Source organism: Phymastichus coffea, unplaced genomic scaffold (assembly GCF_024137745.1).
Source record: "Phymastichus coffea isolate CEN01 unplaced genomic scaffold, Cenicafe_Pcof_1.1 PCOF00018, whole genome shotgun sequence".
NCBI classification, from domain to species: Eukaryota; Metazoa; Arthropoda; class Insecta; order Hymenoptera; family Eulophidae; genus Phymastichus; species Phymastichus coffea.
The window spans coordinates 5374201-5436227 of record NW_026706829.1 but is presented as its reverse complement, the minus strand read 5'-3'; the positions used below and the strand labels follow the sequence as shown (position 1 = coordinate 5436227).

The 62027-nt window shown below is 36.9% G+C and overlaps 9 protein-coding genes and 1 long non-coding RNA gene across 26 annotated transcripts in view; 4 read left to right on the top strand and 6 right to left on the bottom strand.

The window, feature by feature from the left end:
- The first annotated feature begins 1855 nt into the window (after window positions 1–1855).
- On the top strand, window positions 1856–2347 carry LOC131675298 (cell division cycle 5-related protein-like). Its single transcript, XM_058954226.1, has 2 exons — window positions 1856–1900; window positions 1991–2347. Exons 1-2 carry the CDS (start codon window positions 1856–1858, stop codon window positions 2345–2347), a joined length of 402 nt encoding a protein of 133 aa, XP_058810209.1.
- A 2449-nt stretch (window positions 2348–4796) lies between these two features.
- LOC131675311 (uncharacterized) lies at window positions 4797–5937 on the top strand. The gene is made up of 3 exons (XR_009303035.1): window positions 4797–4933; window positions 5038–5202; window positions 5572–5937. It is a non-coding gene; the product is annotated as an uncharacterized LOC131675311 (long non-coding RNA).
- Window positions 5938–6092: 155 nt separating this feature from the next.
- Window positions 6093–20099, bottom strand: LOC131675307 (rab11 family-interacting protein 4A). Its single transcript, XM_058954238.1, has 11 exons — window positions 19961–20099; window positions 15411–15681; window positions 13989–14228; window positions 12825–12902; window positions 12652–12690; window positions 12084–12201; window positions 8286–8450; window positions 7545–7914; window positions 7013–7179; window positions 6845–6910; window positions 6093–6683 (listed from the first exon to the last, which is right to left on the bottom strand). Exons 2-11 carry the CDS (start codon window positions 15524–15526, stop codon window positions 6561–6563), a joined length of 1482 nt encoding a protein of 493 aa, XP_058810221.1. The 5' UTR covers window positions 15527–15681; window positions 19961–20099; the 3' UTR covers window positions 6093–6560.
- A 480-nt stretch (window positions 20100–20579) lies between these two features.
- On the bottom strand, window positions 20580–23760 carry LOC131675308 (uncharacterized). Its single transcript, XM_058954239.1, has 4 exons — window positions 22945–23760; window positions 22081–22381; window positions 21680–22002; window positions 20580–21604 (listed from the first exon to the last, which is right to left on the bottom strand). Exons 1-4 carry the CDS (start codon window positions 23093–23095, stop codon window positions 21564–21566), a joined length of 816 nt encoding a protein of 271 aa, XP_058810222.1. The 5' UTR covers window positions 23096–23760; the 3' UTR covers window positions 20580–21563.
- On the top strand, window positions 22265–25421 carry LOC131675309 (EKC/KEOPS complex subunit TP53RK). Of its 3 annotated transcripts, XM_058954241.1 has the most exons (5): window positions 22265–22782; window positions 22849–22947; window positions 24563–24766; window positions 24827–25099; window positions 25174–25421. In XM_058954241.1, exons 3-5 carry the CDS (start codon window positions 24568–24570, stop codon window positions 25419–25421), a joined length of 720 nt encoding a protein of 239 aa, XP_058810224.1. In that variant the 5' UTR covers window positions 22265–22782; window positions 22849–22947; window positions 24563–24567. The 3 variants fall into 3 exon arrangements, with proteins under 3 accessions (XP_058810224.1, XP_058810225.1, XP_058810223.1); XM_058954242.1 differs by lacking the exon at window positions 22849–22947; XM_058954240.1 differs by having other exon boundaries at window positions 22265–22947.
- A 132-nt stretch (window positions 25422–25553) lies between these two features.
- LOC131675310 (GEL complex subunit OPTI) lies at window positions 25554–26758 on the bottom strand. Its single transcript, XM_058954243.1, has 4 exons — window positions 26519–26758; window positions 25988–26091; window positions 25781–25910; window positions 25554–25691 (listed from the first exon to the last, which is right to left on the bottom strand). The coding sequence occupies exons 1-4, from the start codon at window positions 26621–26623 to the stop codon at window positions 25650–25652; spliced, it is 381 nt and encodes a 126-aa protein (XP_058810226.1). The 5' UTR covers window positions 26624–26758; the 3' UTR covers window positions 25554–25649.
- A 527-nt stretch (window positions 26759–27285) lies between these two features.
- Window positions 27286–40340, bottom strand: LOC131675255 (F-actin-uncapping protein LRRC16A-like). Of its 8 annotated transcripts, none has more exons than XM_058954162.1 (21): window positions 39736–40340; window positions 38277–38374; window positions 38163–38213; window positions 37897–38093; window positions 37403–37819; window positions 37194–37330; window positions 36823–37070; window positions 36669–36746; window positions 36261–36594; window positions 35796–36192; window positions 35293–35725; window positions 34695–34912; window positions 33887–34259; window positions 33060–33077; window positions 32827–32983; window positions 32488–32749; window positions 32130–32416; window positions 31777–32055; window positions 31436–31717; window positions 30897–30973; window positions 27286–30549 (listed from the first exon to the last, which is right to left on the bottom strand). In XM_058954162.1, the coding sequence occupies exons 1-21, from the start codon at window positions 39770–39772 to the stop codon at window positions 30433–30435; spliced, it is 4497 nt and encodes a 1498-aa protein (XP_058810145.1). In that variant the 5' UTR covers window positions 39773–40340; the 3' UTR covers window positions 27286–30432. The 8 variants fall into 8 exon arrangements, 7 of the variants coding, with proteins under 7 accessions (XP_058810145.1, XP_058810146.1, XP_058810148.1 ...); XM_058954163.1 differs by having other exon boundaries at window positions 31436–31705; XM_058954165.1 differs by having other exon boundaries at window positions 32488–32698.
- Window positions 40341–40557: 217 nt separating this feature from the next.
- On the top strand, window positions 40558–45261 carry LOC131675266 (lisH domain-containing protein ARMC9-like). 5 transcript variants are annotated; one of them, XM_058954190.1, is made up of 17 exons: window positions 40558–40608; window positions 40943–41106; window positions 41192–41389; window positions 41456–41585; window positions 41653–41729; window positions 41795–42037; window positions 42094–42326; window positions 42568–42772; window positions 42837–43010; window positions 43071–43322; window positions 43384–43695; window positions 43754–43881; window positions 43943–44027; window positions 44099–44274; window positions 44532–44614; window positions 44718–44748; window positions 45063–45261. In XM_058954190.1, the coding sequence occupies exons 2-17, from the start codon at window positions 41014–41016 to the stop codon at window positions 45238–45240; spliced, it is 2598 nt and encodes an 865-aa protein (XP_058810173.1). In that variant the 5' UTR covers window positions 40558–40608; window positions 40943–41013; the 3' UTR covers window positions 45241–45261. The 5 variants fall into 5 exon arrangements, with proteins under 5 accessions (XP_058810173.1, XP_058810171.1, XP_058810172.1 ...); XM_058954188.1 differs by having other exon boundaries at window positions 42400–42772; XM_058954189.1 differs by having other exon boundaries at window positions 42400–42772; window positions 45015–45190.
- An 859-nt stretch (window positions 45262–46120) lies between these two features.
- On the bottom strand, window positions 46121–50458 carry LOC131675297 (uncharacterized). Its single transcript, XM_058954225.1, has 7 exons — window positions 50408–50458; window positions 50036–50093; window positions 48521–48695; window positions 47354–47797; window positions 46616–46996; window positions 46292–46544; window positions 46121–46231 (listed from the first exon to the last, which is right to left on the bottom strand). Exons 1-7 carry the CDS (start codon window positions 50456–50458, stop codon window positions 46121–46123), a joined length of 1473 nt encoding a protein of 490 aa, XP_058810208.1.
- Window positions 50459–54900: 4442 nt separating this feature from the next.
- The window catches only part of LOC131675260 (nephrin), a 20406-nt gene continuing 13279 nt past the window's right edge, over window positions 54901–62027 (bottom strand). For 2 of the 4 annotated variants that reach the window (XM_058954174.1, XM_058954175.1), the window contains exon 15: window positions 54901–60314. In XM_058954174.1, the coding sequence (XP_058810157.1) occupies window positions 59800–60314 (515 nt within the window). In that variant the 3' untranslated portion in view covers window positions 54901–59799. The remainder of the gene's footprint in view (window positions 60315–62027) is intronic. The other 2 variants (XR_009303025.1, XM_058954176.1) reach the window with 2 other exon arrangements.

Below are 62027 nucleotides of genomic sequence, written 5' to 3'. Positions count from 1 at the left end.
TCTCTATCATTTGCCACCTTATAGACTGCAATAATGTAAAGGTTAGATAGGCGTTCGTTAAATGTGGTACGTTCGGTGCTACAGTTTTAAACAACAGTCACTTGCTCACTACTGGTAGTGTTGGTACTAAATAATCGAACTAGATATTTTTACTGATGTTACTACAGTTACTATAGTTACTAGAGTTGCGATTCGCGTCCGTATCCGTCCGCATTCATACGTAGCTATGGGACCGGGGTCTTATTATATGTATACGATTTTTAACTATTTTTCCCACTATAATAAAGGTTATTTTATTTTATTTGAAAATTATTACAGAAGAATTTCATTAGACAGTGACTTATGAGGTTAATTAATGTTCTTATTTTATCAAATTAGAATAATTATAATGTAATAGCTACATATTTAGACATTTGTTTCTCTGATAAAAAATACCATCCAATATGATATGAAAAATAGCGGCGTTGTCAAATATTTCCGGTACGATACAGACTTGATTTCATTGTACCTGCGCAATATGAGAATCGTATAAATGCTATAACTATTTAATAATTATCACATGAGAAATTGATGAATCATTGCAATCAACTAGGCAAATTAAATCATTTCAAGGGCTATTTTTTGCATTTTCAGGAATTAAGAAGTATTGCTTAATTATCGAGATATTAACGCTTGAAGTTTGCAGTTTTTTTTTTTTTATTTAACGTCGCTCTATTTATGCTCCATCAGTGCTAATCAGTGACGGAGGCTTGCAATGTGTTTGAGAACAAAGCACATGAAACTTTTTTCAGTGGCGCTTTTATCACTCAGCAGGGACTGGGAATCGAACCCAGGTCCCAGGCCTACCGGGTGCGTGTCCGTCGCCTTACCGACCGAGCCATTGCAGGCCTCAAGTTTGCATGCAGTGATACCGGATATAATTATTAATTTTTGTAAGTAAAGTGAAAGTGGAAAAATAAAATAAATAACGCAGTTGAATTGGGCAATTAAAAAACTATGGGTCTACACGTCTAAATATTTTTTTTGCATTAATTTACAGGCTGGACCGGGGGAGATAAAACTTTCTCTTTTTGTCCGCTCGAATCGACTGTCCGCTGCCGCTCCCATGTAAGAGCACCCTTAGTCTCTATATGCTACATATAGCCTCCAAATGTATGAGTGCGCGTGTGTGTGTGCGCGCGCGCGCGCGTGTGTGTGTGTGTGTGTGTGTGTGTGTGTGTGTGTATATATATAATCTGTAAGAGTATAAATTCCCTAACCAAATTGAGCATCGTCTGCTAGAAGTAAATTAATTGGAGACAAAAATAATTATCATTGATTCTTTAAGTTAGAAGTAAGTGTTCAAAGATGTTTTATTAATCTGCAAGTAATTTGCAACAAATTGCACTTTACTAACAATTAGATGATGTAATGGAAAGCGAGATTCTGTAATTTTAGGTAAGATTGAAAGGACGAAAAAGTTTTTATTTATTGACAAAAAAAGTAGGTTTCACAAATTTTTAAATAAAATTTGTATAATTCTACCTAAAAATATATAATTTTAGGTAGTTTTTATGTTATTAAATACGTTATTGTCAGGGTTCACGGTGCTGTATTTTTCTATCAAACTATACATCAAGTGTGATCAATTTAATAAATTTATAAGTATATTTCACGTTTGTATTCATTTTGCTTATTTTGTTCTCTTTTTTTAACTTATATTACCAAAAACACAAGATAATCTTATTATCAAATAAATATCTCAGTACACTTTCTTTGTTTATAAGTATATAAGTGTAGTAATTATTAAATTTATCAGTTGTTTATTTTTTGATTCACATGTTCAAAGGAAGTATATGTATTTAATTTTATCAGAATGTCACGTTTTCCAATAAAAAGAGATGGTTGGTGTAATTTAGAGGTAGATATAATCATTTGGCCTAAAATTCTATCAGCTCTATCTTTATAATATTAACATTAAACAAACATTACTTTTATTCTTTTCTTATAGGATGAAATTTTGAAAGCAGCTGTTATGAAATATGGCAGAAATCAACTCAGTCGAGTAGAATCTGTACAATACAGAAAGTCTGCCAAGCAGTGCAAAGCTCGTTGGACTGAATGGTTGAATCCTAATATTAAAAAAACTAAGTGGAACAGTAAAGAAGATGAGAAACTTTTGCATTTAGCAAAGCTAATGCCATCTCAATGGACTACTATAGCAAAAATAGTGGGTGATCGTACACCATCTCAGTGCATAGAGAGATTTAAATTTTTATTGAACCAAGGAAAAATAATAAAGGAAGATAATAATTCTAATAATTTTGAGAGATTGAAATCGGAATCCGAATCTAGCACTACCTATTGATAAAAAAGTAGATCACGATGAATTGAAAATGATATTACAAAGCAGAGCAAAACTGGCAAATATTCAGATTAAAAAATTTAAAAGGAAGAATCATAAAAAGTACATAGAAAAATACATAGCTGTTGAACAAAAAAGATATGTTTTGAAAGCAGTTGAATTTTCAGTTAGTTATAAAGACAAGAACAAGACTGGAGTAAATTACAATACTGCAGTTCCATTTTAAAAGAAACTAGCTCCAGAATTTTCCACAATATTTGAAGAACAAATTAATTCTACATTTGATAATATTTCAAATTTCAAACAGTCAAATCTTTTGAGTAAGACAGGTAACCAAATATTAGAATGTTTATACTAGACAATGAAGGAGTGTTGCAAATTAAAGAAGATAAAAAACTTTCTAGTATACGAGGTGTGGCTATTAAGTAACGAGACTAGCGCTGCTACAGAAAAAGTACGTATGCGCCAAAGGTTAATGACTGTCAGCTGTTTAGCCTGAAGCCTTCGTTTTTATACGAGCTGTTTTTTTGTTTTGCCGGAAAAATGATCGACGTAAAAATAGAGCAACGGATTGTTGTGAAATTTCACATGAAACTTGGAAAAACTGCAACTGAAACTTATAATTTATTGAAACAAGTGTATGGCAATGAATGTTTGTCGCGTCCACGTGTTTTTGAGTGGTTTAAGCGTTTTCAAGATGGCCGAGAAGGTGTTGAAGATGATTCACGTTCGGGTCGCCCTTCCACGTCAAAAACGGATGAAAATATCGAAAAAGTCGGTAATCTTGTTCGATCTGACCGTCGGCTAAGTATTCGTGCGATTGCTGAATCTATAGGAATTGACAAAGAATGTGTGCGGCAAATTTTACATGAAAATTTTAACATGAGAAAAGTGTGTGCAAAACTGGTGCCTAAAATCCTCACGTTTGAACAACTAGAAGCTCGCAAAAATATTTGTATTGACACTTTGAATGCGATTGAAAAAGACTCAGACTTATTAGAAAAGGTAATAACGTGTGACGAATCTTGGTTTTTTACCTATGATCCTGAAACAAAGCGCCAATCCATGCACTGGAAGAGTCCAACTTCGCCAAGAGCCAAAAAAGCGAAAATGAGCAAATCAAAATTCAAAGCAATGATGATTGTTTTTTTCGATATTCATGGAATTATATACCTTCACTGGGTTCCTGAAGGTGAAACAGTTAACCAACATTATTATCTTCACGTTCTTACTGAACTCCGTGAAAGAATAAGAAAAAAACGACCCAAACTGTGGAAGGAGAAGTCATGGCTTCTTCATCAAGACAATGCGCCAGCTCATTCCGCACTGTCCGTCAAGAAGTTTCTAGCCAAGTACAACATCCCAGTGTTAGACCATCCACCTTATTTGCCGGATCTTGCACCGTGCGACTTCTATCTCTTTCCTAAGGTGAAATCTGCATTAAAAGGAACAAGATTTGAGTCTGTTGAAGCTGTGAAAGAAAAAGCGGCGCGCGTCCTGAAGGAACTAACAGAAAAAGACTTTCTGCACTGTTTCGAACAATGGAAGATTCGCATGGAGCGATGTAGGGATAGAGGAGGGGTATATATTGAAGGTGATAATAAATAAATATACATAATATCAAAATAAAATGTTTTATATCACCAGTCTCGTTATTTAATAGCCACACCTCGTAATAACAGAAGTACCTTCAAGAAAGAGAAGGAAACTTGTATTACCAAAACCACAAATCTGTGATTAAAAAATAAGGAAGCTAAAAAAATATTATAATTTTATTAACTTGACTATTTCATTCTACTTTAACATTTTAACTTTATTTTATTTAAAAACTTGTATTACAAAAATAATTTTAAGCAATTTATATTGACAAGTTTTATCATTCGAGATATCTAATAAATAATTATTTTATAAGTGCATTAATATATATATATTCCATTTTCTTCAGCACTTTGACAGACTACAATGAACAACTACCACTTTAAAGACGCTAGTCTTGAAAATTTTCCAAGTACTTAAATACCCACCGAAACCGTAACAATAGCAAGGCAATTTAGATAATTTGGGCCATCGAGATCGGCATTAATTGCCTTGTGATGGACAAGGCTTTAGAAGAGAAGAGACATTTATAACACTGTAAATCTCCCCTTGAGAAACTTATTTTTAAATTATTTTACCCTGTTGTCTCGACGACCTTTTCACTCTCTCCCTCTCTCGCTCTCCTCTCTCTCTTCCTCTCTCTCTCTCTCTCTCTCTCTCTTTCTCTCTCTCTCTCTCTCTCTCTCTCTCTTTCTCTGTCCTTCTACACTTTCCCTTCTTCCCATATCTCAGGTCCAAGCTATCCTCAGTCTTCCTACTACTAGCGTCATAAATCTATCTCGTTGCTTTCTTTCTGATTATTTTCCGTTAGAAAACCAAGTATTAAAGAACTAATGAAAAATGTCGTATATGTTGGCGCATCTTCATAACGGATGGGAGGTGGATCAGGCGATTTTATCCGAAGAAGATCGTGTTATTGTTATTCGTTTTGGACACGATTGGGATCCAATGTGCATGAAGACTGACGAAGTATTGTACAACATAGCTGAAAGAGTGAGAAACTTTGCGGTGTTCTATTTAGTTGATATTACTGTAGTACCCGATTTCAATAAAATGTACGAACTTTATGATCCATGTACTGTCATGTTTTTCTTCAGAAACAAGCATATTATGATTGATTTGGGTACGGGTAACAACAATAAGATCAATTGGGTTATTGAAGACAAACAGGAGATGATTGACATTGTTGAAATTGTGTATCGCGGGGCTAGAAAAGGCAGAGGTTTAGTTATTTCTCCCAAAGATTATTCTACGAAATATCGGTATTAGATTGATTATGCTATGTATATCCATTTGTAATGTTTATGAGTAAACACATAAAAATAATTAAAAAGAAGTGTTAATTCATTTATTTGGCATCAATTCATTTAAAGTTATGCGATTTTAAATTGATTATCAGTTATTATAAAAATTATAAATTGATTTCAATTTCATTAACATTACTAATTTAATTTACAAAATCATTAATATACATACATATACACATACAGACATTGCTTAATTTCGATATAGATTTTACAATATTATAAAATGTAATTACAGAATTTAAAAATAATATTTTGTATCATATGTTAGTCAAAATTTTGAAATAGTTAATAATGTAACATTAATTCTAATCCATATATTTACAGAACTTAGATAATTTTTTTTTGGCGTAAATAATCAAGCTGATGATTGAGGTGATGAATAATATAGGATCAACTCGAGATAAAAAAGTGATAAGATATCGCCCCTAGGAGTGAAAAATAATCTAATCATGTACTTGCAACTCAATTATCTGTAAAGAAGTATACAAATTCTATTTGATCTGTTATGTAAATTGAAATGTTGTTGAATGGATTAAGTTATCTCTTAGTTTGCTTTACTAAAGATTGTGAATTATGTTGTTATATACTAGACAATGTCGTATTGACATTGTACGAAAACAATTGTAAAATGAAATAAAAATCCGTTTGTTTTTAAATTATTTTTAATTATTTTTGAGAAAATAGCCACAGTATTTAAGATATAAAAATCATTTTCCAAGCTTCTTTTTTAATCTCTGATGATCAAAATCATAAGGAAAAACAAAATATCTAAAGAAGTTTAAATAAAAATTGGCTGTACAGTAGAGGGTATTTTTCAATAAACATTATAAGACACTTATTCTTGTCATAAAAAATAGAATCGTTTAATTGTCGCTTATACAGAAAAACAATAATTAAAATCGTATGTACAGAAATACGAAGCTCTGTTTAATCCCATCACAGGTTTTACACATTCCGTGTGTAAATAGAACATGATGCATGTTAACAAAGGATTTTCATTTGTTTTTCACTGTAAAAATTTGGTTAATCTCATTCGATCGTCTCTTTTCATTATCCATTCCATTATGCAACGAAATATTGCATGTTTTAAGTCTTTCTTCAATTACGTCCATGATAAAACGATGATTTTAGTAACGGCTTACTGGTGGACATTCTGAACAGTTGCCGTAATGATGAAGATGATTATAGTGATCTCGTTCTTGTAGTTTCGGCACCGTGGCGATAGCAGTAGTTTGCATAATTGTACTGCTACTTCGTATGACGTTGCTTGATCGGTGATTAAGCGACACACCGAACGCAACTGGAATCCTATGTCAGTGAGGACGCTTTACTTCTAGAAGCTCTGGATGATTCTCCACGATTGTTTGCAACATGCCGTCAATGTAGGCTCGGAGACGCGCGTTTACTTCATCTTTTTCTCGCAATTTTTGTTTCGCCTGAAAAAAAGTTTGTAATTAGTTACATATTTTTTTTATCGAATTTTAATATTTCCATTTCAAAGTGCTTTTACATTTTTGTCAAATAAAAATACATTGAAAATGTTTTCGGAAAGTTTATGAAAGTGATTTGAATGAGTTATTGGATAAAGAAAACTCACCTCAGCGAGAGTAGTAATATTATCACAATAATCGGCGGTGTCAGGCTTTCCAGTATCGCTATCAGTCTGCAAATATTACAAATATTAGCATGAAAATTAATCATTTGACTTGAGATACGTAGCTTGGCGTAAAAATAGAATATTCACAAGTGGAATCTGAAAATATACCTCGTCATGCGTGGATCCGGTCAAGAGTAGTTCAGTCGCGAGACTTGGACTGTTTTTCCTATTGATTGTATTGTCATTTGGGTCTTGTCCACTTGGCATTAATAGTTCACGGCCTGCTTGTAACGCTGCTGCGGCTGCTTGCAGCTCATCTCGAGATTCTTCTAAAGCTGGAAAAAAAATATTCGTTTTAGATAAATGCAGATTTTATCATTTGTTAAGTGTTTCAAAATGTGAATGGATATTGTTATGAAAAGAAAAATACATTTTTTTGCATCAATAAGTAAACGTCCGAAATGCGAATGAAAATCGCGAATAATTATTCTAGTCAAGTAGGCATTTAACAATTTCCACTTGCCAATAGATGTATCAAGCGTTTAACCTTTTAAACTTGAACTACTTAAATTAAATTCGATCGCAATGTATATTACCTTGCAGAAATTCTTCGTGTGAATTGATGTAATAATGTTCTGTTTTAGCGATTACACATTAAATAAGAAGTAAGATTTAAATAAAAATAATTCGAAAGTAATACCTTTATTCCTGACCCGCAAATTTGCCAATTCTTCAGTGATTTCTTCAAATCTCTTCTCAGCATCGATCCTCTGAGCGAGCTCTTCTTCGGCCCTCATCAAACTCCTATTAGCTTCGGAGAAACTCTGTGCTGCGCGTCTTTCCGCTTCTTTTGCAAGCTCAACTTCGTGTTGTGCTTCCTCCAGTGCCAATTCCAAATTCGTTTTCTCCGCGCGTAACTTTTCCAGCTGCTCGCGTAGATGTTTCGCTTCGTCCTTCGTTCGCGCTGTTTCCGCTTCGGCGGCTTGCAGCTTTATCGCGCAGTTCTCCAGCTGTAGCTCTTTTTCGCGCTCGAGGCGTGATGCCCATTCTCGATGCCTTCGTTGTTCTGTCTGTAATTACGAGAGACATATGCCTCCAATTATTGTGAAATAATATTAATGTGGATTGGATTCCATGAGTATTGTTAAACGTAGATTTAATAACTTATGTAACGTTAATTAACACTAATTGTATGTAAATACATGAGAAAACACATAAAAGTATCTAATATTAACAGCAGCATGCAGAAGTTTCACTTGCTGCCATTAGGAGTTTGAATTATTATTAACTGTTTGAGGGGGGCAGAGGCGCATTGCGAAAATAGCGATAAGATAAAAGCACGAGTGGTAAGTTTGTAGATTACGTGAAAGAACCTATCGGCTGTAATACGTAAACATACTACATATCGTGGAGCAAGTGTACAATAAAAAGTCACACAAACCTCCAGTCTCTCTTCAGCTCTAGCCTCGGCGTCCTTAGCCGCCTCTTCCAGCATAAGTATCCTCGCCTGCAGGGTAGCATTATCTTGTTTGACCCTGGCGTATCTTTCTTCGCCGGCCGACTGCGTATCCGCGAGGGCATGCATCTGCTCCTGAATCATTTGGACCTGCAACAGCGAGACGCGTTAAGTCGGAATGCCAATTGGACGAGCGTTCGTCGGCGCAACAGCAAGCGACCAGTGAGGCAGACAACAGAGCGGCAGTGCAACTGCGAGTGGCGGATTCGACGCTTGCTGCGGCGTTAACGACGACGACGACGTCGATGAGGCTGCTTGTCGCGCTCGCACGCACGCGTATTGCATCGATTTAAACTCCGCTGAACCCCTGCCTACTTGTGCCGATGCGCTCGTCGTACTGTGCCCACCAAGCGGCCCACCGTGTATCACCTTCCCTCGATCCTAATTGGATTATGTTTACGCCAATTAACCAGCGACGCGTATTCCAAACGTTTGGATTGGACCCCAAGAGCTGGGCGCCGAAGAGCAGTGTAATTCGCAGGCGCGCCTCCGACTGCTGATCTAAATATAATTTGATTGAAGCCCTCGCTCGCTTACTTGCTGCTGCTCTTGATTCAGCAGCGTCAGTCTCGGCGACTTGGACTGTCGCTGCAGATCGGACTGCGGTCCGAGAAACTCGAACTGTCCCTCCCACAGGTCGTACTCGAGACCTGGAGAACCCTCGCTGTTGCTTGGGCCAAGCGATGCTGGCCCGCTACCGGCATCGCCGCTGTCAGTGCCCCATCGATGGTGACGATCGGTTGCTTCCTCCATCTATCCTCTAGCTCCTTTAGCGCTCGCCAACCGCCTCCACATCTCACTGCACCTTCACTCCCTCGCGCGTTGTTGGAGAACCGAAGCTCTCGGCAGCGGGCGATCGAAGGTATTTTTAGTCGCGGACACCTTCGCGAGACTGACCGACTGGCGTGCACCACGCGATGCCGATCGATATAACGCGGCGACGCCTGAATCTCCGTGCAATTTGAATTACGACTGGCGTGGTGCGGTCCCGCGTCGGCGACGTGTGCGTCACGCCTCCGAGTGCGCGCCGATCGAAGGAAGCGCACTGCCGTCCGCGCCCAATCGAGACCAAGGCGGTGACATCACGACCACGGCACGAGCGAACAGAAGAGCGCGATCGACGACGAGGCGGCGCAAGCCCCCGTCGACGGCGTACTAAAGCGGGCTGCGCGGAATCTCTATATTCGAGCGGCGGCGCGCGAGCAGCGCGGCCGTCGTCGCGACGACAAAACAAGCCGTCTCTGTTATAAAGACGAGAGAGAGAGAGAGAAAGAGAGTGAGATAGGGAGGGAGATAAAACAAGGAGTGTGCATCGCACGCGTGCGCGCGTGTGTGTAGCTCTGCGCTCTAACCGAAATTACACCGAGCGCGTGTGCGTGAAAAGCGAGGAGAAAGCGAGAGCGTGATATGGTTTCGTTCAACTGGGAAATGGTTTGTGTAGTGTAGGAGTGCCATACATCGATTGTTATGTAAAGCTGGCAAGTTCGAGGACGACATTCTTGCGTAATTGCGCGATCTTTTATTTAAAAAAAGAAAAAAGAAAAGGAGGTACCGATTTTTCCACGCTGGGTAATCGTTTTCTTTAATTTTTACCGAACGCGTCAGAGGGTGGGTTTGTTGGTTGTTGTGGATGCGTAAGCTGCATTTAGCTTTTAATCGAGTTTGCGTGGCTTAATTATTGCCAGAAGCTTTGCAACGCTTCATTGGATTATAAAGGGCGTGTGTAGCGTATATGTATGTACGCTCGCACCTTCGGGCTCTGTTGATTTTTTTCATATATTGACGACGTTCGGCTACCGGTGACACAGTAGCGAATCGCTTTATCGACTATTATTATTTTTCTTATTATATTGCTTTGCCAAATTTTACCTTGCACACGTCGATTGCTTTTGTAAAGAAAGAACATTTTCTGATTGTTATCGACGCATTTTAAAAGAAAATTTAGGACATAATTGAAAACTAAAGTAAAGTGTGTCAAAACGTGACTGAGATCATTATAGGAGCATGTTTTGAATAATTGATTGGCGAAGTACTCAAAAAATCAATATGCCGATAAACTAGGGAATCTCAATTTCACCAAGGCGGTAAGTTAGATAACTGCAGTAAGAATTGTTCAACGAAACTAATTGAATCCTTTACCACTAACGAATATAAGTTGCTATCACCTAATACATATTTGTTTCTACGTACTCGCTTAAAGCTATTTTTGACGTTTGCATGCACTTTACGATAATTACCTTTGACTAACTACGCCGTTTATCTGTGTTTTTAAAATTCACTTTTGAAAAATATATTACGAACCACAATTGTTTTCACGATTGTGTTACTATAGCGTATGTTTTACATTCGGCCGAACGCAATAACTTTTCTGGAACGGAAGTGGGCACAAAAATCGATACCTTTTTTCTTCACGTTATTGTAGATCGTAGATAATCCTGACAAAAATTTCAGTTCAACGTGCTACTACTTTCAGCCAGTAAGTTGTATCTTAATAGTATACGTCAATACTCCTATTTTTACAAAATAATAAATTATATACATACAAAAAATCGCTCACGACCTATATCCAATCAATTTTCTCTTTTCATAAGTGAAAATGTCAATCACAATGATTCAATTTGACCCAAACGATTAGATTTAATCGACGAAGTCTCGCGGTTTTTTATAGTAAAATCCTTCGGTAAAAGAGCGCGATGCGGCTTTCGACGCTGAATAGGAAAAACGGAAGTTACGGAAGCGTAACCGTGGCTCTTTGAAATCGTGCCAAATCACGGTCAGTCCAAGGAGACACAGTTGGTATTTTCAAATGTCAACGTTTTCAATATTTATACGTAACAATCGACCTAATCGCCATACGCTCATTAATACAGCCCAAAACGACAAGACGAAGAACGAACCTCTTTTCGTTTGGTTTCGTTTTTTTTTTAACCAGCAGCACCGGTAATCATTTGCTTTAGGTGATTCTCCCAAAGGTAGTAGGCAGCGGCGGTGAACACAACCAAAAAGATGAAAAATGGCCAGCCTGGCCAGGTTACCAATCGCGATAACTTCGGTTTTTTTCCACATGCCATTTCGTTCGCTCTCTCTGTCTCTCTCCCGCTCTTTTTTCCTTAGTTTTTTTTACTTGTTTTTACGATTTTTCAGCGTTTTTCATACAAAACATTGTACGTGTTTTTAACTTATTAATTTTGAAACGAATAATTTTATTGTTACGTCGAGAAAAGATGTTGGTTGTAAAATTTCGAGTCCAAGACTGACTTATGACAAATGAAAGTCATACATTGACAAACTTCACTTGGAATTCTAGAACGCAATAATTGCACTCTACATAAATAAACTTGAGTTACAATGTATATATAATCTCGCCCGACATTCGAGCCTAAGATCAAAATCTCAGCCAACAGGCACACATACACGCAGTCCAGCTGAATTACAAACGAGTTTCTTAAATATAAAACGGCCATAACAGATCTAGACTCGAGTCGGAAGGTTTTGCGAATCAGACGTAAGGTAGAGTGAAATAAGCGCGTGGCCAGTCATAATTAAATCGTGATTGTTCTCCAAATATATTTTCACCAACGCAGCCATCTCGCGTCCTCCGCATTCCGTAGCCGAAAGACTATTGTTCGTGCGTTTTTCGTCTGCTTTTTTTTTTTACTTGGAAAAAAGAAGGACACGCACGCGCTTACGGCATGCACGTAGAAAACTCAAAGTGAAACTTACTCGATGATTCAGGTCGATGACATCCTCCTCGAGGGAAACGTCGCTGTACACGTCGTCGGCCGTGTCGCAGATGGACCCGCGGCCGGAGCTATTAAAGCTGCTGCTCCTGTACAGTTGGCTGTAAGGGAAACAAGAAACAAACAAACAAATGGTTTTCTATAAATAAATGAGCTTGTAGCGCACTGCCGATAGCGCGTCGAGGTGAGTGGAAGCTATCGAACGTCAAGATTTATCAACGGTGGGCGTACACGTTTGAACTAAATAGCGCGCTCCTGCGAAATGCGTCGCAGCTCGCGCGAAGCCGCACTACGCGACCAGTTGATAAAAAAAAACAATGCAATTTCGAGCGAGTCGTTGTCTTCGAGATCGAGTACGTTTCCGCCCCATTATACGCATTGCACTTGACGCGCAGTCTATTTTTGCAATGTCGTCACGGGCACAGACGCAATCCGCTCGACGTTTAATGCTATATTTTCTCCTGCAGCTTTTGCCGATCGCGCAACGCTGGGCTAACTGCGCTCTGTCCGGCCGAGCGACGCGTTTATTCTATGCACTGTGCGACACTTACCTAGCTAAGGCATTGGAACTTAGCCGCTTCCTGCTGGCGCTGCGTGGGACAGCCAAACAAACAACAACAAAAAAATCACTGTTACTTTACGGAAGCATATCCTCCGCACTGTTATGTAAATTTGTGGGCGGCTGATGGTGCGCGCTGCGGCGACGCTTGTGCCATTTACTTACCCAGCTGGCGAGCGTCCGAGTGATGTCCGCAGCCACGTATTTCTGTTTAGGAGCATCGAGTTTGGACTCCGTGGATTTCTGCAACGAGAAAGCAACCGCGATTCGTTAATCGGCACGTCTCGGTTTGTACACGCCACTCCGACAACCGTCAAGAGCGTCGCGCGGCGTCGCTGTGCGTCACAGAGGCGTCGCGGCGATCGACGGTGATCGACCACCGAGCAAAAGCCAAAAGCGATATGTCTTACGTCTGGCGAATGAAGGGCAGGTAGAAATCAATAAAATACGAGAGCTTGAACATCGTCGTAAATTCGAGTAAGCACAAAAGTGTCTGCGGAATCGTTGCCAAGTCAAGGCGCATTCGAACGCGCAGTCAGAAGAGACGTTCGCAGTTCAAGGTCCGCAAGGAAACTGCTGGAAAATTGTCCTTTGAAACTGTGGAGGGCTGCGACTGTACCACCACCGAAAGTAAAGTAATGGGCGTCTCGCAGGTATACAGCCTCGGGAATATGCCGCTTAGAGGATTATATTCAATACCGGGGGGGTCTCGTGAAATCGTGCGGATTAGTAAACATAGAGGCAAGTGCACGTCAGGGTCAACGAAACTTGGAAAATTTTCAGCTCGAATACCGCTTCGCCATCCAATAACTATTTTGTTGATAAATTAAACTGCGAGCCAACAGCAGTTATCGATGTAGCGTAATAATAAGAGCAGTTCCATGAAGCATTAAAAAGAAAAAATACGAATGACACCGCATACGCGTGACCTGGTTCTATTTAATCCTTTACAATGCAACAAGATATGCGACCTTCTATCTGTATTTCAGTTTTACACCATTGGATTTTCGTCATACGCTCAATTATTTATAATGATTCGACAGTTGTTTGTATGAAACTTTGTTTGGCATGACTTTTGATGAGTATTCTATCGTCGCATCATCTGGTAAATGTTACTTTTCACTGTGCTTGATACAGTCATTGTGAGTCACGTTTGCCCGATGGTTTTCACGTCGAAGAATACACTTTAACGTTCTGTCAAGGTTGACGTCCCGTCGTCGGACGATGACGAGAACACATCGGATTAATATTACAAAATAAAGCGATAAGGAAAACATGGCTCTGCCGTGGTCAAGCTTCATTTCCAACGTAGCTGGTTGCTATTCTCACCTGTTAGGATTGACGCCGGCAATGGGCGAAGCAGCTGGCGAGCCACTACCTTGCGACGGCGAATCTTCGGGATCGTCGACGACACCGAATGCCTCGTATTGCTCCTCGCCAAGCGTTTGCGGACCGACAAGCACAGCTGGTGCACTTATACTCGGGCTCTCGGCTCGTACCGACGTTGCCGTCGAGTTGTTGCTGTTAGTGGTCAGCAGGGTTGGCTCGCTTTGGCTCCAAGTCGACGAACTGCAATAGGAGCACGTGTGTGTATGCATGCGCTTTAACGATCGACCGATGAGAGAGAGAGAGAGAGAGAGAGAGAGAGAGAGAGTGAGAGAGAGACCTACTTATTGCTGCGGTGGTTCGTACTATCGACAAGTTTTTTCGCGCTTTTCAAATGGAGTAGGTGCGAGCGTGTCGCTTTTTTACGATACGCGCAATTCGAGAAAAGTGCACCGATGTGCATAGACTTTTAGTCATCTTCTCGCTCGAAAGATACGTACGAGCTGAGTAATTATGTGCCATTGCATTAAAATGTGAAAGATAAATAATTCTGTCGCGAAGCGATGAGGAATTGTGCTGTCGATGTGATGATCGATCGTATACGCACGCGAAGTCATTCGCACACGCAAATTGTTATCCTTTCGTAATAACGGACACTCGCGCGCGGACGTGACAATTTTACGGAACGTGTTTATAATCCACGTCAAATTACGACTCGATTACGACTCTTCCGACTACACTTGGACGATTATTTCGCATTATACTATACAACTCTCTTTTTTTCTTTTTCTCTTTTATTTTCACGCACCACAGCGGGGATATTTATGTTCGTTATTCGCACGGATAAAAATGCAACTGGCTATTCAAAAATGGAAAGCACAGGTGAGCACGGTTCTCCGCAGAAACACTCGGCGACACGCAAGCGCGGCGCGTGAGAGCGACAAACGAATTTCAAGGGGGTTCCTCGCGCCTGCGTGTGGGAAAAAGGCGAACGGACGATCGCCAAGCACACGTGCGAGCAGACAACAATGCAAATCGCAAGACTCGCACGGCCCGTCGCCGAGATCGCGGACAAGCGAGCAAGCGGCGAATGATATTATTGCCGTTGCGCTCGTGGCGGAGGACGCGGAGAGGAGCGTCCCCCTCGGGCGCTCGAGGAATGCAAGCGCGGAGCCAAACCGTTGCGCGGCGGATATCGATGGGACGCGGCCCAGGAACACCCAGCTGGAACGCCCGACGAGCGAACGAAAGTGCGGGGACGACTCGCGGTCGCGCCGACGCGCCGCGCGGCTTCGATATCCGCGAAGATCGTCGGGGCAACGAGCGAGCACCGCGCGCTCGACTGCGCGCGGCGTTCGTCCGGCGACGCGCGTCGTCAGCGAGGAGGAACTGCGACGGGTACGGCGAGTGACAAACGGAATGTACCTTGGCTGGCGTGGTCCGCCAGCGGCGAGGACGCTACTGGAGTGGTTCTGCTGCATGAGGCCCTCGACACCCGCGGCGGCGCTGCTCCTCAGGCCCGGCGTTCGGGAGCTCACCATCCCTCCCACCTCCTTCGTCCGCCTACTTCTTTCGCCGTCGCCGTCGCCGCCGCCGCCGCCGCCGCCGCCGCCGCCGCCACCGCCGCCGCTGTATTACGCCAGACGACCAGCGAATCCGTTATGTAGAGTGACTCACGCTCGGGATATGCCTCCTCCTGCAAGCAAAGCCCTCATCTTTAGCACCTTTTACTTTTCTCGATGTCGCGCGCTTTTTGCACGCGGGATGCTGACGATGATCGAGTTCGTCTCTTTCGGTTCGTTTGCACAAAAAATAAGAATGAACGACAAGGCGGACGCTCGCGGAGGTAGCACGCAAAGTGGAAGAAACCAAGAGAAAAGCGTATCGTCCGTCAGCGGAGCGGTCGCGTTACGATACACATAGCGCATGAAGATTTCCAACGGTAACTCAAAATCCAAGTCACGCGCGCGCACAAATCCGCTCGACTCTCCTTCAACTTAGCTCACCGATATCTTTACACGCGGATTTCTCCTACGCTCATACATCCTTGAACGATTGAGACGATATACATTGTACGCGCATCCTTGTAGTTTTGTTCTCCGAAAGAGCAAGATGAAGGGATGTGAATCTTGATAGCTTTGTTACCACGCGAACGGAGACTCTTACTTTTACTTTACGCGGGCCATTATATTTTGCCGTTGGAAAGATCGTCGACGCACGCAGCTACGAGTCGATCGTTCGATTCGCGTTGAGGATACTTTTCTTCACATTAAACATTGCATAACCAAAGCCTTGAAGTTTACTCTCGTGTATGCGTGTATACATAAAAAGAACGTGAGAAAGAAGTTACAGCTGCGCTCGCTGTCAAAGAGAAGAAATGTGTCAAGACTCAGTCATTGGCCATTTAACGCGATTGCATTAGAATACAATGCTGTTGTCCCAAAAAGAAAAAACAGCGTTCAACGCCCACAAAAAAGAGAGAGATACTTTTATAATACATATGACGTATGATATTTCTATAGCGATGCACGACAGAGCACATATGAAACCACGATTCAAAGATCGTTCGTGCGAAATCTCCCTCGCGGGTATTTACAGAACTAATTTCAGCTCGCGCGCGAGGCGTGCAATTGCGAAATGCTACGCTGAATTGGTAAATACTTTGCTGCTCGCGGTGCAGGAAATGAGCGAAATTTTCTTTTTTTTTATAGAAAAGTACGAGACTTGTGCGCGCACGTCGGGGTATAACATTCGCGTGCCACGGGAGCGTCAGAGAAATATGTGCACCGCGAAAACGCCGCAACTGCTATTTTTTGCTTATCTCTTTTCTTCCTCGCAACGAGAATTATCCGTGATCTATCAACGACAAAACGACACAATGGCAGGGCAGCTTCGAAGGAAAACCAACTCGCGTACCACGGGCTCGACTTTTTCTTTCTTTTTTTTTCGACGCGCTTTCTTCCGCGTATAGCTGCGCGCGTGTACGCGCGCTAAGTGCACACGCGATACCCGCGCGCTCCAAAACGCTTTCGGAGCGCGAGAGAGGAGTTTTCTATAATCGCGGTCGTTCTGTACTCTCTCGCCTGGCTTTCGTTTTTCTTTATTTCACTGTTTGTTTGTTTGATTTTTTTTTTTTGCCGATTGCTACGTTGTTTCATTCTGCGAGAGTGAGAAGTCGATTATTCCACCTATGCGTTTTACTTTTATCGGCGTGCATTGCATTTGGTAAGTAGCTGGATGAATATCGAAAGCCTTGGTGTGTGCTTATGAAAATCCAGATGAGTTTGTTTCGACACTCTCACGTTCATTACTATTACTGTATTGAAAAGGTTCATGGCTCTCACGTTCCTTGTTTGATTGAAAAAGTTCTGTTTCCCAAGAGATTTCTGCATGATTAGTCAATGTTTTAATCGCTCATTAAATTTGAAATGCAATAGAAAAAAATCCACGTAATTGGGTTGGATCGATACGATGTTGTGAGTTTTCTTGTTACAATAAACTGATTTCAACAAATTTATTGATTATTCCAATCGTTGTGCAAATCACTGTAACAATAGCTCTGGTGTAATGTAACAATTGTGATTGCCAAGTCGATTTTACATTTAGTAATTTGTAGTTGCTGAACAAATGAGCATAAAATTGCTCAGTACCATTATTACTTTCAATAATTTGATAGTTACATTCGAAACATAGCACAGAAGATATTCCTTATAAAAAACACGTTTTCAACTCCAACTTTTTCCCACATCCCCATTGGAATTTATACAGTAGAGGCGAGATAAAAGGAAGTCGAGACGTGCACTTGTTCGGTCTCGACAACAATTTGAACGTAATCTCTGGCGCCTCCTCCTAGGCATACATTTTAATCTGCGCCTGCAGAGAGGCCGAGCGGTTTTCGCTATGCGCGGAAGTGCATAGCTACGCGCGCATTTATATATCATTACGCGCCTCTCGACGTCCCTTTTTTTTCTCATGCTCTCTTCGCTTTTCTTCGTGTTTTTTCGTCTGTGACGCGAATAGCTCGACGTTTCTAATCGTGTGTACACACCAGCCAACTCTTCTCTCTCTCTCTCTCTCTCTCTCTCTCTCTCTCTCTCTCACCGTGCGTTTGGGTGTATCCGCGTCGCGCGCATTTTTTTTTCTTTTTTACTATGTGGTTTCTTCTTTCCTTTTCTCGTATTTTGAGTCACGCTGTCCGCAAAGGTAGACGATGCCTTTCATTCAATTACGTGCGAAAAATAGAAAGTTCGAGAGAACTGATATTGAATTTATATGCGGCGATGCAATTTGAGTGATTAGCTTTCGGACGACTGGCTTTAAAGCCTCGTTGCACAGGGTTTTTATAATCACCCCGACGAATTCTCGTACCACCGCCACTTTTTTTCCGCTCGACCCATATTTCTTCCATCTTTATTTTGTCGAGGTTGAGAAAGTCTCGAACTGGATCTTCGAAACGGGAAGATTGAAATCGGCATTTTATTGCTGAGCAAGGAGGTGCCCGTTTCTTCGTTAAAAAAAAAGAAAGAAAAATCAACAAATAATCATTTTACGAGGGTGATCGCGAGATTGACGAGTTTTATCGCACTGTCGAGTCGCAATATTTATGGCGCGCAAAAAAAGTAAAGCAATGAACTTTTTACATAGGCTTTCCGTAATAATTTCACGACGCATCTCTTTTTTTTACCGCCATGTATTGGATATTTTTTGTTCGACGTTTAACGAATCGTCCCCTGGGCGTTAATCACCGAATCCCCAACGGAAAACGCGATTTAATTATTTTGTTCAAGCGAAAATTCGTTGAATTGACTTTTATTGCCGAAACAATATGAGCTGCTGGTGTAACTGAATATTTATATTATAACGGTAGACCTACAGCCGTACAAGTGTCGGTCTCGCCGGTCACAAAAATATATCTCTAATATGACTTCCAAGCGGATGACAGGTATTGAATCGAATACAGCGAAGTGAAAGGTGCAGGGAAGAACCTTAGCACGAGAAAGATCGATATAAATCGCATTTATTCGCGCATAGTCACGTAATTAGTTGATGCGCGAAACAAGAAAATAGATTTCCAACGCGACGTTAATGACGTTTCATCAATGCTCTCTAGTTATGACCGTATGCTCGAGAGAAGGGGTGGAATGCTGCAACTCTAATTTGAGTTTGACTGCTTTATTGTGACGATACGCAGTTGTGTTACACGTTATTCAGGTGTAATGCACAAAGAGAAGTATACTGTAACTGTTGCAGGGAGCGTGGATACTTTCGGTGCAAACTAAAATTCGGTCAACAACTGGCTTTTTCGACATTGCTATTAATGTATATTATTTAATAAAAGATTGGATGAGAAATTTCACAATTATTTACTATTAGTAACTCGATTATTTTGAAAAATATTACGTCAGATATTTGTTGCAATTTATTGTCTTCCATTAGTTTTCCTGTTAACAGTACGTAAACAATAAATAATTCTTTCAATTTCAATTCAAAATCTTTCATAAGACTCGAAAGTCAACGATACGCCTTTCTCTAGACAAAAGAAATAGGTTTTTTCCGCACAAACTCGAACACAATGTCTTACGCCAGTGTGTCAACGTACAATTGATGGCAAAACCAAAGTCCTTAAGCGCAGGTATATAAGGAGGCACACAACCTTAGCATGGGTTTTTCTTTCTTCAACCTTTCACCATCGTCGCGCGCTTACTGGCCCACTGTGCTCTTTAAACCTACACGTGACCGCGACAGACAAAAGAAAAAAAGAAGGAAAAAGCAAGTAGAGACATACAGACAGAGGGTCGGAATTCCTCAGAGCTTTAACGATCGAGCGCGCGCGGGAAAAAAGGTTAACCAATCGTTCTGCGCCCACAGTCGTAAGAAATTCGTCACAGGTGCAATTGGTATCACGTGCATATACACACACAACAGGTGAACAAAATCAACTGACGGCGTTGGAACGTCGACGACGAAGGACGCACCTGCGAATGAGAGAAACGACGCCTCTCCTCCTCTCTTGATAACACTCCACTCTCTCACGCACACATATATACACGAATAGGTACAAACACAGAGAATATAAAATTAAACACACACGTTCGCCTCGTCCGGTGAGCGCGGAGCCACTGGCAGACTGGCTGAGTCTGCTCGCTCTGCCAGCCAGGTATACACAGTGGATGACGGCGCATGCGCTTCTAAACCTTTGACCGTTCTCCAGTAGCAGCAGACTTGTTTATACTATTTATCAATCATTTTGAGATCCATGCCGAGATAATGATAATATGCCTGATATCAATGACACTTTGATAACATTTACGTCACAAGGTAAATGACGTTTTAAATGACCGCGTTATTGTTGTGGAGCTGCGATCGAGAGATTTTCGGAGCAAGTGGAAACGAAGCAGAAGAAGCGAACAAGTAGCGTATGTATGCGCGTACTTTAACATACAGACGAGCGAGCGCACTTGCACACACGCAAATACAAGTAAATATTTCTCTATCCTTTTGATTTGCTGGCTGTGTTGCAGTTGCACTGCTGCTTGGCGGCAGGTACGAGAAAGCACCAGTGGCTCTCAATGGATGGACTAATGTTGGATGATGCAGATTCTTTCTCTTCTCGTGTCGACCGTTTCGCATGCTGTTCTGCCATGGAATCTCTGGAAAGGGGAGGATATGCTTGAAAGAAATAATATTTAGAAGGCTGTTTTTGAAATTATACGTATAAGTTTTTATTGCGATTGGACGTGAGAGTGATTTTCTAATATTTAATGATACAGATGTAGCATTTAATAAAATATATCCATAAAATTTGTAAAAAGAAATAAAACAATAACAATTTTGACGATACTGACGCGTTTTTCGTTAAGCGTAAAATTAATCATAACTGAACTCACTATGTAAGGTGAGTGCAAGCACACTCATTTGCAGATGCGCTACGAAGAGATACTTATTTTAAATATTTTTACACAATATAGATATGACTCAATCTTGACACACAAAAAGACTTTTATAAACATTCTTGTTTAATTCTGATCGTTGGTTTAAATGCTATGCTGTTATGATTATAGTTGTCATGTGGCGTTTTTATAATTTTTACATATCATTTACGTTTTGTTATAGATATAATCGAATCTATTCCTAATATTATTATAGTTTTAATTTGTAAACAATCTTTCACTTTGTCCAACAATATTTCTCTTTTCAATTATTTATACTTGTGTTATTTCATTGATAGTATAAATTATTTTCTTTTCTTGATAATACTAAAAACCAAATTTGAGCTGGTAATTGAAAACACAATTACTTGTAGTCTTTACAAATGATTGTGTTATTGCTATATTCTCACTTAGTCTGTAAAATCACTAATTTATTAATTGAGGAACTTTTATTTCTTGATTAATTGAATCTGAGTATAGATTAAATGACATTTTTAGAGATAGTTTGTAATATTCATAAATACAGCTAGTAAAAAACACACAGTTGCAGAACATTTCTGCAATTTTCAGTCTTGCTGCATTTCAATTATTGTTCACATAAGAGTTTCACACTGTCTGTACCACAAACTCAAGTTGATCATAGTGATGATCACTCTCCATTTGGTTGATTATTTTTTACCTCATTATATACTGTTTGAGAAACAGAAGTTAATTTTTATATAAAATAACAAATAACAAAAAGCTTTCAAAATAAATTTTGTTTACCAAGTTCTTGAATTTTCATTCGAAGATACATATTTCTATCAGCAGGTAACTTTTTTATATGAGGCAACAGACTCATTAGAAAAAAGTAATTATCATCATTGTTTCTGTCAACTATGTCATTATTGATACCAACATTTGAAGCAGTGTCAATTCCATTGACTCCTTGAGAATCATCCCTTCCATTCCTGTCTAAATTCATAAGAACTTGTGCTGGGGAGAGATTTTGTAACATGGCCTCCCCATCGTCATTCAAAGATGATGCATCTTGATATTCTGAGTCATGTGGCTCATCTTTGATATCAACATCTGGATCAGATGGTATTCTGAAATTAAAATTATTTTATTAATGAGTTATTGCATATTCTATTTAAATTAGCAACTGACATAAAAATAAAACTTACCGATTGATGGAAGAGTTGAGAAAATGTTCTGATAAAGAGTCATGATTACCATTACATCCATTGCCATTTGTATGATTTGAATATAGTCTGCATGTTCCATCACATTCATCTCTGGTGTGATATGAGCGTTCCCACACTGGAGGTTTTGGTAACATTTGTTCTTTTAAAAATGATAGGCTTTCATAATGAATCCAAATCGGACGATTCCTCTCGCAGTGGCTTCTGAGATAAACCTGTTCTTTTTTAAGCTCTGCGCGATACGTATCCCTCAATCCTTTCCACTTGGCTTTTAAAATAGGCTCTAACCAAAGAAAGTAGTTTGTCACTTGTTAGAAAATGATTTTATTTCGTAGTCAATGTATTTTTTATCTATTTACGACTACATTTTTATTAAATTCAAGAACACAAATTACAATTTGTATAATTTGTATAACTTTTAACTGATCAAAATAAAAAATGAAATATCGACATCAGATGCTAGTGTGTGTATATATACATATACCTATCAGATTGATAACAAAGAACATTTTCAGATTAGGTTAGGTTAAGTTTCCCATCGCATCATCCACAAACGCGCAGTCATAAGAGCACATGCAATTGATTTACCTTAAAGTTTTTTTTGATAAATAACTAATTCTTGAAGTAATAAAAAGAGTTTTAATAAAAGACGTAGGCAAATTGGAAAAAACCAAAATTATATCAGTAAGTTGTATTTGTTTCTAAACGTACAAGTTATAACCAATCTTTTGTTGCCATTAATGCATCAAGTGTGTAAACAATTGAAACAATGGATTCGCCAAATCTCCTGATCTGATCGATCGAATCTTGTTTTCTTATAAATAGACAAATATTCAGAATACTGACTCGGTAAGTTGAACATTGCAGCAATTTCCATCCAAATTCGTTTTGTTAGTTCACGATTATGATAAGAAACATGCCGTTGATTCCAAAGAGCTGGCCTCTTATGAATTTCAGTTATAAATTTGTTTGTATCCATGATTATTTCGTCCCTCATATCCACAAAAAGTTTAACGTTATCGGTAATAATGAATGCTTTGTTGAAAAAAGTGTGTAGAAATTATTAAGATTTCATCTTTCTTTGAATATACAATTATCCAAATCTTTATGGCACACTAATATTCGTCTTGTGAGTTTTTTTCATTTCAACAATACGTTAGAGACCAGTAAAAAAAAAAACTGGAAACCCGTTTGCCCACTAAACCACTCAGTGTTTATTAATTGTTTAACCTCTTACGCACTCCACTCTCATGTCATAGAATCATCTCCCAACTATCAGTAAATTTTCAATAGCAAAATCTTCAATTATTTCACTATAAAATGACAAAAACTACGAGGCAAGTGGCTTAAAACGAGCTCAAGATTGCGTGCAAGACGCTGTATGATTCCTGCACGTATATAGATACAGCCTATATACTTTCTCTCGCTTTTTCACTTGCGCGTTCCCGGAAACAGCCTGTGGCGAGCGGGTAAGCAAGCGAATGGTGCATGTGTTGGCGATCGATTCGCTCCGCTCTCTCTCTCTCTCTCTCTCTCTCGCACGAGATAGCATGATGAGCTTTTAGCGCTGCGAACAGCTACCGTATTCGCTTACATTGTTTCTAATTGATATTTTGCTTTCCACTTACTTAATTGCAAAATGTTATTTGATTAACGATTTATCTTTTTTATGAGCTGTATCAGAAAACTTTAATTTGTTTTAAATATAATGCATTATAAATTTTTTAAACACAAAATAAATTATATATTTTTAGTAGAACTATTTTTTCAAATGTTTAAATGAAAGGATTCCTTACAAAGAAAGTATCATATGCTTAAGTCATCGATTTGTTTGAAACTTTAAGGAATATTGTTGTTCATAAAAACGCACAAGAAGCCGCAGCCTGGTCTAATATTTGGCTTTTTCAGAGTTATAGGCTATTTTTGTTGAAACATTCAATTCAACAAGGTGTTTTTGTAATGTAGATAGTTTGTATAGTTTTCATAATATTATCGAATGAAAGCTTAGATCAAATCCTTTTGCCAGAAAGACAATGTTGTTCATAAAAAATAAAAAGTTCAAAAGTTATTTCAAATTTCAAATTTGTCATTGTCATATTCAATAAAATACTTTTTTTTTAATTAATTTACTATTTAATAAAAATTTGTTGTTGCTTCACTTTTGAAGAGTTCATCTTTTTTCAACAAATTTTTATTCTATCAAAAAAATTTGATCTTTCGCTTTGATTGTATTACGATTAATTTAAATTACAAGCGTGTAATTTGAATGTTTCGACGAAAAAAGCCTGTAACTCTAGAAAAATCGAGTATTAGACCAAGTCCGTTTCTTACATGTTTTATGTACATAAAGAGTTACAAAGTTTCAAATGAAATATAATAGAATATAACACAATGTAACATGAAAATATTTTTTTCATAAAATATACTTACAAAAAAATACAATTAACATGGAATCAATAAACAGAGATCATGGTTTATAAACTACCAGAATCAGAATTGATTGCGCAAGGAGCTGAAGCTCGTCTGTACAAAGGAGTTTATCTTGGCAAATTAACGCTGATAAAAGAGAGATTCGAGAAAAAATACAGACATTCAGATTTGGATGCGCGATTGACGAAGGAAAGAATAAAAGCTGAAGCACGTGCTATTGTTCGTGCTAAATCAGCAGGTAATACATTTAACGAAAATTATTTATTTGAGTTGAATTGAAGTTCTTTTTATTTTGTAGGAGTTGGAACGCCGGCTTTGTATCTTGTCGACTATAACCGTCGCAGTATTTTTATGCAGTTTATTGAAAATGCTGTGACGCTAAAAACTTTCATTGATCAATACGTGACAGGAAAGACCGACGTTAATAATTTGATAGACAGTATTACAAGTGCACTCGGTCAAACCATTACCAAACTCCATACTAAAAATATAGTTCACGGAGATTTAACGACGTCCAATATCCTTTTCAAGAATCCAGAGGATAAAGTGAATATTAAATCTGGTGCTGATTGTAAGATTTTTACATTTATATATAAATGCTATTGTATGATCTAAATATACTTTATACTTTAAATGTTTATTCAGTTGTAGATAAACTAATAGTTATTGATTTTGGTTTAGCCAAAGTTGATGCAACAGCTGAGGATGCTGCTGTTGATTTATACGTTTTAGAAAGATCCTTAACCAGTGCGCACGCACAACTACCCGAATTATTCAATCTCATTTACAAAAGTTACCAAAAGTTTTTCAAAAATAATTCTAGATTGAAAGAAATCATAATTAAGTATGAAGACGTCAAAGCGCGCGGACGTAAACGTACAATGGTTGGGTAACAAGTGAACAATGAAGTCAGATTGCTTTTACCTAACTGTTCACATTCTATATGTGCTCAGTGGATAGATGTATATTTGTACATACTTTGACTTAATTTATGTAATGGCTTGTGTGAAAACGATGCTTGTAAACGACTTTATAAAGGAATTTTATTACATATTCATTGCTTAATTGTTTGTTCACCTTTTGACACTTTTCATTAAGCTTAAGTTTGGAAGAAAGATTCATCAGTCAAAATGCAAACCAGAGTATATTATAATCCATGTTACCTGCAATAAATAAAATTACCAGATATCAGTATATTTATTTGATTTTAAAATTACTGCAAAACAATTAAAAATTGATTTTATTTACTTACTAAAAAGCCAGCAAATGAAGTCATAAATCCCTCTTTGGTCAACTCCCATGCCCCACCAAATTCTTCTTCATCTACTTGTTGAAAACTACTGAAGTACAAATATAAACTTCCTCCATTTACTACAACAAATCTAAAAGCATAATTTAAAGTTTTAAAAATAGTGCTCTTGTTTTTAATTTCATAGGAAAAATTGCTTAGTCAACTCACAATAACAAACCTAGAAATCCTTTCAAGGGGATAAGACCCCATAGTATTCCCATAAGAATTCCAATGATTTGTCTGGACCAATAAATTACATCCAAAAACTCTTCCTAGTTTATAAAAATCAAACAATCATAATTATTCAAATAGGAAACAGTGATCTTAATGTAAATTATCAAATGACAATAGTTTTGGTTTAGATTATTTAAAAAAAATGCAATTATACAAAATTAACGTTCTAACAATAAATAATATAATAAGTATATTTATGTCGATTCAAATAGGCTTGAGTCATTACTCGAAATGAATCAATCAATATTTGATGAGTTTTACGTAAAATACAGCTAACAGCTGATACTCCAAACCACTTTTCTAAATGAATGATGTATTAAAAGATCATTCTTTCAAAATATCAATCAAAGCCTCATAAGAGAACATTTGATTTTAAGCCTTAATAATTGTGAATAAGCTAATCAAATGTCATGAATGATACGTGTACTTGTGAAAATATAATTTTAATGCATAGGTTATGTTTACCTTGTCCGGCCACTCCGAGTTGGCAGTAAATGCCCGTATCCAAACACTGGACTCGCTGCTTTTGGCACCATTACCGTTTTTCTCATTGGGCTTGGTACGTGACATTCTTGTTCACAGTTTAATTCAAAAACTCAATTATCAAATTAAAAAATCACACCTCTCGCTACCTCACGATCACCGAACTCATCTTACTATCTCTCTTGTAACTCGTAACGCTCTCCAGCGACTTACACACGCATATCAAGTAGCCCGTTCATGTCGTCGACTTCCAACTCCTACTCCTACTCCGACCCGAGCTTCACGAAGACCGTGGCCTGGTTTGAAAAATAAAACGTTCAAGCTTTACTACTCCATAGATTTTAGTTGCTTTTTCTATTCTGGTATTTTTTTAATTGTCAACTTTTCAAAATTTTCTGGAGTGTCGGCAAGCAGTAAAAAACTATTTAAACTCGAGAAAGTTATAAATATATAATTTATAAACTGAACTTATTCGAATCATTACATACTAAATATTCCTATTATGAATTTTAGTAGAGCGAGATTTACAGCACATAAGTTTATAGCATTGTAATTATTGACGTTTTATTTGATCAATATGATATACCTATCATAACTTTTACAATACGTCTATAGTAACTTTTTATACGCACGGAGGATAGACTCTAGAAAATAACTTTCAATGTTCTCGAGATTTTTCAACGACTGGAAATGTAATGAGTTTATTAATAATGGAAAAAGAAAAATAATGAAGTAACATTGTTTCCTTATTAAATCGATCTCGTACTTTTATTGTTCGTCAAAGATATACTCATAAATACATCTCGTTTCCCTTGCTAAATACAATTCCACCTTTTCACACATCTCACCCGTCGTGTACAACTTTAATATTTTTTCATTAAAAAATTATCATAATATTAATGATAATAATGTAATAAAAAATAATACAGCAATAATAGGTAATAACAATATTAATTACTATCGTTTATAATTGTATGTATAACGCTAAATCGTGACAAGACAGTGATTATTAAATCGATGATTGCAGCTCATGGCAAAATACATAAGGAATGTATACTATTATAATACGTAATATTAAAAAAAAAATGAGAAAACAATCATTGAACTTAGCACTTGTATGTGCGTAAGCTAATTTAATATTATATCTATTCGCAAAAAAATGCTCCTAAGATCTACATCCATGAGCGCTCAGTCAACCGTTACAAATAAAATTATATACATGCACATACACTTTTCGGCCGCACACACATACACTTGTCGTGTGACTTTTGTAATAAGCCATGCACTTCTTCCGTCTGTCTTCCGACTCAAAATGTTTCACTTGATTTATCGTGTGAGAAAAAAAGCGATACACTCAATTACGTTTTGGTGATGATCACACAAAAATCAGTGCCTAAATTTTACATAAAAAACACATTTCATATATATTGCAAAAAGTCAATTACTGTATGTACAAAATAGAATTCTTTTCAAAACAATACTTTTAAGTATAAAAAAGATACGAAAATTGTTTTATTGAATAGAAAATTTTGATCAAACAATTCCTTCTTAATAATCAGGATTCTTATCAATATTTCTCGCGTGTTTAAATCTCAGCTCAGTTATACTCACTTTAATTTGGCACACGCAGTTTTGAGATTCGATTCGATTTTATTTTTATGATATTTTAACTGTTTGCTTGAAGAGTTAAACTTTACTGGCTTAATGATGAATATTGTATGATACGTTGCAGTGATTTTCAATATTTCGGATTTTAATGAATTTTTGATCATAAAAGAAAAGTATAAAATGTTATAGATTGCTCAACGTAATATATATTCAATTACATGCTAAGTTTAAAACAAATTGGTTATTAAAATTTTTGTGACCTTAGAAATGTTGTAACTAAATCCACATATTAAAAATATTAAAAATCACAAATAAGATTCTTGCGGCCTATGTTATTTTATGGATGAGCAATGCAATTCGAAAATGTCTAATTTTTAAAGTGAGTTTTTTTAAGTTAATTAATCAAATTCTTACCGTAAAATTGTTTGTCAGTTTAAGGTTTGCACTGAGAAAAAGATGTCATCAACTACAATATCCGCATACATATAGCCTAAATCAAAATACAATAGTAGTATAAAAAATTGATAGTATAAAAATGATACGTTGTTATAATGACTTCAAATTGCTTCAGTTGTATATATATATATGTAAATAAATCATCTTTAGCAATGAATATTTCAGTCAACATATGGTCAACGACATCAATCAACTCAGAGCAAAATTTCACGGCTCGATTCGAATCTACCTTTTTATGTATATAATAATAACTAGGCGCTCGTAGAATTACAAGATATATAATCGTAAAACCTTCTCCTCTTCGTGTATCTTAACTAATTCGCTTATACACACACCTATGTACATTAAGTGCGCAAATACGCACACGAAAAAGAAACGTGAATGGACGCAACTAAAACATAAAAAACAACATCAGTGATTTTTTCGCACTTGCTTGCACGACAAAAAAAACAAAAAGTAAAAATCATCGAAATAAGCCTTACATACTATTAAAAAAGAGGAATTAATAAAGTGGAGCACTCTAGTAACAGAGCACCGAGCTGGAATCATTAATATATGTATCGTGATTGTAGGTTTCACTAGTATTATCTACGAAACTAGTAAAACAAAATAGAGCTATATCTCTGAGTAAAGTTAATTAATAATTGATTCTTCGATACTCGCGCTCTTGATTAATTATAGCAGTGTAAAAAATTGTTGGCTAATTTTGGCATAAATGACAAAGTAAAAAATCACAGGTAGTAATTATATAGATTCAAAACTACAATCTTTTTTAATAATAATTTAAGTTTACTAAGTCTTTTACGTGTCGTGTAAATTCTTAATTACAAAAAATTGAGACGGCTTTTTGTAACAAATCTTGTCAACGATCTGATTATTGCAAAAAACTATACTAATTCAGTCATTAATTGAAAATTTTCAAAAATGTGTAAATTGTATAAATTTTTTCGAGATTTTTGATAGGTAAAAACCATCTAAAATTGAAAAATTCCATTTTTTGTGTATCGATTCATTAAAAAAGATATGCAGTTTGAAAGATGATACGAAAAGGAAAATTAAGCGAGCGAGAGTAATGGAAGATGATGAGGTAGTGCATAAATAATAGAGGGTTCTTTAAGTACCCTGCCCTTGATAAATATTCTTTGAATTCTGAGATATAATTTAAAATTAGTCGGTTGTTCATCGGAATTAAACAGCAGGCACTTAAAAATGTCGGCCCTTTACATTTACATACTTAATGTTTCTGTGATTTAGAGAATACAATCGATGCAAGTACAAAATGTCAATGCATGTCGTTTTCGTTATGGAAAAATGTCAATTCGTTTTCTTTTTTCATCAAATAGAAGTATTCTAGAGAAGAGAAAAAGAAAGAAATCTTGTATGTTCGTATGTTATTATTGTATAGTACTTTCGGTAACGATGCAGTTACGTCTTAATTTTACAAAAAATCTTTTTAAATTGGGCAGTTTACACGAGAGAAGTAACTTCAATATCAGTTTTTTTTCTCATCAATTGTCTTACGCTATTTGTAAAGGTCAACGTCAGTTACTGACTCATCGTTAATAACCTTGAGATAATTTTCTTTAAATGGCAGAACGATATTGGAATGTAAAATTTGTTTATATAGTAGAACATACACTTAATTTACCTGAAAAAATATCGTTTGAATGATCATTTAAAATTCGAAAATATAAATCTTTAAAATATCGACATTGTCCATCTTTTTGTTAATACATAATAAACAATATATCGCGACAGCCTAGTGCATCAAATTTTGAGCAAATCGTTACGATTGCATCATTTATTGGAATGTTGCTTTTCTTTCTTTTTCTCTATACATCAACTGTGTCGTTATCATAATTGAAATTCGAATCGAGAAGAAAAGAGGTTCGTCGAAGTTTGAAAGCCAGTCGACGATTAGGCTCAGTCTCTTTCTGTGCTTCCTGTGCCTGAGAACATACAATTAAAAAACTCGTGAAGATCAGCTAATTTGTGCAAATCGTGCTTTAAAAATATACAATGAGGATTTGAATAATTTATTTGTACCTGACTTAAATCGAATAAAATATAGTAGAATCATTTCGATATCTTTGACAATGCGTGTTTCATGTTAGTTGCTATTTGATACATTAATTTTGTAAAATAAGCGTGTAAATATTTCATAACAACATTCAGAGCCGATATATCATTGTAAGATAGAAGCTGCTATTGATTGCAAATCATAATGCAAAAATAAGGCACATACAAGGTCGTAAAAATTTCCTAGTAAATAAAAATAATCTCAACAAAAAAGTACCTTAAGTGTGGGTGGCGGTATCGGTGGTGGGGGATCAATATAACGTCGTAGAACAGATCTCCATGCTGCAGAATACTCTAAAATAAATATACACAAAGCAACGCTAAACAAAATTCAGTAATGATCGTGCATACAGCTTTTCGATGGATGGTTACATGGTGATGAGCGCAAAATCAAAGAAAAAAAATTAAACAATACCGAGTGTAATGATATATAGTTTTTGCACGATACGTCTAAATTACGAATATTACAATTTTACATTAGTTCAATTTTTTATCTGGACTTTGATTTTCCATGTAGGCCTCCATTTTCAGATCTAAAAATTTCTTTGGCATTTAATAAATAATTCATTTATGCGAAAAAAGGTTTGCGAAAGATTTCGTGCAACAACCATATCAGATGTACTAAATCTAATGGATTTTAACAGCAAGTGATTTACTGGTGATGTCGTGTTACAAGCGATTGTTGTCGTGCTACACCCAATTGCACATGTCAAGTGTTATTGTAAAATACGCTTCTTATGCTCCTTCGTATTTTACCGTTTTCCTTCTTGTCTGCCTTCGGTGGATTCAATGATGCATTGCTACTCTTTGAAAGACTCGCCGCTAATTCACGAACAGAGCGCTTTTCAATACCACTGTTACTCAGTGAACTGCCCACGATGCAACTTGCTGTAAGACTTGGTGGCAATGATGCTGGCCCACAAACGCCACTATCCGTTGACTCGTCTAGTGCGTCACCTGAGTCTGGTGTATTTCCTGCTGATGTATTGGGACTTGAACCATCGCTCAGTAGTTGATTAAATTCACCTGTAAGAAAACCTACGTCAATTTTCACTTAAAATTCATTCTTCTACTTTTAGAGATAAAAATTTACTCACCAGACTTTCTATCTGTTGCCATACTCCATGGTCTTGGTTTTGGAGCAGTTGTAGGTGGCGAACGCCGATCACCAGATTGTTGATTATTTTTAGTTGCCAAAGAACGTAGTACTGGAGATTTTGCCGTTTCAAGGATATAATTTTTCGCCATGCCACCGTTTGTTGGACTAGCTGCAGTAAATTTTCGAACGGATGACATGACACTCTTGCCTCCATTTTCGATTGGTTCATTTTTTTGTTGTTCTTTGTTCGCCTCACTGTCTGGCGTTGCGGTATGGCCTTCAAAAGAACGAACTATATTAATTTGAAGCATTCTTATGAAACAAGCATTGAAGTATTTAATATTGGCTGACCACTTTGTTCATCGCTAGATCCATCATTTTTATCAGTATTACGTCGAGCCAACGGCGAGGCCGTAAGAGGTGAGTCTCCGTGTGATCGGCGACCAACAAGGGGTGAGAACTTAGCCACATCGTCACTGGAACGTGACCGCGGTGACTGTTGTTCTGTATGCAAGGTTTTGAGCATCGGTGCATTTGGTGCACTTTTCTTAACTGCATCGCTCTTTTGACTAGTTACAGAGGGACTCGGGCTGCCACCGTCTTGACTCGCGGTCGCGGTTGTTGGAAACGTAAGTGAACTAAAACATTAAAATATAAACATTGTAGTCATTTGAAAAATATATATACCGCTTGGCAAAGAGTGACTGACCTGTCATCGCTTGTTGGCGAACCAATAATGGGTGTAGTAGGTGTCGTGGGCCTGAAGAACACATCAAGGCCTTCTTCAAGAGCAATGCCATCGATTGACTGAGGTTGATCAGGTCGCAACATCGGTCTTGACGGAGCACGGGTTTTTGTTCTTTTTGGTCTTGTTTTCACCAAGTGTTGCAATTGTTGACCTGCTGTGTTCGATGGCAACTCTGAGAGCGAATCAAGTGACTCTGTTAATGAGTGTTCGTTCTCGGATGCTCCTTTTCAATGAATCAATTTTTACTTGGTGAATCGACTATCTTGTGAATTATTAGATAACAAATTATTTTTTATCTACCTTCTTGGCTTTGTTGATTCTTAGGCAATGAAGAAGACGACGGCAAAAGGTCTGGAATGTCATCCGCCGATAGACCCTCAACAGAATCTACTACAGATTTAGGCCGTAATTTTCTTCCGTGTAAACTCTTTCTTTTATTTGACAGGTGTGGTGTTGCCTAAGAATTTCAAAGAAATTTTAGTCGTTTTTGTAGAATTATAGCGCTTTGTTTGCTTTTCAGAGTTAATACTTACAAGATTCAAGTAATCCAGCTGCATATCATGCGGTGAAAAAAAGCAAAATCTTTATTAACTAATGTTAGTACCATAACCCAAATGAAATGATAATACCGAGATGTATGTACACCATTTTATTGGTAAATTGATTGATTACGTTTTTATATAAGTTAGGATTATTATTATGACTGTCCCAATAGTCAGTAAATGAAAGTTTACTTTTAAGCGTCAGATTGAAACAAGTAAAAGTAAGGTTGCATCTTTGAGTAATGCCGATTATATACCTATGCATTTTCTAATTTTCACGCTCGAGTTCCGTCTTTTCCATTGGGAGAAATCGACATAATCTCAGTATGAACAAATTACCTGATCCACACCTTGTCGTACATTTACTATTAGGGATTTTGTTTTGCGCGATAATACGAAATTAGTCAAAAAATTAATACTATAATAAAAGAATCAGCTCTTTTTTCAAAGTGAAGTTAAAATAGATGCGGAAATTCTCGCACACTTTGCCATTTAAATAAAAGTCTATAAAACTATAACTGTAATAAGTGCATTTTAGACGATGAAAGTGTAAAACGTACGTGTAATCGGGTTTTTGAACCGAAAAACTTTTGCAATGGATATGTTATTGTATAGAATGATGCACAGCTGGAATTTGCCGCAATGAAAGTGAACAATAAATATATGTAATTATGAATGGCAATAAGCTATAAAGGCACGTGTTACATAATATTCTTGACATTAAAATAGTTAAAAAAACTATAAACGATGGTGCACGCCCAATCCAGTCACACTTATCCGAACCTCAACCATCCTAACGTACGGAAATGTAAGCTCACCATCGGTGAATTATCCTCAGCAGAAAGTCGTCCCATGGCTTTACCCAGAAACACATGATTATCCTTTTCGGTAGAAGTATCAGCACGTTCACTATTTTGTTGATCGTCCTCCTCGTCCGTGACGAGGCTCGTTCTCTCAACAACTGGTGTTCCAGCGGACATGCTCAAACTTATGCCACCAGTTCCCACGCCGATTACGCTCCCGCCACCGCTGCTCGTCGAACCAGCGCTAGGCCGTAAAACATCTGGTGTACTGCTCCGCGTGCGAATCTCACACTCTCCGATTAACGTTTTGTAGCTTGTCGATAGTGACTCAATCACTTGGTCGGTTATACGATCGGAGATGTGGGCCGCGACAGAGAGATTCAGTTCGCTGCAAAGAAATGGTTACGGTTTAAATGATTTATTGCTAATTTTATCTTGGGCGATAACAATTGTTTGGTAACTAGTGTTGACCGTTGATCATGTTGTTTAACATTTGCATAGCTAACTAGTTTTTTTAAGAGTTGTTTGATTTAGATTTCAATTTTATTTGTCATAAATTGAAAATAAAATAATATTAGATAATCCACTAATAGTAAATAAAATAATAAAACCTAACAATTATAAGTTACTAATATTAAATGTAATTTGTAAACTATTTAATGAATTTTATTATACTTGATAGATTGTTATACCTTACAAAAATATTAAAAAGAATTTGAATTGTCAGTTCAGAAAAAACAATTTTTAATAATATTTGGTTTCTAATTTTATTCTAAGTCTCATTTATATTAAAGTTCAATACAACTTTGATATAATTACTCACTTCACTTTATTGACTATATCTGCCCCAGCTTGTTCGGTTATGGTGTTTTGAATAAACTCCAAAGATATCTTATTTTTCTCTTTACAAGATTTCATCAAATGCTCTTCTAGAGTGATTGATTCGTTCTCATCGTAATCATCATCTCTATTGACAACAGTTTGCTCCAGAATTGCAGGACACTGCTCGTTGGCGCATTTAAGCATTGCTTCCAAAGAATCCTTTAATAAAAATAGAAATGTTCACAATATATACTGATAGTAAAACTATTTTATTCAACATATTTTGTCGATAACATATGTCGCAGGCTTGAAAATCATTTGAAAAAACGCATATACGGATTAGTAAGTTATCTTATTTCATTGAAGTTTCTAGTGCCACCGTTATCCGCGTCAACTCTAATAAAGCTATTCGAATAGAACGAATTAATTTTGATGAGTTTACGTAATTTTTTTTATATAAAAACTATATTTAGCTTTATTGTGTTATGCTTTATTATGTTTTACTCAATTTATTGTCCTTATTATTATGATTATCATTGTTATTGTTATTATTATGATTATTATTATTGATTTTGATAAAAAATACTATAAACGTTCACCTGCAAATAGCTAGATACAACTCTATGCACTTGACAAGCCGTCTCAATGAGCTTCGCCTCTATAGGATTGTTTTCGTCTCGCCTTTGCAGCACCTCATGCAACCTTGGCAAAAGTTGTTTTGAATTGTCAGCATCTTGAATCAGCCCTGTCGCGTAATTAATATCTTCATTGGCATTACAAGTCTCAGCTGCTAGAGCTTTAATCGTATCTTGCGTTTGAACGACCAATCGATCAACCATATGCTGAGTAGAACTTAATAAGAAACCTTGTTGTAAACGGAAAGCTTGGCCGTGACTGTTTCTGCAGGGAGCAACGTTTCGCTGAAGAAAGTCTTGTATCTTTCTTGTCAACTGCTCGGTCTTCTCCGCGGAAGCTTTCATACAAGGCTGCAGATCGTAAATTGGCGTTGGCATATGTCTGACACTATAATTTCTGAAAAATAGAAATAGTTGACTTGAGTAAAATATTACAAACTTATAAAAAAAGATGTATGTGTTATTACCTCTCTAAAGCATGGGCAATATCGGCGTAACCCTGCATATTGATGTTATTTCTATCATAAATAATAGTTTTCAAATGATTGTTAATTTGTAATGCTTTAGCAAGAAGTCTAGCACCAGGATCACCAATTTGATTGCCACTAATATCCAACACTCGTAAACAAGTATTACTACCAATAGCGTTGATAAGATTATACAAATCACCCTTCAATCGTGAGTCAGGTAAATGTAATTCTTGAAGCACGCAATCTTCTTCTTGAAGCATCTGTACTAATGAATCCATTACAACAGCAATGTGTTTACTTTTCATGCCAAGTGTGTTGCGACCCATATACAGTTTTTTGATGGACTTGTTCTTGCTTATGGCAGTAATTACTTGAGCCAAATCCACGTCCATATCTAAAAAATAAATATTTTCAGTATCTACTCAATAAATGTAGTAACCATCTTTTTTTAACGACACTCACTGCTATCTGAGATATCTAACGAAGCTATGCACCTCACGCCATGAATACACGATTCAAGTACGTGAGCGCCCATTGAGCTGAGATTATTCCCGCTCATGTCGAGTTCTAGACCAACTGTACTTTCGTTACAAGCTAACCCAAGGAGTAGATGTTTAAGCGCCTCAAGGGGTAATTTGCAGAACGAGATATTTAAGTACTTGAGCGACAGCGTTGCCGTGAAAAATTGCTTGAAGCTCGGTGGTATTTCTTTGGTTTTTTTACTCGAGAATGAGTTTCGGGCGACATTTAAGTGGACTAGATTCGTTGCACAACCCCTCAACAGAGCACCGAATAACTATAAAGATCAGATTATAGAACACACCTTAATATTACCAAAGAGAACTTTGTTAGAGATTTGTTTGAGCTTACACATTCTAATGTTGTATCAGTACCGCTGAGATCCAAGTGGGTTATCCCATTAGGCTGAGCTAAAAAGCTGCATAAAGTCTAAAAACATTAAATAAAAGTGAGAAAAGCAGGATAATAAGGTAGAGAATACATTGTCGAGTAGATAATAACTCACGTTAATATCATCTTTCAAACAATTCTCTGCAAGGTTCAAATACTGTAAGCTCATAGGCATACTGCGATTTAAGCTCAAAGCATGAGCAATTTGACCAACTCCTTTGCCAGTCAAACCACATCTTGCTAAATTTAATTTTTGCAATCCTTTGGGCAATTTGCCGAGCGGTCCAGTTGTGTGCGCCGCTCCTAGAGGTGAAAAATATTGGTGCATCCGCGAAAAGGATGATGGGTTACAATTCGAGCGATCTAAAAACGGTTTTACTAATGACGTGCAACGTGCAACAACTACATATTATAGTGATTATTGGAGTGACAAAATAATGGTGTAACGAAAGCACACACAATGACGTTTACATGAAACTTACGTACCTTGAGTTAATTTTGCAATCGCACCACATAGACTTGTTGCTCCTTTATCTTCGATTGTGTTGCTTGACAAATCTATAGTATGCAATACAGCATTTGTATTGGTAATTAAAGCTAATGATAATTTGTGTGCAAAGTCCCTAAAAAATCGAATAAGAATCGGCGTACATGTAAAAATTACGTACTGTAAAGGCAAAATATATAAAACTTACCATTTTGCTCCAATATTATCCAAGTATATTTCTTGAATAGATAATGATCTCTTCAATATATGCAGTAATCTTTCCAGTGGTTCATGACTAAGCTTGAGGTGAGAAACACGCACTTTTGTAAACCACGTATTATATTCTAAAGCTGATATAATAGGTATCAAGTCTTTCTGATCAAGATGATCAAAATCTCTAAGATCTAATTCTCTTGTATCATGTGATAAATATATTGTATCAACATCCCAAGCAACTTCTTCTCTGTAAGGTACATTGTGTAAATCACACATGCAGGCATATTGAGTAGAGAAGCCCCCACATGGGCCAGTATGCCTTGTTGCCTCAGTGCTTCTTGCTAAATCGCTACCTCTGATGCTTTGCAATCTGCTGGCTGGTATCACATCTATTTTTCTGATTACATAGCTGTAATAAAAAATTGCCAAATTAATCAATTTCACTGAACACGGTAAGAAAGAAAATTTTAAGGAATTGCAATATACTTTAAAGGTACTGTTGGAAATATGTTTCGAATAGCAGTATGAAGAGCTTCTATCATAGCATCTACTTCTGTAGTATCGACACTTCCTAAACCCATAGTCACAAAATTGTAGACCTTTTCCCCAACTGTCAAAGATAATTGATTGGCTCTTTTGGATTCTACTGCTGTTACCTCCAAATAGTGGAAGTGGCAATCGATCTAAAAAAATACAATATACTTCAAAATTTATTGTATATGATAATAATTTATTTATAATAGTAAACATACCCTTGTAGGCACCTTTGCTGTTAAAATAAATAGTCGACATGGTGAAAATACCTATTAACAAAATAATTTTCATTAATAAGAAAAATTGTGGAATTTAATGATTCTTCAACTCACCAATACGCGATTTTCAAGTTTATCTGGTTTAGTTTCTAGCTTCACAACATTTTTCAACAATATTTTAACATGCTTGCCAAGTAATGCCTTTACTGACTCTGTAAAAAAAAAAGATTCCATCTGAATAAATATCTTTCGAATAACATTAGGTTTGTTATATTTGTTGAAAAAAACCTTCAACTAAAACGAGCCAATACTTGTTCTCATCGTTGCAAAATATAATTTAATACAAGGCTATTATCAAGCTTTTTATATATTTTGTACAGGCCTGACATTATAAGGAAGTATAATCAACATGTCATTATTAAGCTACTCATGTTTCACTATTGCTTAAGCATTGCATGGCAATTATTAGTGATTTCAAGAAGAAAATAGCAAATAGGCAAGATTAATAATATTCTGAATCACTGATCAAGTTTTATTAAGTAAGAATATCTGAGTACTTGATTTTTCTAATGTCATATGATATAAGAAACACAATGTATTATTATGAAAATACAACAAAATAAAATTTCCATAAAAAATATAGTACATGGTATGACTCATGACTTGTTTACTGTTCTTCTCAAGTTTTGTTTTCAATTTTATAACAAAGCAGTATTTGTTATTTTTATATGATTCTTACTATTGAAATATTTTTTTATTTAAATTATTAATCAATAAAACGTAGCAAATTGACAAAAAACACTATGTGTATTATAGTGATTAACCTTGAGAAAGTTTAAGAACACAGAATATAACAAGATTTGTTACACAATAGCTGGTAAATTGTGAAACAATTGAAAAATTCAGACAATTAAATGATTGACTGGTAAAGAGCTCTCTTGGCAATGATAGTTATATATCAGATTAAAGACTGTACAAACTGCAAGGCATGATTCAGTGATTTTCAACGTACGTACGTACGTACGTGCACATACAAAAGTGTGCCACTTTTACCATTAGTATCTTCTTGATGGCATTTTAAAAGTAAATGACTGAGAAATGATTCATCGATCTATCTTTGTTTTCTTTTATTTTATTCAACGACGCAAGTAGGTTTATTCGTTTGTGTCTGCATCATACGCCGTCGTATCATTCCTAAGGTCTTACGAGAAGGAGAAAATAAAAGTAGACCAAGCAGTATCATTGTAAGTATGGGAAGAAAGGTACATACTGAAGCAGCCGAACGTTATAAAAGATTAATAAGTGTTAGCGTGCAAGCGTGAGCGAGAGGAAGACGGCACGTCAATACCGGCAATAAAAGCAAGAGAGACGGCGATAGAAACAACCGTTTTCGTTGGGGGCGGGGCAGTCAACCCGAAAAAAAATCCAGCCTATACGAGCAAAAACCCCCTTCAGGCAAGTCCATATTTCTCTGTCTTTCCGAAAAGCCGTGAAATTTTTATTCCTCAATCCTCGCGATTATCCAGACACGGGGCGAAGATAACAGTAGTAAAGCCAGTAAGGGAAGACTTACCGTTCAAATCCTTGGTTAGCTGCGACCTCGTAGACATTTTGCGGCGCTGCCCTCACGCAGCCAAACACTCGCACTCTCTTTCTCAATCACATATCACAATCAACGAAGAAGACCACGCGACGACGATGGCTTGCTTGCTTGCTTCCTCGTCATCGAGTCGACAGACGAAACTTTTAGCACGGCGGACGACAACACTGTTGATAAACGTCGTCGATGGAGGACGCAGCGAACGTCCACTTCGATTTACTTCGCGACACTGACTTTTGCTTGGCTGCTGCTCGATGTGCGCCCCTGGCGCCGCCGCTGCCGTACAGCGCTCCGGTCGATTATTTTGGAAGATCCTAACTCTCTCACCTCGCGCGCACAAACAATATGTAGGTTGCCGCACGGCGCTTTTCTCTGCCCGTCTTCTTGTCCTTTTCTCTGCGGCAAATAGAGGACAGTTTAATTGGAGTCGCGTGCGAATGGGGACGAGAGAGTTGATTTTTCCAGGCTACACGCGCACGAGAAATTGACGTTCGTTTTGGTGATATACATTTAAACAAAGCATTGCTACTTCACGCGCGAGGTAACGGTTGTTTTATTCGGCAAACAACACTGAATTAAAAGGTGAATACACACGAGCGAGGTCAGTGACAATAAAGCCGCGTGGTTTCATTCAATTTAATAAACAACAACGCGGAGTGGAGAACTTCGTAATCTAATATTTGACTTTTTAAAGGCCAAGAGAGGGGGCAGACAGGCTAGTGTCGCGACATCTCGCGGTGGCTGATACGACGACACTTCATAATATACAGCTGCACTTACTGTTGTTGTTGTGGTCGCGTTGACAGGTGCGAGCTTAGTGCGGCTTTTCGGAGTTCTATTTTAGATGTAGGTATTTTAATGACTATATCGCTCTTTAATTCTTGTAATTTTTTTTATCGAAAAATATGACTTTTTTTAACTGATCGTTGATCGACGATGAGAGTTTTATTAGTGTGACTTTAGACAAAGCGTGCATCTAAACATGACAATAATCCAATCATTTATAAAGCTTATTTGCGATTCATAAAAATTAAATTTCGTGTTTTGTATTTATTTGTCGTAGATAGTATAGTAGGAATTTCACGATTATACATGTAGCTTATAAGACAAGCAAAAGTTTTTGCGCATCCAAATAATAGCAATTAGATTTAAATAATAGTATATCGTTCTACTTCTCTAGATGATCACTGATGGCTTATTGATTTTCGTATTCGTAATACCTGGGATCAACGACTCGGCAGAGTATGAACTATGACACAGTTTAGTATGTTAGAAGAGATGGGCAATGTTTGTAAAATCGATAATGATGATCCAAACCAATTCAACACGACTACACAAAAAAGGGTCTGCAATATTGTAGTTTCAAAACATTCTGATTAGTTGACGAAAACTAAAAATTACATATGTGCAAAAAATTAATCTATTTCAGGCAGATAGCCCTACAATAGAGTCGTTAACGAATGACGTAAGACTGACATTCAGTACCGACGTAAGACAGATATTTAATGAGAGTAGGAACAACGAGTCATCAATCCTTGAAAAGAAGCATTATGAGAATGAATCATTAAAAAACGGTAGCATAATAATTTCAGAATATTTGTCTGGAAACTATGAACAGTTTTTTGAGGTAAAACGTTTTCAAGAAAATATGAAAAAAATAGTAGAGTATGATTTCAAAATATCGTTACTTTAGGTTTGGGATAACTCTTTTTCGTTAAATATTAAGGAGTCGATGGAATATAAAATTATGACTTTGAAATTGCGAGTGCACTATGCCATTCTACCGATCCGAATCGTCCAATTAAATCAGCACATTAATTACAGTATGACCCTTGAAAGTGTTTCATTTTTATCAATTAAAAATATGCTAATTTAAATTATGTCTTTTAGGACTCAGTAGTTCTCAGCCTGTAAATATAATTTTTGATAATGCCGCGAATAAATACTTTTCGGATAATAACGAAAAGGTATGCAAATTTTTACGTTAATTTCAAGTTTTCTTTCAAAATAAAATTAATAATCGTACTATTAGGATTCAGAAGACGAAAGCAATACGTTTTACATTGATAACATGAAACAACTTGAAGAATTTTTAAACTCTTATGACGGTCGGAAATTAATCGAAAAATTGAAAGATAGTCCATTGATAGCGTTCTTCGCTCTACCATATCTTGATAGTCCACAAGAAGATGAATCTGTGAAAAAAATATTTACTATCGATTGGCTAGAAGAATTGATATCAGATTTAGACAAGTTTATTAAGAAACAATTAAAGGTAAAAAAGGAATTTCTAAAACAACGTTCAAGGAACTATATTGAAGTTTTTAATAGGACGAAGAATCCACAAATGAGACAGAATCAAAAAATTGTACATATGAAATATCTGAAAATTCTGTAATCGAAACTGTTTTAACAGTGACCGATCACAAAAGTAAACTTACCGAAACTGAAGGTGAATTGATATCTTGCAATCGATTGATTCAATCTGTTGTTAAAAGTAAAGAAATTGGAGATTGGATGACGAACTATCATCAAGTGGATCATCAAAATAATTTTTGTTCCAAGTAAGTTATATTCCAAGCAAAATATATCCATCTTTAACCTAGAATCTCTAACATAAAAAAATTGTTTGAATAGAAATACACAAACGCGTATAAGTAGTTTAAAAACGGGCATTGGATTTTCAATGATTAGCGAACCGCATCACGTCTTGAGTTTGGTTACACCAAGCGTGTTTGCAATTCCTAGCAAACAATCTGTTCTATATAATGACGAATTAAATATGACTAAAACACGATTGTTTAGTGTACTCAAACACTATCGGAAATTGAAATTGAGATTTCATAAGCTTCACGAAGATTACCAAAAAATGAACGAGATTGCCGAAGTATTAACTATCGCGCTGGAAAGTTCAGTGCAGGGAAAGAGTGTAGATTTGGATATGATATTGCAGTCGTGTTCGGAAATTCTTCCAAATCGGTACAAGATGGATATTCAAACTGACTCTGAGGTACTAATTGATATTTGAAAACTGTGATTCACTTCATCGATATTCACGAATGTTTTATGAATAGGATACAAATACCGAAGCAAAAAAAAAATCAAAAGATATTGTAAGCTCCAAGCAAAGAGACAAACATGATTATACAGCAGCTTCATGCAAAATGTTAAATTACGGAAAGCTCAAGCTACATTTGAAGAATGGGGATATCAAGACCAAATTACTAATACTTGTAGCTCTACGCCAGGTACATTTCATTCAATCAGCTTTAGTTATCAACTTTTATTAACAGAATAATTAATTTCAGAAACTCACGTCATCGGAGCCCGAAAATTGTGGTTCAATAGTTAGTTCGTACGTTGATAATGATTTATTAGGCCTTAAAGACGAATCAGCGAACAACGATGAAGATACGATTTTAAATTACATATTGATGCCGATAAATTCAACTGCAGTTGTAAGTTATGTTCAGCAAACTGCAGCACGACTCCTAAATGCTTTAGCATCACTGAATTCCGGTCGAAAGTATTTAACTACAGGTCCAGTCGTTCTCAATGTGGTAAGTTGATTAATATTCCAGTAATTCGATAAATTGGTTAAAAATATTTATTCGTGCACAGATAATTAAATACTTGAATAGCTGTAACAACGGAATTGGTGACGTAGTGACTCTGGACATGCTCATAGCGACACTCCAAAAAATGTCTCTACGAAAGGAGCAGAGAAATTTTATGGTGGAGGCTAATTTAGTAGAGTGGCTCATATACCACCTAAGTAATGAAAATTTCAGAATGGGAACGTACAGATTAGAGTACACCTGCGCTTTGCTAATGAATCTTTCATTGCAGAGTGCGGCTCGTTCTAGAGCAGAGGCCATTGCACCGCTTTTCATATCGATATTGACCAGTTTATTGTCTTCAGATTGTGTTTCGGTTAGTGTGTCTTTTTAGAGATAAACGTACAGTAAATTCATAAGATGTTTCTTTTTAGATTTTGCCTTATGTAAACGGAGCCTTGCAAAATTTTCTTTTAAATAACGAAATTAACGAGGAGGGTAAAAAGTTGCATCTTGCTAAAATTTTAGAGTACTATTGTGTGAGAAGTGGAGAAGAGCTAAGGTAATAAGAAGGTTTAATTGTTTCGTGAAAAAATCGTTTTTGTATAATTATAATTTTGCAGAAAGCATTTCTCCCACACCTTGAAAGTTCACAAACGAGAATATGAGGCGAATTTATCGGACGATGAATTTCCAGATGAAGATGATGTGAGTTTTGTTATATTTCATGCAACTGATTTGAACAATTTTTAGATGACATTTTTCTTTACAATTTTCAGGAAATATTCGATGTTCTAGAAAAAGAATTAGAAGAAGACAACCCGGTTAAGTTTGAAAATGAGGAACTTCAAGGCGATGATTTACTAATTTCCCATTACTCATTCTATAGTTTGGAGTCAGAGAAAGCTACGAAATATAGCGTTACTTCTACACAGACTGATAATTTACTACACAAGTAAATTTAATTAGACTTGTATTTTATCCATAATCAGATAATTATCAGTAGATATTATGTCTACAGCAACAACTTTATTTTCACTCTTTGCTTATCAATATCTCGTTACGTAATAATAATGTATCCACTTTACGTTGATTATGACTACTTGAAGAATATAAATTATTCACATTATGTTGATTATAACCACTTATAGTTCAATCAACTTAGAGAGCAATCATATATTCATCATTGTTATAACGATTTATTGTTTTCAGTGAAAGTAGAAGTGAATCATCCAACACGTCAGCAACAATCATCGTCACAAGTGAAACTGCACCGGATAATTCTCGGACAGAAAGTACGCACTAAAGTAACGCAATTTGAAATCATTGTAATTTAAAATCTAATAAACAGGTAAACAGATGCAAATATGAAAAAAATGCGATTTCTTTCCGTTTCAGCAGCTGACAGGAAAAGTAGCACGGACGTAAGGTAAGTATATATGTATATTTAAGCAAAGACGCGCAGTAAGATTGGAAACTTTCGAACGTAACGTGATCCATAAATCGGTCACCGTGAATCTTCACGCGCTGATAATTACTTTCTCGTGTATATGTACACGTTTGGACAATTAATCGTATAGCAATATGTTCGTGATTCGAATTATCTCTTTGCTTTCACTTCATTCATTAAACATTTATACATCAATGCGTTTTTACAGCATATGCAGTGTTACTTTATAATGATATATGCATTAGATTTTCAGTACTGGAAGTCTGAAATTCTATTTATTTTTTTTTTTCAAGTAAAGTGCACAAAATATTTGCGGCATTGACTAAAAATAATTCGAAATCTACCAAAGACAATGAAGAGGAGTTTGCTTTTCAAGCAAAGTCAAAAATACAACGAACTCCACCGACAACAGCTCGAGTACAGTTGCATCAAGAGAAGATTTCCAAAAGAGTTTTAAACAGAATTAAATAAAGATTGTCTTAATTTCCGTAAATAAAAATAACAAGTGACTTTACGTCAACGCAACAGTTGTTTATTTTATTATATCAAATTCAGTATAAAATAAAACAACTAGAAAGAAAGATACATAGATATACGTACTTACATGTTACAACTGATTATTGAATAAATATTGTCCACAAACGCATCCTCAGCACACATAAAATATATATCACTAGTTTTCGCAGTTGAACGCAGCACTCGAGAATGTAGTTTTTTATGGTTGCGATAAAACGAATTTTAACGATATCTATTTACGTGTTTTGGAATGTAGAATGCCTTTGCCGTATTTCTTTTAGCTCATTTATAAGCTTTTGCGATTAATAAAATAAAGTTATAAATAGAGAGATTATAATATGATTGAAGAATAACAAAAACGAAATTAATTTAACGTACGTATCGCTTCGTTAATTTTTGTGGAAATATTTTTTTTAAACGCATATGCAAGGAATTGCTTCAGGTACTATTTTTTTGTTCGTACATCGTACCTTTCAAAAGTAGTAAAGTTACAAAAATATTAACAATAATACTTCATTTCTGATCGCGCATTCCGAAGAAAAAAAACTTCACCGGAGTCAAAAAGTTGATGCACAATATCACAACAATCGTATTCGTTGTAATAATACTGCACAAGCCATTATCTTTAAATATAAAGTCGTTTCCATCGCAAAAGTAACATTTATATACACATTATAATCTTTCGCGATTATTAAAAACAAACAACAAAAATAATATTGCGAAAACACGCAAAATTCGCGTAAAGACTCGAGCAAAATCTCTACTTCTGTAATGATGAAAAATATTTCCACGGATAATGACGGTATATGTGCGTGTGATGAGTTAGTTTTTATTTTTACATCGTGTATCCTAAAAAGGGACTTCCCCCGTGGCCACCGGCGAAGCTGCTGCTACTCGAATAACTCGTTGGAAACGAGCTACTTGGTGGTCCACTCGTATAACTTTGCTGCGATAATAATGATCAGACGTTAGATATTAAAAATGATCGCAAATACAATGTACATACCAGCGAGCTCGGCGACGCCAAGTAAGTCGGCCCAGCTGAGCTAGGACCGAACGAAATTTTACTCTTCACTGGATAGCTGGTCGACGAAGCCATAAGAAGTCCAGCAGTGGGCTGATAACTGGCACCCAAGTGTGCGGAACCGCTGTCTCTGACGACGATGACTTTGCCACCGGGTACACCGCTGCCGGCGAATCCGCTCATAAGACGCATCGGTGCGTAGCTCTTGGAGTACGCCGATGTCGATGGCGCGAGACTGCACAGCAAAGACTTTCCGTTGAGATGCGATTGCTCCAATATTATTTTGATTCGCCGAGCGCAGCTTACCCGGATCCGAGGTAATAGCTCGGCGGTGCAGTTCCAACGCCAGTTGCTGACGAAGCAGACACAGGCATATGATGAGTGGCAGCGGGCATCCAGCTAGGCGAGTAGTAAGCCGACGAGCTCGGTCCCATGGACGAGTAAGACGACAAGTGAGTCGGACTTGAAGCCGCGTCGGATAGCATTGGACCACCGCTGCCACCACCGAACAAGCTCTTGATCGCACCAAGAACCGTCGAATATTTGCTCGTTGGATACGAAGGCGCGCCGCTCATAATGTAGGTTTTGTAGTGTGGCGGCGGTGCCGCAGCTACCGCCGATGAATAATCCTCGGCCGATGGATAATGTCCCAACGTGTGTTGCTGCATTGGTGGTCCGCTTAGTCCACTGGGATTCGAGGGAGAACAAAAGAGTTATACCTCGCGCGAAATCGGGATGACGCCCGATTCCGATGAAGCGAAAGTAGCCGACGCGCGCGCATGTACTTTCGTTTTTTTTCTTTTTTTTTTTTCACATTATTTTCTCTCGACTCGCGGACTCGCAATTTGAGAAGCAACAGCCTAATTGCAATTAAAATCTTTTTCGCGCGTCACAGGCGCAGAATTCACCTGGATTCCAACGCGAGTTTCTCCGAAAAACGAAGCGCTTATCGTCGAAGTGATTTGCACCTGAGTTCACGTGCGATCAAGTTTAATAAGCAGCCGACTTTCGTGTGTTTTATTTTTTTTCGTCCCGATTTCTCACCTGTGCTGAGCGTAAGCGGTAGGACGAGTCTGCGGGTATTCCGCGCCAGTGTACGATCCGTAAATGGTACCGGTAGGTCTGCTTCCCACGTATTCTGGTTGTTGTGCCTCGGCTTGCATGTAAGCCTGATGGTGCGCGCGTTGACCGTAGTTGCCCACGGTAAAACTTGAACTACCCGACGCGTAGTCGTTGCTGGACGATGGATGATTCGAGGCGAAGTCGTTGCTGTTGCCAGGATAATGATTCGATTGGATATCTGACAATGAAGCTGAAGAAGACGATGATTGTGACGAGGATGAGGGAGATGAAGACGAGGAGATGGAAGATGAACCGCCGTGAAAGCTTGTTGGACGAAGGGCATTGACAACTGTGTCGGTGGCGTATTTACTCTTGTAGTAGCTGCCTGATAGACCTGGTGAGGTTCTTGGCTCGCTGTTGTTGTTGCTGCTTGAAAATTAGAAGTCTTAAACTTTCACTTTCACGTTTTTTTTTTTTGTTTTTAATTTATTTTTCAACTCGGTCGGCTCGCCGCGAGTTATATGCAACACATAAAATCTATTCGAACATGAAATTCAAAAAACTTTACGTATCTACGTAGCGAAAAGAACCAATGATGCGATAGAACAATTGAATAAAAAAGTTCGGAGTTATGTTTCTTAAATCGACAATATCGTGAATCAAGCATACACCAAAATTGTAATTCAACTCGAAAAATTTTTTTCAGTATTTTCAATTTTCATTCTATATTAAGCTCTACTACACAGATATTTAAAAATCTAGATATTTAAGATATTCATGTTTCGCTGCGCAAAAATAATTGTAATCATTATAACTCGTTATAATCATGATTCATTGTAAAAATTTTTGTACGTGCGTCTTTGCATTAGGGTCTCCACGCTCTGATAGAAAAATAATGTTTTAAAATCTGCAAGTGACGAAGATTTTTCATTGTTATAATGTTTAATTAACGCATGAAAAGGTGAGAAATACCACATGCTAAAAGTTATCGATACACTGTAATTATCAAGGATCATTAACAAAAAGTTTTTAATGCTTCATTATCTCAAAGGTGATCATAGCTGATATTAATAACGAGTTTGATAAAAATATTGTTCAAATGTACGGTTGATGTAAATATCGTGCATCAATTAAACGAAATTGTGGTACCTGTCAGAGCTGGGGTCAACGGCGGAGTATAGGCGCGAATCACTTTTAGCGTAAGGTGAACTGTCGGAACTAATGTAGGAGGTGGTGCTGAGATCGCCATAGTTGGGTTTGCTGCCCAAGTAACTTGTCGACGGGTATTCGTATTCTCGCATGTTACTCGATGCTGTCGAGTGACCTATTGGGAAAAACAGAGATTTTCACGTGGATGCTCTTTCAACTGTTATAAGCTATTATATAGTATTGAGAAAATGAAAATGTGTAGCTTATAATAAATATTCGTGAATCGTATTTTTTACACATGCTTTCACTTTCTGCCACTTAGATATCTCTAACATTGACTCTCTAGTAATGTTTTCTAAAGCGATGCGGTGGTTTACGTGACCGGCAGGCGTTAAAAACACGACTGATTCTGTGGCATGCATTTAGCTTGCACTTCTTCCTGTCAATCTACAATTACACGCAAAAGCTAGAAAATCAATAGCCTTTCTCCGTTGCTACGATTCGACGTTCAAGCGATGTCTACCAAATGATATACAGTGAAGAAAAGACCAAGAGCAATGAATTTTCTTTTTCTTATCGATCGGTCGAAAGGTTGGAATCAATTGTTAGATTTCTCTCGCGCAGCTAATTGCCAAGTGCGTAGAGGCTTGATTTTTCCAAAGCAGTATCTTTTGAAAAGCAGCCAGGAAAAAGGTGAAAGCTTGGACGCACTTTTCGCCGGGCAAATTCTGCTTTGGCACTTGTGCATGTGTGTCGTGAATGTAATTACACGCAGGGGCGAGCATGAAAGTAGAGCGTACACATGTGAACTCTACATTCGAATCTTTCCATGCATGTGCGCGACTAAAAGATGAGGTGTGGCTGTGGTTTATGACTTTATTATGGCTTTTCACTGATTTTTCGAGGAAAATATGTTTTTGTGGTGTGAATAAGAGTGATACTATAAAATATACAGCCAAATTTTCATGCATTTACATTTTAATCGTTTTTCATGATTTTTTATCAACAATTCCGTTCTAGAATTTTTCACTAAATTTAAAAGTATTCTTAGGGTTTTCATGGGACCATAAAAAGTATTTTTCTTGTATTAATTACTTTGCATTCTCAAATGCCTTACTCGAGTTTTAAAACACGATGCATTCATTTCCATGAATGTTAAGTATAATAATTTTGTTCTATCCTGTTAATTAAAAGTAAAGTATTTCGCAATATGCAACTCAGTCTTTTACGGAGTAACAGAAAAATGTTGAAATGATTTATATTATTTTAAATCAATAGAAAAGTATTTAGAACCAACGTTAATTGTTTTGAAACTGGAACGGAATTATTAGGGTTAATAGATAATACAAAGTGTATATTACATACTGTGTGATTTGAGAGAATACTATGAGTAAAATAATTGAAAGCTTGGTTTTCTCCTTTATAGTTTTCTGGTTGATTCTTATTAGAAGCATTGAATATTCTATTTAAATATTACTTATTTACATTATTGTGGAATATATTCAAGTAACTTACTGCTGACTGATGACGATTCAGCAGTCGCTACGGCCACGCAAAGGGCCGCGAAAATAATCTGTAACAAATGTTCGTATATGCATAAAATACGCTTGAAATTTAATGATATGTACTAGTTTCATTCAATGATGATTTCCCCTTTAAAATCACATAATATATGAATTTCAATATCCCTCAAATTAAAGATACTTGTGTACGCAATATTCTGAATCAGGATATAACTTATAAAATTAATATTTTTTTATGTTGGTAAATTCTGAAATTTCATTTGAGATAATATTATTTTCTAAAGTTCTTTTCATTAAATAATTATTGAACAAAAATTACAGCAGTTATAATGTTTCGGTTACAAATGAAAAATCGATAACTCACAGGTATCATCATATCTCCTCGAAGTGTCTTCACTCTTGGCACGTAAACCATGTATAAACGATCGCAAAGCAATAAAAAACAAAAAACAAAGGAATCTTTTCTGATACAAGGCAATATAAGTCCGAAGAACAACTGACCTCTAAAAATCGCTGCATTACGGTTTTATACCACCTTTCGCGCGAGAGTTAGTAGACCCACTCTCCAGTCCCGACTGTCCGTCAGGAAAAAAGAAGGAGAAGGCGCCACGACTCCAACCTGATTCCACCTTCGTGTGGAGCGAAAGCCGGCTTTTGAATCCTTCCGAAAAATGACACTGTGCTCTCCCTAACGCTACGGCAATAGCGAGGAGCGTTTCGTAAGGACGACTTGCAGGAACTTGACTTTTTTCGCTTCGCCTTCTCTGCCCGTATCCTTGCCCAGCGACACAGCAAACTTTCCTCGGATATGGTAAAAGAGAAACTTTTTACATTTCATTCACACTTTGAGATTTTTCTGGTTTTGCATCGCTCGCTGGTTTTTACGGAGCTGCGTTACGAGTTACATTGTTGTACGTTGCTTTGCGCCGGAAACTTGATCTTAGATATGAAAGTTATGCATTTCTTTTTCTGAACATACCGAGCTTGTTTGACTGTAGTAAGACTACTAGTCTTGCATAGCAATTTAAAAACAGTCTTGTATTTCAAATTTATTTATTATTTGTATCATGTCGTGCTAATTTAATACAAATCATAAATAATTATCATTAGAAGTTTTACGTGAGAATCAAATATAAAATTGTTCTAATAAGGTGTGGGGTATAAGTTGTTCATCACGTAGTTGAAAAGCATAATCTTCCACCGCAAAATTATGAAGATTAATAAATAACTTTCACGAGATATTTTATGCAGCAAAATTCTACATAAAAAATATGTGATTAACACTCGTAAGATGAAAATTTCAGGGTAAAATAAACACGTATGCGTTTATAATGTCCATTTTTTAAAATTCAAAGCCACTTACGGTATTGCAATAAAATTAAAGCACATTTTTAACGAGACACTCGAGTTACGATTGAAGATCAATATGAGAAGAAATTTCACTGTGAAGTCAAAACTAGTAGACCACGTTTCTCGATTACGCAGCGATAAGAGATAAGATTCTTTGTAATGAATTTCCCATTTCATTTAATCGCCTTGCAAGAACAACGATAACGACAAGAGCGGGCAAACGTATTAAGTGCGTATAGTTCGCCAAAGGAAAGGAAAGGCAAAAAAACCGCGACAGTATTTACGCGCGCAGTCTCGAGCGCGAGGGAAACCGTTTTCGCTCTCAATTGTAATTGGCAGAACGCACGAACGCTTCAAAGTGCCAAGGTCACGGTCGCGCGCTGCAATTACGCATCGCACAAAAGGCTTACAACGACGACCACTTTCCATTTTTAGTCGCCGACGACGTGGCGGTGAAAAGCGAGATGAGCCGGACCACGATTTCCATCTGTTCGAGCGCGTCCATCAAATCTAGATCCGCGCGAAAGAGCGTGGCGACGGCGCGCACTTTAGTTTTCCAAGCCCGTTGAATTATTTAGGATAGTCGCCGTGTATGCGCAGCTATATAAGACGGAGAGTGAGCATCGATCACAGATTCCGTTGGACTTTTTTCCTTCTTCTTTTTTTTTTTTCTTTCCGCGCAGTTTCCGCTCGCTCGCGATAAATCAATGCGTTGCGCCTGCTCCTCTCTCTCTCTCTCTCTCCGTGGATGATATTTCAATTGCCCTCGCGTACGCGCGCAGAGAGTAAAAGTGCGGAGATAATCCATTGGGGTTGACAACCGCACGCGAGCATGCGCAATGACACGCGGAACGTAGGAGAAAAGAGCGCGCGAGAGAAAATCATTTTCTCGACGACGGCGAAGTCGAGCGCGCGAGCGCCAGTGAAAACTGCATTGTCCTTTCTGCGGGCGATATTCGCGCAGCTGACACGAGCGTCCGTTCTTTCAACTACGTAAATGCCCGCCTTCATTTTTTTTTCCGGCCTCTCTAATTTGTCGATTTCTATACGCGTATGACCGCACGAGCTTGTTAATTTCGCAGTTTCATGAACATACTGTATCCTTGTTCAAAACGGGCTTTTAGTTTATTGAAATGCAATTGCAGCATTGGTGAATTGATTATGGGTATTGTTCATTCGTGTATACCCTTTTTCTTTTATCGAAGGAGGCGAAAGTGTGAGAGCGCTAATGCAGACGATGTAAAATTTTCAAATAAATATGCACGCAATGTATATGTATGTTATACATCGCGAAATTTGAAAGTAGAAAAATGATCTAGTTTCGCTAATATACCCAAACATGAATAGAAAACTATGAAAGTGTAGTTCGCCTTTGGACTGAAGAGGAATGTCTCGGGCACCGGACCACATGATCAATGATTTTTCGACTAGAAAGTGGTCGATCGTAACAATTTTTTTTCTCGTTGAGCTTCGGAAATCTCCATTGTATAACACGTAAATTAAGTTTCAAATTACTCGCAACCGGAAATTGAATAGCAGATGAGAAAAGAAAAAAAGAAGAAATTTCATTGCAAAGCGTCAAAATTCAATCGAGCAGATCCTCCATTAAGATACAAGCGCGAGCGTGCAAAATAAAAATAAATCTCCGTGTGCCGACTCGAGCGACAATTAAAACCTCAGATCATAACAAGAAAGCAACGTTAAACGCTCGATTTCATTTCTCCTTCATAAGACCAATAAGCGCGGTCAACGATCCCTTTTTTTTCTTATTTCGTTGCACACCAGAAAAAATCGCAACGGAGTAACACATATACGGAGAATTTCGGGAGAAAGCTGGAAAGTCATAACGTGCCAAGTAAGAAGAGATCGCAACGTTAGTCTTCGTCGCGGAATTGTCGCGCGCGCGACCGTTTAATTGGATCTCTCTCGCGACGCCGGAAGAAGATTTTTCGATTTACGAGCACGATTTTCAATCTTGCCATTGCAGTTTCCTGGTGTAACTGCGCCAGGAGTAGTTTAATGGCTCGACGTTTTTGCCCGTCTCCTAATTACATGCAAACCATTCACGACACTTCTCTCCACCAACACGTCTCCATGGATTTCAATTGATTCTAAGTGAATTTGCGAATTTACATTCGTTTCTGGTAGAAAGCCAAAGTGATTTTGGGTAGTTCGCGGGACTATTCACTTTTATTGTGAAATTCCGTGCTTTTCCGGTACAATACCAAAGCCAATTATAGTTTCTTTCGTTTAGAATGAATAATTGTACGAATTATGAAGGTTGTAACGAAATAAAGAATGCTTGAAAAAATAATACAAACACTACGTTAAATTTTTGAATAAAGTAGTTAAAGATGTTAGAATGAAGCACGAGAAAAAGCAAACCGAACATAGTAACAAAAATCCTCGGAAGTAATGGAAAAATATCAACAAAATAATTGGCAATAGTTACTAATAAAGAAAAGATTGATCATTTGTTTAATTGTCATGAGGATATTATAAAAAGCAAATTCAAAATGATAAAAAAATATAAGTGATAAAATGAAAATTCGTGATGACAATAATATTAATATAGTTGAACATAGAAAACCTCATCTATATAATTTTCGGAAGCTACATAGATAGCGTTCCTATAGTCAAATTAAAATAATAATTCATAATAGTCGATTGAAGTGAGTAGAAACATGTAAATATTTAGATATAATCATTTATTTTCCTTGAAATAGAGCTATGATTTAAATAATGCGGTTAATAGAACTAAATATTTAATTTTCATATTTTACAAATTATCAAAATTTGCAAGTACAAAAGTATTATTGTTTTTGTACTACGCTTACTTCGAAGGTTCCTTAAATTATGGTTTGATAAATTAGGGTAGTGTACGTTCAACTAAGCTTCACTTATTACGTAACATACAGAAGAGGTTGTTAAAGATCATAAGTAAAAAGAATCCTATCCATTAAGATTAGATCATTTATTTAACTCGAATAGTAAAGCAAGAATAAGAAGTAGTCAATTACCAAGATTTGAAAAGACTTAAATTTGTTTCTTGGATAAAAAATACTAGAAAAAAATATATATATACATACTAACATTATAAAGATAATTGAAAAATTGGATGGTTAAGAACGAGTAAATAATTTGTTGAATTTCGGTGATATGTATATCACTTAGTTTTTAGAGTCTCCTTATTTTTAAATTATTATTATATCAATTTCGCACACAGGTGAGTAAATTACTTCTGTGGATTCTGCAGCGTATACTGTACATATGCATTGGTTTTTTAATTCAAAAAGTAAAAAGCCATCAAGTTATTATTGAATTTAAACATCTTTATTCGGGTACCAACCAAATTATTTCTTTATTTAATAAAGAAGACTGTAGTAAATGGAAATGTTCAAAGTTAGGTATATTAGAAGTGAAGGAAAAGGAAAAGTTAGGAAAAGAAAAGAATGTTGAACAAAAGTAAATTTTTATAATTACTTTAATAGTCGCAATAGAAAAACAATGTACAGAGACAGATTCCGTATTGCTAAACGACAAAAGTCCTATGTGTGTAAAATAACATATTACAAATTCATCGTGTAATAAAAAGACAATAACTAATAATAATAATCATAATAATAATAAAAATGAGAATTGATTGTAAGTTAAACGTACGTGTAAAATAGTTGGCTTATTCAAATATTTAGCGGCTTAAATGCTTAACCTCGGATTCGTTCGTTCCCTTTTAACTACTTACAATGATTGAATCATTTAATTATCATAATCCATATTACAGATCATCTCTGTTCGTTCGTTTTTTATGCTCCGCGAAGACGGTTATAAGAGTGACGTTTCTTTCATTTTCCTTTCTGGCATTTTTTTCATTTTTCTTTTCGAAATTCACTATAACTTCGTCGTACTTTGGTTTTAAATTAAGGACTAGCGTATTGAGCTTTCACTTTGTCTTCGTGTATATTTGTTTCGTTGACGTCCATCGAAAAATACAAAGAAACGCGTTCATCACTTCTTTCCATTGATAACTTTTCAGTCGTCTTCGACGTAGATATAATGTAATCAACGCACAAAAATAAAAAGATGAAAGCCGACTGCCGAAGGAAACGTACGTTTCTCGTGCACTTTTTTGTACATATTATCGAGTAACAAAGTAGCCAAACTAAAATAGAACAAAATGAACTTACGAACTATCGATAACGATATAACGTAACGTAATTTTTTTAAAAAGACGCGTACATAATATAATAGTGACTTTTCTCGAGAAAAAGGAAAACAAAAACAATATATCAAAAATCGATTCTCTTTTTTTAGACGGTGTGTTATAATGCAAGGATGACAGGCGAAGCACACAGAGCTGTACTGTACCATTTAGAATCGGAAATGGAATTTAGAATTAGAATGTAAAAATACTATATATATGTACAATAATTAATGTATGATGGATTTTTTGTTTTTAATTATATTATACAAGTTTTCTTTTCTATCATTATCGGAGAGCTTTTTTCTGCTTTTCTTCTTTTTCTTTTCTAACGCTGTCTCTCTCATTCTCAATAACCTCTCTGCTATTTACCTGTCTTCTATCTCTCAACATTACATGGTTTTTTTCACAAGTGCCTTTTTCAGAATATCTACTTTTCCCGTTTACTTTTCCCCTTTCTTTATACCCTTAATTAAGACGGAGGATTTACATTTCTTTAAAAATTTTCTCTGTTTACACAGAATACTTACGAATATAAATGAGTTTGATGATGAAAATGTGTCATTCGCGCACATCTCGCACGTTACTTTATTTTATGTTTTTTTTGTTTTTTTTTTTAACTTTTTGGTTTCATTTTTTTGACTTTTACATTACACATCGAAAAACATTTACTTAATGTATTGGCACATAGGTGGAAGCGTTCGTGCGTACCGAACCAACAGGATATTTTTTTCAATGTGGTAAAAAAGAGCTTTTGAAAAAATCAGTTCGAGACAAGATGCGGACGAATTATTAGCACATGATGCATGTTACCCATATATCATTGGTATCAAATCGAGATCAGTTAAAAAACAAATGTGCTTTTGAACTATCGAAATGTGAACGGTTTTGAAAGATTTGCATTTTATGTACAAATATTTGTTCACCGTATACTCGATTATAACTTTCCAGTCTTATACAGTATAAAATTAGTCCGACAATACAGTGTATAAGTTGTTAAAATTCATTGAAAAATTAATAAATGATTGACATAGAGTATAATAATTGGCATTGAATTTTTTATTTCAAAAATGCAAGAGTTGACTATCAAAAACAACAAAAAAATCGAAGAAAAAACGCAATGGAAGAGTTAAATTTGTGTTTATAGTGCCTCATTATTTTTTTTGTAGCTTATAACAAGCATTTTTCCATTCGAATATTATTTTTCTATTAAGATAACGCGTGATAACAAGTTTGTTGGTTGTTTTTTCCCCCCTCTCTCTCTCTCTCTCTCTCTCTCTCTCTCTCTCTCTCTTTCCCATAAATAGAAAAGAGCATGAAAAGTTTACTTAATTTAGCGATTTGTTATTCGATAGTATCCATATACACAATACACTCTCGTCAAAATGATACAGCTCTTAATCTCGTAATGTATTTTTTTCCACCGCCTTTAAATTCTGTGTGTGCACATACGCAGTTATTTTTTCGTTTCATAATACACAGTATTTATTATCTGTTTTGTGTGTATGTGTATTTTTCAATTTTCTGTTTAAAAGGACCTCCACCAATATACAAAGAGTATTTTTTTCTTTTTGAGGAAAAAATTGCGCGAAGATTGCAAAGTGTGCGATGAAAAAACATCGACCTTTATACGGTTTTTACTTAATACAAAAGCTCTCGATCATCATCATATTCTTTCAATGTAATTATTGATATATGTAATTCGTAATGCATGTTTTTCAATTTTCAATATCTATCTAAGAATCAGTTATTTACAATATTTACATCGTTAAAATGATTAATAATTACTTCACTTCGTACATTCTTTTTTTTAGCGTTGCTCGCTTGGATTCTCATAATCTTAATGATTGTATAATTAGGATTGACTATGCCTTAGAATAATCAACAGAATTATTAGTTTTTTCTTCGATTATTATATATATAAAAGATCATCCTTGTTGTATCGTTTTTCCAGAGCGTTATTCATCTCCAAGGTGCAAAGATCTACCAATTAGAAAAATTAATTTTAATTCGTTGTCTATAAACGAGTAATTTAAAAATCAGTGTAGTTTTGAACACATAGACGATTAATGATTTACGAAAACACGACTACATTCTTTGCAGTTTGAAAATCACACAGCTCTTGGAAAATTCGAGTCATCCCTCTCTATTATTTTAGGTAATGATTAATAGATGATTTTTACAAATATAAAACATGTATATGTAAATAGAACCTCTTAATTATGCGCGAACACGTTCTCTAATTGAGCGTATAAATCTTCCCACATGATTTCTTCTTCTTTCTAATCCATCAGTCTAATTCGCGCCAAAATCGGCTCCACGTACATGTAACATTTGGTTTTCTCTCTCTCTCTCTTTTTACATCCTTTAACAATTATGCAATTACTCGTAAAGCTTCACAGGTTTTCTCTCTTGACATGATAACAAATTATCTCAATAATTAATTTAACAATATATTTGCAGCAGTTATCCTATAGAAACGTCTCATTCATAAATGTTTTTTTCCCCCTTCAGCGATACACACACTATTTAAAGCACGCGACAGCTGAAAAATATTCAACAGATCGTTTACTCGAACTATACAGTTTTTTCCCTAACAAACAGGAAACATAATCACAATCGAAGACAATCGTAGAGAGAAAATTTGTTTTCCATAGCGGATTAATAAAAAGATTTTAAACACGTTAAAAAATATATTCATATATATTCGATCAAATTTTTAAAAAGATTCAACATTATTTTTCAGGTGTCGCATAGTACACGCTTACACATATGTCGTTAAAACAGTGTTACACGTTTACATATCGCGTGTCGCTCGTATTATTACTATTATTTTCACAATGAGTAGGCCAAAAAACGTACGTTTCAAATTACCATTTTTTCGATCCTATTAACGGTTAAAAAATATAATATTACCGGCTACTTAGAGTTGTTGGCGCGACAACGCAACGAACGGAAGTCATTCTATGCAACGTCGACACAACACGCACACACTTTCGGAAATTCGTAGAGTGTGATCGTTACTTCGACGTCTTAAAGATGCGCGAGAGAGACCCTCATTTTATCCATTGTTTTTAAGTCTTACGAACACCAGCGGAGTCTATTCTTAGGAAAATCGGATTCGCGCACGTCGCTATTTTATGTACACAAAGAAGAAAACGAACGAATTAAATTAAATTGCAAAAATATATGTATGCTTACGCGTTACACGTGTATAAAAAAGTCTTACACACAGATTATACACAGGACGCACGTGTACACGCGCATACATGAGATTCATTGGACACATTGTTTCGAGAGGGAGGGGAGGGGGCAAATGCAGATTCAATAATATGTACAAAAAAGGAAGTATCGCCGTACCATGTACAAACAAGGCGCGCACACAAATGTCGTACTGTAGAGATGGTCGAGGAAGGAAGAAGAAAAAAACAACAGATACAGACGAAGAATTTTTACACGTATATCGTGTCGCGAGCACACTAACATATTGTCTTTATCACTACGGCTTTAGACACTCACTTTCACGTCTTTCGAATGTTGCAATACACAATTAATATATCGTTTTCGATGTTTTCTCGCCGCTTCTCTCCGCGTGACAGCAGGGGAAGGCAAAACACGCGCATACACGCACACACACACATACAGACATACACGCGCAACGCGCGCGGACTGTTTTTTATCGTCTCTCGCACTCCTCGAACGCTAAAAAAAAGAACTTTACAACTTGTCGTGTTTGTGTGTGTAAAATGTGTGAATGTCGAGGAGAAAGAATACATACATATATTGACTTGTTCAACGCACCGTCGGCGACACGCGCAGTCGTCATTCACCATTCAAGATTTAAAAAACTTTGGTTTCACCATTATACGATTATCGCCATCATAATGTATCTAATATGTATATTTATATATGTAGAACGAAGAAGCGCACGCACTATTTACAAGACTAAACCGCAGATAGAGTTTTTCTGTTGGTTTGATTTTGCCGGAGAGACGAGTGCAAAGTTCAAAGGGCCGTGGGCTCGCTTTGTTCGGTGATCTTTTGCGAAGCGATTAACTGAACTTCGACGTGCGGTGGGCGTGCCGCGGCTCTGCTCGTTACAGCCTCGTGCTGTCCTCGTCGCTGTCGTCGTCGACTGCAGCGGCGGCAGCGGTCCGATCGCCCGGCGGCAGCTCAGCGGCCGGGTGCAAGACGACGACAAGGGGGGCTCAGACGAGGTGTCCGTCAATATCAGAGTACTGCGGCGTCGATGTGAAAGTTGACAGTGGGTGCCCGTGGGAATGTGCGGGGCCTGGGGCCGCACGTGCAAATGTAGCTGGCGGGGGGGGTACCGTCGGCGGCAGGGGTGACTTTGTTCCGGCAGTCATAACAGTGACGTCTGGGGGGGGCACCGGCCGCGGCAGCGTCCTCGTCCTCGTCAGCGTGCCCACTCCCATTACCAATTGTTGAGACGACGTATGGTGCTGCGGCGCCTGCTGCTGATGCTGATGAGGATGCGCCGAGGAGGTTGGCGCACCCGGGTGCGGATGCATGAGTCCCGACGAAGGACTGAGCGAAGGATAGTAGGCGCCCGGCCCCGCCACCTCGAGAATCGTCGAGGTCGGCGCCGGGCTCGGCGTCCCCTCATATCCCATAAAGCGACCGCTCTCCATCTCTACGCTGTAAAAATTTACGTCGGCAGGCGGGGCTGGGCTCGGGTTGCCTATGTAGCTCGACTTCGAAGCTGAAACAGTTTCAACACCAACTTGCTGTAGAACTTTTTTGATTGTTCCAATCACGCCGCTTTGCATTCGATCACAAGGCGCATGACTTTTTGCATAGCGTGCAGACTTTCAGCATGTGTTTTCATGCTCGCTGGCTACTTCGTATTATCGTTAAATATTTTGTTGCACAAATATAATCAGCCAGGCATCGCAGGTGTCGAGTATTTAAAGACCGTATCTTCGATAAGTCTGCCTGATACATTTTTTATGTTTTCAGATATTTAATCAAATTAAAGTTTTAATCAACTTTCAATCAACTATGCAATTAATCATGGTTCGGAATATCCATATTACTAAGTGACAATGTATAAGTCTGTTACAAACATTTAGATTTACTTAGTTGCTGGTTAGCAAAGCCCAATATCTTTTAATACAGTTTATACATTATCAAACTATGCTAATTTTTATAAACATTAATCATTGCTGAATGTTTTATAAAAGATACACGTTTTCAAAAATTTGATAATTTTCAATTTTGAAACAATTTTCTCAAAAATTCCATTTCGCCAGATTTCATTCACAGTCGTTGTAACAATAATCGTGTATCTTTGTTGGCATGTTCTCATGATAATTATATGGAATATAACATAAATAATGTTTACAAAAACGAACATGCAAAAATCATAGAGAAAAACCTCACAAGCATAAATATATCAGCTCGCGCATTTACGTGCCTTTTCTCTCATATCGAAATATATATACTCTTTTTCAGCGGTAATAACTATGATATCAACTGTATCGAAAAGCTAACAAAGTAAGTATCTCAATTCTAATATTCTCTTTTATCATGCTCTGCTTGCAGCTGCAGCCTTTTCTGGCATCTTTTTAATAAAGGAAAAGAAGAAAAAAGTAGACTAATGCGAATCTCGAGAAAAATCATAATCATCTTTTGCAGTCGATTTGTGACTATAGACTTTCACTTGAATGCGGCGTCTTGGTCATTGATTTTCTATATCAACGTCATTACACCAGATTCTTTTTTAAATTACCAATTAAGCTTTCACAAAGCAATCTTTTTCTATAGCGGCAGAACATCGCGTATATTGATTTTGTATCATTATTGTCTCTATTATTAGTTATTCAAAAGTAGAACAATCAAGACAGAAAAAGAGAGATTATTATTGTGCATAAAGAATCGCCTCGATACATCTGGACAATTGTGCAAACAAAGTGAATTAAAAATTGTTCTGAATATAATGACAATGGTGCACGTTGAAAATTTCATTCTTAATGAATGCTGATGAAACATCAAGTGAACAGTCACATTCGGGATTTGATACGAATAAGAAGGGGGGGGGGCAACAGCGAAACAAAATAAAAATGGCCAGACCGAGTATGAGTGTCGCTAATTTCTCATGCTTAAGTCAGCGTGTACAAGTGTCGTAAAAAAATAACAACTTTTGAAGTGTCTACGATAGTCGATCGATCACAAAATAAATAGAGCACAATGTAAATCTGGCAAAAAATATATGATAAAAGCCGATAATACATCATGATGATCAAAAAGCAAATGATCTTGCTGCAGTAGGAAGCCGCGCTACAAAGTACTTTGTAATTGAAAATAAACAAAGTGATCTAATGGTCTGACCAGTGTCGTTAAAAAAACAAAGTAAAGATAGAGCTTCGCGATGGATGATATTAAATATATCGTTGAGAACAGACACCAAGAGAGA

Bases quoted from the DNA above. Each gene is read 5' to 3' on its own strand.
- LOC131675298 (XM_058954226.1), top strand. From the start codon at position 1,856: ATGTCACGTTTTCCAATAAAAAGAGATGGTTGGTGTAATTTAGAG. The intron at 1,901-1,990 runs GTAGATATAATC...CTTTTCTTATAG, and splicing joins ATGGTTGGTGTAATTTAGAG to GATGAAATTTTGAAAGCAGC.
- LOC131675307 (XM_058954238.1), bottom strand. From the start codon at position 15,526: ATGGTGAGCTCCCGAACGCCGGGCCTGAGGAGCAGCGCCGCCGCGGGT. The intron at 12,202-12,651 runs GTAAGTGTCGCA...TTTCCCTTACAG, and splicing joins AGTTCCAATGCCTTAGCTAG to CCAACTGTACAGGAGCAGCA. The intron at 7,915-8,285 runs GTTTGTGTGACT...TCGTAATTACAG, and splicing joins GAGCTGAAGAGAGACTGGAG to ACAGAACAACGAAGGCATCG.
- LOC131675308 (XM_058954239.1), bottom strand. From the start codon at position 23,095: ATGAGGGACGAAATAATCATGGATACAAACAAATTTATAACTGAAATT. The intron at 22,003-22,080 runs GTAAGTTTTATT...TTTTAATTTCAG, and splicing joins CTCAACTCTTCCATCAATCG to AATACCATCTGATCCAGATG. The intron at 21,605-21,679 runs GTAAACAAAATT...TTTCTCAAACAG, and splicing joins AATGAAAATTCAAGAACTTG to TATATAATGAGGTAAAAAAT.
- LOC131675309 (XM_058954242.1), top strand. From the start codon at position 24,568: ATGGTTTATAAACTACCAGAATCAGAATTGATTGCGCAAGGAGCTGAA. The intron at 24,767-24,826 runs GTAATACATTTA...TTTATTTTGTAG, and splicing joins TGTTCGTGCTAAATCAGCAG to GAGTTGGAACGCCGGCTTTG. The intron at 25,100-25,173 runs GTAAGATTTTTA...ATGTTTATTCAG, and splicing joins TATTAAATCTGGTGCTGATT to TTGTAGATAAACTAATAGTT.
- LOC131675310 (XM_058954243.1), bottom strand. From the start codon at position 26,623: ATGTCACGTACCAAGCCCAATGAGAAAAACGGTAATGGTGCCAAAAGC. The intron at 26,092-26,518 runs GTAAACATAACC...TTTATAAACTAG, and splicing joins ACTCGGAGTGGCCGGACAAG to GAAGAGTTTTTGGATGTAAT. The intron at 25,911-25,987 runs GTGAGTTGACTA...TTATGCTTTTAG, and splicing joins GGATTTCTAGGTTTGTTATT to ATTTGTTGTAGTAAATGGAG.
- LOC131675255 (XM_058954162.1), bottom strand. From the start codon at position 39,772: ATGTCTACGAGGTCGCAGCTAACCAAGGATTTGAACG. The intron at 38,375-39,735 runs GTAAGTCTTCCC...TTTTTTTTACAG, and splicing joins GCTAACCAAGGATTTGAACG to AGTCAGTAAAGGCATTACTT. The intron at 32,056-32,129 runs GTCAGCCAATAT...GTTCTTTTGAAG, and splicing joins ATCTAGCGATGAACAAAGTG to GCCATACCGCAACGCCAGAC.
- LOC131675266 (XM_058954188.1), top strand. From the start codon at position 41,014: ATGACACAGTTTAGTATGTTAGAAGAGATGGGCAATGTTTGTAAAATC. The intron at 43,011-43,070 runs GTACATTTCATT...AATTAATTTCAG, and splicing joins TACTTGTAGCTCTACGCCAG to AAACTCACGTCATCGGAGCC. The intron at 43,882-43,942 runs GTAATAAGAAGG...ATAATTTTGCAG, and splicing joins AGAAGTGGAGAAGAGCTAAG to AAAGCATTTCTCCCACACCT.
- LOC131675297 (XM_058954225.1), bottom strand. From the start codon at position 50,458: ATGGTTTACGTGCCAAGAGTGAAGACACTTCGAGGAGATATGATGATA. The intron at 47,798-48,520 runs GTACCACAATTT...ATTTTCAAGCAG, and splicing joins GTTGACCCCAGCTCTGACAG to CAACAACAACAGCGAGCCAA. The intron at 46,232-46,291 runs GTATGTACATTG...TTATTATCGCAG, and splicing joins TGGCGTCGCCGAGCTCGCTG to CAAAGTTATACGAGTGGACC.